General features: G+C 43.2%; 1 long non-coding RNA gene across 1 annotated transcript; it reads right to left on the bottom strand.

Annotated features, from left to right (window-relative positions):
* Positions 1-27,923: 27,923 nt before the first annotated feature.
* On the bottom strand, positions 27,924-62,397 carry LOC142740747 (uncharacterized). The gene is made up of 4 exons (XR_012880870.1): positions 62,302-62,397; positions 39,345-39,433; positions 38,864-38,960; positions 27,924-31,363 (listed from the first exon to the last, which is right to left on the bottom strand). It is a non-coding gene; the product is annotated as an uncharacterized LOC142740747 (long non-coding RNA).
* Between the last annotated feature and the right edge of the window lie 9,692 nt (positions 62,398-72,089).

Genomic DNA, 72,089 nt, shown 5'->3' with positions numbered 1-72,089 from the left:
GGGGCAGTATGTACAAGGGGGGTGTGGCACTCACTACCTACAAGAGGAGGCTGTTCATAATGTCACCATATATTCTCACTAGCTTCAGTTATACAATCTGTTTTAGTCAGACACACTGACCTCTTAAATTTATTTTCATTTAATTTATTATGTTAACTAGCTTATATATCTATATTGCTTTGTAAAATGTACAAATGGCTTTATGCTCGCGTTAAAAAACAAAATTACACCTCATTGATTGGTAGAGAAAGCAAACATGGCGAGGGGGTAGGCGATGTCGGGAAAGAGGTTCGGGGGGGGGGGGGTGCACCAACTTTGCCCCGGGTGCAGGAGAACCTAGCTAAGGTACACCTGTCCTGCTCTACAGTAAGGCCTCATTCACACGACAGGGTTTCCCGGCTGGGTGCCGGCCGTTCATAAATCGGCCGGCACCCGGCTGCATTAGGAATAATAGACCCCTAATGGGGCTATTCACACGACCGATTTTTTGACGGCCGGGAAAACCGGCCGTCAAAAAATAGGACATGCTCTATTTTCGGCCGGGTACCCGGCCGCCCGGCTCCCATAGAAGTCTATGGGGCCGGGTAATACACGGCCATCACCGGAATGTGTCCCGAGTGATGGCCGGGTTTTCCGTCGCTTGCGCTCTATCTCCTCCTCCTCACAGCGCAGAGTGCATGTGAGGAGGAGGAGTTGATGCCATTCGGGCGAATGGCTGGACGCTGTACACTGTGTGGCAGGGCCGGGGTGTACAGCAAGTGGAAGGGAGCGCTGCGCTGGCTCCCTTCCCCTGCTTGTTTTAAAAGCACCCTGGCCTGGCGACACCTTCCATGGCGCCGCTAGCAGCTGCTGCTGCGGCTGCTACTACTGTAGCGACGCCACTATAGCAGAGCAGGGAGGTATCTCCCCGCTCTGCTATGTGCTAGCCCCACTTTAGCTCCTTGAAAGAGCGGAATCCCCGTGTTTTCGGGGATTCCGCTCCTGGACAGAGCGCTTGATGTCTCTGTCCATATCTGGGCAGTGACATCAGGGGAAACTCCTGAAGTGAAATCCCCGAACACATGGGGATTCCCCTTCAGGAGTTGCCGCTGATGTCACTGTCCAGATCTGCCCGGCCCGGAATGGATGCAAAACTTTATGCAAACCGGCCGGGCAAAATGGCCGATTTTACCGGCCGATACTCGGGCTCGGGCGGGACCCGGTCGTGTGAATCCCGCCTAACTCATACTTCCAACAAGGATGTGAATATTTGAGAATGTACATTATGATCTATGAAGCCATTCTGTGTGTTTGTCTATAGTTTGTCATTTGTACTACCATGTCATATAACTTGGTTCTCAGGCCGAGGGAGTGTTTAAGTCTGTAATTACTTACAGTATTTGTATCTAATGAAATAAAACAGTATCTTATTATTTTGATCGGACGCAAATTGTTTTAGTCTATCCTGGGAAGTACAATTTGTTCTCCAAATGTTATATCATTGGGGAATAGAATGTCTTGTGCTTCGTGACAGATAATATATGAAACGTATTTATTCACTGGAATGAACACCCTGCTGCTGATGTAGGAGCGACCGTATGTTGCCTGGGGCAGAGTGGGTCTGTCCCAGAATGCAAGTCACTTAGGCTGCAGATTGTTGTGATTTTACTGTGCGATGTACACAATTGGGTAACCTTGCTCTCTATTCTTGCCATTGTGCATTGCTATCCACTAGGGATGCAGACTCTATTTTACTTCCTTAGTGGGAACATCGAGTTCTGCTTGAATTCCTTGGTAAAATGTAACAGTTAAGGAGAAAAAAACCTCTCTATAGGAGTTTCTTTGCTTTTCTTACAATATCAAAACATGGAATTATATTTTGAGATCTGTCACCTTTTATTGTCTTGAAAAAAGGGATCATTTGAGTTTGATTGTGTTGCGTCAGCTATGTAATGGAAGTTGAAATGAAAGAAATAGCTGGACATCTGAACCATGCTGTACTGTCAAATATGGTTCTAGCCATAACGTTACAATAACAGAAATCAAGCACTTCTCTTGATCAATAAATACGTGATGTACTCAATGTTGTAGCTGTAGGGGTTGCAGAGGTAGAAATTACAACTGGGTCCCAGCATCTTCACGACCCATAGTCCACCCAGCTATATTAGATAGCAGGATTATAAGAAGGTGGTACATTAATTTCTGTATCGGATTTAATCATAGGATCTGGCAGTGTATGAAGTGGTTAACTGATGAGCCGTGGTATAGCTTTTGGGGCTGAGAGCATCCAAGTTCCACCTCTGGATATTGAATGACATCTGAAACGCATGGATCGTAGACTAATATGCTATTCCCATGTTTGTATATAAGATAAAGATATCTATGAAAGTATATAGGTTTAAAATATCAGCAGCTTTTTGAGCAAACTTGTGGCCAAATGTTGATCGTAAAATGCAAATGAAATTTGGACATATTGACCGGTGGCGACGTTGACCCCATCATCAACTGCTTAAGAACTTGGAGATAGATCTACCCTTCAGCAGATAAACGGTGTCCACCAAATTCACTTTTCGTGTATGCTACCTTATATTCTGTGTTACAATGCAGGGTTATGGCAACACAATATGATACTCCGCGATAGGTAGGAAATATACTATATGTCACTCATCAATAGAATGCTGCATAGGCAAAAATCCGGGGGTGCACTCTCCAGGGGGTGAGGAGATCACTTCGCTGCAGACAGCACACGTTCCTTAATGGAGGGGGGGAATGCTGCATTTTGCGAGAATTGCCATCTCTCCCTTCTCTAAGCCTAGCTGTGCCCTAGCATGAGCAATTGGTAATTTATCCCTCCTGCTGCCTGTTCATCCTTATCCTGTGCTGATCTCTCCGGTATGACCAGAGAATTCATATATGATAACACTTGCACGACATGCTGTGAACACCACATGTACCTACAGTTTTGTTTTTATCGTTTATAATGTGAAGGGAGAAGAACCATTACGCCATCTACCTCAGGCATCAGGCTAAAATTTAACCCGGGCACAACGTAGGCAGTTTTTATATAGTCCTGCACTGGCTACACACAAGGGGCAAATGCAATGAAACAAAATAATAGCCAGAATCTATGTGGTCATCATGTGGACCGCTGCCACGTTGTATTTTTTTTTTTAGAAATGAGGCTGAAAGCAAACGACTAGCTTATTAACTTTCTATTATCTGATTCCTATCTACATTCATACAGATATTTCCCAGACCATTTCATTCCTAAAACCAGGACTAACTCCAAACTGGATATTTATTGACCCCTCACATCTTGAGCATCTGCAGTTAGGACAAAACCTGTCTTCTTGCACGCAAATTGTTACGAGACGTCTTGTGCTTCTTTATTACACCAGTTGTCTTGGGCCTAAAAAAAAAAAAGTAAAATGTTTGAATTCTGATAAGCTGCAACTCAAGCAAGTACTGAAAATGACATTTATCTGATCAGGTCCTACTTCCATAGAAATAAAGCCTAAGCTTTCTATTTGTATTTGTTATATTAGTGCTGGTTTTTATGTAAACTGAATTTTATCAACTTCCGAAAACATACACCTTGTACTATTTAGCCATTGTTATATTTAGCCAACCAACAATTCAGTGATGCAATAATTCAGATGATTTTCTATCATGATACTGTGATGTGCTTTATATAAGTTATGAGCTCATAATATACAGGAGTACGTAACCTAAAACTTAACAAGATTCATATGAAATATTCACAGGAGGGATTTAACCCCTTCAGGGCTGAGCCTGTTTTGGCCTTGAGGACAAAGCCGATTTTTTTCCAAATCTAACCTGTCACTTTATGTGGTAATAACTTTGGAATGCTTTTACCTATCCAAGCGATTCTGAGATTTTATCGTGACACATTGTACATTGTTAGTGGAAAAATTTGGTTGAAAAAAGAAGTATTTATTTGGTAAAAACACCAAAATTTGGCGAACATTTGCAAAAATTAGCATTCTTCTAAATTTAAATGTATCTGCTTGTAAAACAGATAGTAATACCACACTAAATAGTTACTATTTCACATATTCCATATGTCTACGTTACGTTGGCATCATTTTTTGAACGTCCTTTTATTTTTCTAGGACGTTACATGGCTTAGAACTTTAGGCTAGATTGCCACGAACGTGTCCATTTTGCGTCTGCAAAAAACGCAGCATTTTTCCTGCTATGCAGTTTCGTGTGCCATCAGTGTGTGTTCCGTGTGGCATCAGTTTTTGATGTCCGTGTTGGTGCACATTTTTTTTTTTTTTTCTCAGCCACCAGCAACTGGTGCGTGAATCACTGACAGCACACGGATGACATCCGTGTGCTGTCCGTGATTTTAAAGTCAATGGGTGCGTGATCCGCAAAAATGCACCAGAATAGGACATGCAGTGAGTCTCACGCAACGGATGCACACTGTGTGAAAAACATTGCATGTCCGAATAGCCCCATTGAATATCATAGGTACGTGTGGTGTCCGCGAAAAAAATGGACAGCACACGGACGTGAAATACGCTCGCCTGAATAAAGCCTAAGCAGCAATTTCGCCGATTTTCATGAAAATTTAAAAACGCTATTTTTTCATGGACCAGTTCACTTCAGAATTGAGGGGCCCATATATTAGGAACCCCCATAAAACACCCTATTTTGAAAACTACACCCCTGATAGTATTCAAACAGCATTCAGAAAATGTTTTAACCCTTTGGGTATGTGCACACACACTAATTACGTCCGTAATTGACGGACGTATTTCGGCCGCAAGTACCGGACCGAACTCAGTGCAGGGAGCCGGGCTCCTAGCATCATACTTATGTACGATGCTAGGAGTCCCTGCCTCTCCGTGGAACTACTGTCCCGTACTGAAAACATGATTACAGTACGGGACAGTTGTCCTGCAGAGAGGCAGGCTCCCTGCACTGTGTTCAGTCCGGTACTTGCGGCCGAAATACGTCCGTCAATTACGGACGTAATTAGTGTGTGTGCACATACCCTTTAGGTGTTTCACAGGTTTTTTTGCTGAATTTATTGGAATTAGTCTGTGAAGATGAAAGTCTACTTATTTTCTAGAAAAAACATAGAATTTTCTAAATTTTACAAGGAAAAAGGAGAAAAAGCACCCCAACATTTGTAAAGCAATTTCTACTGATTGCAGCAATACCCCATATGTGGTAATAAACTGTTGTTTAGACCCACGGCAGGGCTCAGAAGGGAAGGAGTGCCATTTGGATTTTGGAGCGCACATTTTGCTGGAATGGTTTTCGGTGCCATGTCGCGTTTGCAACGCACTGGAGGGACCAAAACAGTGAAAACCCCTGCTTTGTTTGCATCATTTTTTGAACATTCTTTTATTTTTCTAGGACGTTACAAGGCTTAGAAATGTAGCATTTCTCAAATTTTCAAGAAAATTTTAAAAGGTTATTTTATAGGGACCAGTTCAGTTCTGAAGTGGCTTTGAGGGCCTTATATATTAGATAGACCCCATGAATCACCCCATTTTAAAAACTGCACCCCTCAAAGTATTCAAAACAGCATTCAGAAAGTTTCTTAATTCTTTAGGCGTTTCACAGGAATTAAAGCAAGTAGAGGGTACATTTTTATTTATTTTTTTTTGGCCAAAAATCATTTGTAATATATGTTTTTTTTCTGGAACGCAAAGTTTTACCAGAGAAAAGCAACTCCATATTTATTGCCCTGATTCTGCAGTTTTTAGAAATATCCCCCATCTCACCCTATTGTGTTAGTGGATTTTGGGGCCTCCTTTTTATTAGAAATATTTTAGGCACCATGTCAGGTTTGAAAAGGTCTTGTGATGCCAAAACAGTGGAAACCCCCAAAAAGTGACCCCGTTTTGGAAACGACTCCACTCAAGGAATTTATCTAGAAGTATAGTTAGCCTCTTGACCCCACAGGTCTTTTGCTATATTTATTGGAGTTAGTCTGTGAAAATGAAAATCTATTATTTTTCTGAAAAAACATAGAAATTTTGACAAGCAATAAAGATTAAATAGCACCCCAAAATTTGTAAAGCTATTTCTCACGATTATGGCAATACCCCATATGTAGTAATAAACTGCGGTTTGCAACTACGGCAGGGCTCAGAAGGGAAGGAGCACCATTTGTATTTTGGAGCGCAGACTTTGCTGGAATGGTTTTCGGGTGCCATGTCGCATTTGCAACAGCCTAGAGCGACCAAAACCGTGGAAACTCCCCAAAAGTGACCACATTTTAGAAACTACACCCCTCAGGTAATAATTTTTAGCGGTATAGTGTACTATTTTAACCCCACAGGTTTTGTGCTGAATTTAGTGGAATTAAGCCGTGAAAATAAAAATCGACTTTTTTTTCTGTAAAAATGTTTAATTTTTACAAGGAGAAAAAGAACCCCAAAATTAATAAAGGAATTTCTCCCGATTACGGCAATATGCCATAAGTGGTAATACATATGGATAATTCCCATTTGGGAAACTACACCCCTTAAGGAATCTATCTAGCGGTATAGTGAGCATTTAGGCCCCACAGGTCTTTTGCAGAATTTATTAGAATTAGGCCGTAAAGATGAATATCACATTTTTTTCCACTAAAATGTTGAATTGTTCATTTTCATAAAGGAGGAAAAAGCACCCCAACACTTGTAAAGCAATTTCTCCCAAGTACGGTAATACCCCACATGTGGTCATAAATGGTTTTTCATTAGAAATTAATTAACCCTTTCAGGACTGATCCGTTTTTTGCTTTTTCATTTTCGTTTTTCCCTCCTCGCTTTCCAAGAGCCATAACTTTTTTAATTTTTCCGTCAAAAGAGTGGTGTGAGGGCTTATTTTTTGTGGGAGGAGTTGTAGTTTCTATTGACACTATTTAAAGTACCATTTAATGTACAGGGAAACAGAAAATGTAATTATTTGCAGGCTGAAATTGGAAAAAACTGATTCCTCCATTGTTTTTTGGGCTTCGTTTTTATGGCTTTCACCGTGCGGTAAAAACAACTTTTAATTTTTTCTGCGACTCAATACGATTACGGTGATACCAAATTAATATAGTGTATTTTTTATATTTTACTACTTTTACAAAGTAAAACTATTTGTTAAATAAAAAAAAAAATTTTTGTTTCATTACATTCCGAGAGCCATAACTTTTTTTTATTCAGTGGTTGATTGAGTGGTGTGAGGGCTTAATTTTTCCGGGACGAGCTGTAGTTTTTATTGGTACCATATTTTGGTACATACAACTTTTTGATCACTTTTTATTACATTTGATTTGAGAGCTAAGGTGACCAAAAAACAACGATTTTGGCGGTTTAAATTCTTTATTTTATACAGTGTTCACCGTGCAAGTTAAATAATGGTATATTGTAATAGTTTGGACTTTTACGGACACAGCGTTACCAATTTTGTTTATTTTTTTATTTTTTACATTGCTTTAGAGGAAAAATGGGAAAAGTTATTAGTGAAAAAAATGAAATAAATATTTAAACTTTTTTACACATTTTATTAGTCCCCCCTAGGGGACATGAACCAGGGATCATTAGATCGCTGGCAGAATACACTGCAATACTAATGTATTGCAGTATATTGTCTTTTTTTACAGTAACCGCGTGGTCGCTATTCCTCTCCGTTAGTCCCAGGTGTCAGCTGTAATACACAGCTGACACCCGCAGCATATAGCGTGGGCTCAACGCGTGAGCTGGTTCCATACATAACCCCCCCCCCCCCGCACCACGACATGCTATTAAGTCGTAGTGCGAGGAGTGGCTAATGTGCAGCGGATGGTACAAAGTGAAAATTAAAATTTTCCACTGATATGCAACTTTAGTGCACAATATGTTGTGCCCAGTTTGTGCCACTGAAGACAATACCTCATAAAACTTCAATCTGGTTCTCCCGGGTATGGCGATTCCATATCTGTGGACATAAACTGCTGTTTGGGCACGCTGTAGGGCTCAGAAGAGAGGGAGTGCCATCTGGCTTTTGGAGCGTAGATTTTGCTTGGTGGTTGTTCTGTTTGGGGTTTTACTGGTATTTCAGTTTAATGTGGTGGCATATGTAATCTGTGCGGAGTACATCAGGGTATAAGTAATCTGTGCGGAGAATATCAGGGCATAATAAAAGGGTATAATAATGCGGTAAATAAATAATTTATAGATGTGCGGCCAGTTTCGCACTGATAAATGGTGCCCAATCTTATCCGCTTTGGGAAAAGACTCTGCACATTTTGCGTCGCCATATTCTGAGAGACAGAACATTTTTCTTTTTTCTCCAACGGAGCTGTTTGCTTATGTGTTGCGGGACAATCTGTAGTATTCATTGGTACCATTTTGGGGTACATGCGATTTTGATTTATTTTTTTATCACTTTTTATTCATATTTTTGGCAAACATGGTGACCAAAAAACAGCAATTTTGACAATGTTTTTTATTCTTTTTTTTTTATGGCGTTCACCCTGGTCTATAAATGACAATTTTACTTTATTCTTCAGGTCAAAAAAGATTACGACGATAACATATGTATATAGTTTTTTTTATGTTTTGCTGATTTTGCGCAATGAAATCTTTTTTTTTATTTTTTTTCTGAGAGCCATCACTTTTTTTTATTAAAAAAAAAAAAAGCTGGTTGAGGGCTTGTTTTTTGCGGGGTGGGTTGTAGTATTTATTGATACTATTTTGGGGTACATGCGACTTTTTGATCATTTATATTCTATATTTTAGGAAGGATTGCAACCAAAAAATAGTGATTCTGGCATTGATTTTTACTTATTGTTTTTGCGGTGTTCACCGTGCAAGAAAAATTATATTATAATTTTGGTCGTTACGATTGCAGTGATACCAAATATGTGTACTTTTTTTAACATTTGAATTTTTTTCCTATAATAGACTTATGTTACAAAAACAAAAACGGACTTTTTTTTCCTATAATAACTATTATTTTTACACTTTTATAAAACTTTTTTTAAACTTTTTTTTTTTTTGTCCCACTAGGGGACTTGAAGACTTGCAGCACTGATTGCCTACAGGCAAGAAACCCTATTTCCCAACTACCCTAAAAGTAAAATAAATTCTTTATTGTGCTATATATAGCAAAAAGACAGATCACACATAGAGATTTCAATGTTGTCACTGCTCGGTACCGGACATAAGAGTAAGGGGTTGTTGCATGTGCAGTGGTATAAGACACCTAACGACTGGCGTAAGGACCATTATTTCTAGCAGTCAATTGGTTAAATTGTCCAACAGTAGGTCCGGCATAAAGCAGGAATTAAAATATAGGAAGCCCCCCGACATGTTTCGCTACTAAGTAGCCTCCTCAGGGGTACACGGGGCTAGAAATAGCGGTCCTTACGCCGGTCGTTAGGTGTCTTATACCGCTGCACATGCAACAACCCCTTACTCTTATGTCCGGTACCGAGCAGTGACAATTTTAAAATCTCTATGCGTGGTTTGTCTTTTTGCTATATATAGCACAATAAAGAATTTATTTAACTTTTAGGGTAGTTGGGAAATAGGGTTTCTTGCCTGTAGGCAATTTGTTGTTAATTTATCACAGTGCCTCATGCTGGCTCTTAAATTTGGCCCACCTTCAGACATGTCTGTCTAACATTACCACCTATAAGTTGGCTTATAAGGTGCATCTTTGATTATGCCCCTTTTTCAGCGAAGCCACGCCCCCTTGTCGGATGTGATGCAAACATCTGTTTTTTTTTACCCATTTAGTTGATAAATGTGTCTTAAATTATTTGCGCCAAAAAGAAGGTGAGACTTGGGCCAGAATTCTCGCACAGCACCAATAGTATATCTGCCTCAGTGTTTTATGGCACTCAATAAAAGGTAATTAAAATGTTATTGGTGGGGGATACAACTGCTAAGAGGCCCTATAATTCTAAGAATGAGATGGACATGGTTGAGTTCTGACGGATTTCCATTACTCTTTTGCATTGACACCTTGTAATACACAATTTTAGTAAAACCCTTTCAAGAAATCATCAAATGATGGAATTACCTGAGATGTAGGCTAAAATCGTGCATATGTGTACAGGTGATCCTACCATGTTAAGCAGCACCTACGGTGCCTTCTGCTGCTTCAGGGTGCTAAGTTTTAGATAAGTGTGACATGAACCATAGTGAAGTTTTTTTTCACATGTGATGTGGTCCTGTGATATAGTGTCTACTGATGTGTTATTATTTTCGTTCGTAAATGGAAGAGAACTAAGCTAATATTTTTTTCTTTGGTGTACATTCAGAGGGGAATTTATTATTAGTATTATGCCAATTTCCTAACGTACAACAAGGAGCACATTTTGGCGCATGCCAAATTTGCGCTAATATTTTCAACTTTTCTCTGCTCCTCTCTATTTTTGAAAAGTAGTGAGAAATGTGGGCAGGGTTAAGAAGGGGGTGGGACCAGCAAGTGTCCACTACATTTATGATTCCTGAAGTTTGCACCATCTTCCATTTTTATCACAAATGTACGCCTAGATTTAATTTTCTGTATTTCGGACTGCGCGAGATGCACAAAATGTATTAATAAATTTGACGCATTTCACTCAGGGGTAGGTCATTTTAAGACTACTGCATGAAACACCAGCCTTAATTAATTCCCCCTTTCAGTGTACAACAAAAAATTGGAGTTTAGACCTTAAAATTGTTCTGTAAGGCTATATTCAACCTGCGTTGTCATTCCGTTGCTCTGCTTCCTCAAAGAAGCAGAACAAGCGAATAATGGAAGCAACGGTTTCGGTTGCACCACGGACACAACCTGCGGCCAACGAACCCATTGACATGCTGCGCTATTGTCTTGGCAATCTCGGCTGAATCTGCGAAGGAGGCCCCCAAGAGAGCCTCCAACTCAGATGTGAACGAGGCCTTAGGTGGTGCAGTGGGGAGTGTTGAGCACAGCAATTTATAGGTTTATTTAGATTATAAACTAGTATGGCAGGGTCTACCCAACTTTTGCCTTATTGTCTATAAATTTGTTTTGATTATTTAGAATTTTACTTTATTTTTGTTTTCAAAATTGCAAAGCGCTGCGGAATATGTTGATGCTATATAAAGATTATTATTATTATTATTAATAATTTAAGTCTTGCCTTTGTGTTTCCCTTAAGCAGCAATGGCACTTGAACTGGTTGTCTGCTCCTTGCTAAGAAATGACTTGGGTTGGGCGTTTTGGACACGAAAGTTGGTCACCAGCGTTGTATGCCTCGTTCAATGTCGTTCAGATCGCTCGATTTGCCCAGTCTAATGAGGACTCACACTGAAACTGTCTATGTATATATATATTTAATTGTTAGAATATTGCATAATTGTAATATATATTTTATTGTTTTGTTAATCTATTAGCAAGTTACTGTATATTATAAGACGACACCTTGTAGAGTTTCATTTGGGGTGGACATATATGTGGTTAATTGTGAGACAGACATTAGGGGTTATAATGAGCTATTAGAGGGCAAGGGGCCCCTATATACTGTTCTTGCACAGGGTCACTCTGATGTCTATGCCCGTTCCTGGTTTCTTGCATGTATTATTGTACTATGTGACATTTTGGTTTTTCTAAACACAACCGAAGTCTTGAAGAAAAACATGAGCGTAGTGGATTTAGGCCTCATTTACACGAGCGTAATATACGCGCGTGCGACGCTCGTGCTTTTCACGCGTGCCGTACGCACCTATATTACTCTATGGGGCAGTGCAGACAATGCGTGAATTTTGCGCAGCGCGAGTGCGTTGCGTAAAACTCACGACATGTTCTATAATCGTGCGTTTTTCGCGCATCACGCACCCATTGAAGTCAATGGGTGCGTGAAAACCATGCATGCCGCACGGAAGCACTTCCGTGCGAACTGCGTGATTCGCGCAAGAGCTGTCAAACTGAATGTAAACAGAAAAGCACCACGTGCTTTTCTGTTTACAAACATCCGAACGGAGTGTCTTAGAGATGAGCGAACCGAACTTCACCGGGTTCGGCCGAACTCGTTTTGACCGAACCCGGCAGGAGACAGTCACTGTTCAGGGTGCTGAAAGAGTTAAACTGGTTCAGCACCCTGGACAGTGACTTCCGATCCCAATATACGTGAACGTGTAAAAAAAAAAAAAGTTCTGACTTACCGATAACTCCCGGCTTCTTCCTCCAGTCTGACCTCCCGGGATGACAATTCAGTCCAAGTGACAGCTGCAGCCAATCACAAGCCAAGCACAGGCTGCAGCGCTCACATGGACTGCCGCGTCATCCAGGGAGGTGGGGCCAGATGTCAAGAGAGGCGCGTCACCAAGGACGCGTCACCAAGGCAACGGCCGGGAAGTTCTCGGTAAGTACGAACCTCTTTTTTTTAAACAGGTTACTCGATATGGTGATCGGAATTCACTGTCGAGGGTGCTGAAAGAGTTCCTGCCGATCAGTTAACTCTTTCAGCACCCTGGACAGTGACTGACGTCGACTAGCCTCATCTCTATGATGGCGGCTGCGCGAAAATCACGCAGCCGCGCATCATACACTGATGACACACGGAGCTGTCAAGTGCCTTTTGCGCACGCAAAACGCTGCATTTTTTTGCGTGCGCAAAACGCACACGCTCGTGTAAATGAGGCCTTAGTGTGAGACAAAATGTGCTACAGAGTTAGGGCGGATTTACATGAACGTGATATACGTCCGTGCAACGCGCGTGATTTATTAGTCTATGGGGCAGTGCAGACTGTCAGTGATTTTTGCGCAGCGTTTGTCCGCTGCGTAAAACTCACAACAGGTCCTATTTCTGCGTTTTTCGCGCATCACGCACCCATTGAAGTCAATGGGTGCGTGAAAATCATGCGCACCACACGGAAGCACTTCCGTGGGACGCGCGTGATTCGCTCAACAGCAGTCAAAAGTATGTTTGCAAACAAAAAAGCACCACGTGCTTTTCTGTTTCCAAACATCCAAATGGAGTGTCATAATGATGGCGGCTGCACGAAAATCACGCAGCCGCACATCCTATGTGATGACACACGGAGCTGTTAAGTGCCTTTTGCGCATGCAAAACGCCGCGTTTTTTGCGTGTGCAAAAACGCACACGCTCATGTAAATCCCCCCCTTACTGCTATCCATTTTATTATTTATCATCTACATATCAAACTTTACATAGCATAATTTTGAGGTAACACATTGTAAAAATTACAGATCAATACGATTGCAAACAAACAAAACAATTGTTTGAAAGATACATTTAGTAGGAGCCCTGCCCAGACAATCTAAAATAAATAGGGAATAGATATGAGGCCAGGGAAAAGAGTAAGCAGCTATAGAATATTAGAGCGCGTTCACACAAGGTTTTTTTTGGGTGCTTTTTCATCGTCTGACTTGGCATAAAAAAAGTCACAAAACTGTCTCCCATTAATTTCATGTTTTTTTTTTTACAGGACAGATTTTTTTCTGCTGAAAAAAAGCCCACTTCTCTTTAAAAAAAAAAAAAAAAAAAAAGCAACACCTCAGGTTATACACTTGTCAGAAATAATATGTTTTACATGTTACAGAATGTCAATTGGAGTGAGGAAGGGAGTCCCAGAAGAGAGGAGATACGAGATAAGTGTTGTAGGTGAGAGTGGGAGGAGGTAATTAGAGTGGTAGGGGGTTGTCTTTAGCGGAGTGGAGGTTGCGTGTGGGTTGGCATGTGAATTAGAGAAATATAGGATGGAGTAGAATTGGATAGGGCTTCGTAGATTAGTGTGAGGATTGTGAATTGTATTCTTCGTGTGATGAGCAGCCAGTGGACCGTCTGACGGGTCGGAAATAGAGGAATGTTAGAGGTAGACGATTCGTGCAGCAGAGTTTACATGAACTGGCACACCATTTGATTCCAGCTGCAATACTATAGACACAAGAAATCAATAGACACCTATTATCAGCTATGACTCACATATCAACTGGAGGGGGGGGGGCTGTTATTTTTAAACTGCTCAGTTCTGTGTTGTAATGATATAGTACTTACTGAAGCTCCTATGCACCACAGTTCATAAGTTGTACAGAATCGGTACCAGAGACATCAAATTTTCAAGAGACTTTTCACTGTAGCCACATCCAACACAGTACAAAGAACAGGAATGAATGGCCTTTTTGTACAAGGGCCACATTATTAGCTTATACTGCTTTCAGAGGCACAGTAAAACTAACATCATGGTAACACAAGCGCCACCCAACCTTCCAAACACACATACTAAAAACGTAATTAATAAATAAAGACCAAGAGACAATGCAGATGGAATAAAATGGTCGCGGTATTTATTAAGGGGTTTGTGAAGAATGGTTTATTTGCTTATATTCTCTGTATGAAATTACATTATGAATTATCAAGCAGGATGCCGAATTACTAAGATAGGTATTATGTGAAAGTGATTATAATAATGTTACAATTATTTAGTTTCGTGCAGCAGCCATCTTGTCTGGAGTTCCCATCTTGGTTCTTTTGTAGTGAATAGGAAAGTCATTGTTCCTTTAATACAAGTAATGTTGATTTTGTATGTTTTATCTTTGACCTTGGCTCCCATACGAAGTTTGCAGAGAAGGAACAGGGAGTGAGAAGGGAGGGTGGCAAGTATGCGTGTGGGAAGGTCTCCCCCATCTCCACGGGAACATTCTGCCCAAGAGAGATAAGGCCACCTGCAAACCTGATGTGTGAAGAATTATAATGATGTATCTGGGATGTACGTTATGATCTGCTTTGTACTGAATAACAAATATTGTCACATTGTCTCTGATTGGTTAACCTCAAGCCTACACCCCTTCTGAATTTCAGTATTATAGTTTGAGCTTGGAAATAAACCTTCAGAGGAGTATTTTGAGCATATCAGCAGCGTCTGTGTGTTTTCTTCTCCTCTCTCGATATATATCGGTGAAATATCCTGATTAGGATGCTGAATAATGGGGCCTGGCCTGAGAGTATGTTTGGACTCGTATAAATTTCAGTCTAGTATATTTTGAGCCATTGATTTCCACGACAGTAATGGTGCTGATAAAACCTGGGAGATTGCACGTCTGATAAGCTGTCACTGGAGAGGTCTGGCTTTGCATCTGTGAATTACAAAAAACCGCGGTAGGTAAGGAGCTTATTCTTACACCATTCACACATGTATTGCGTAAGCCTTGGAATCTAGCTGTCAGACGTCACATCTTCTGGACGTGGCCCCTTATTCAGCAGTGGGTTGAAAGATGGATCCAAAAAAGGTATGTTGAAGCTTTTTGTGTGGTGAAGGATTGCAGGTGTGTACGTGATCTTAAACTGTTGATATGAAAGACATGAGAGAATTTTTGCCAGCAATTACATTGTTAACCATAAAAAATTGTGAGAAGTGTAAGACCCCACCCTTTGGAATGCAGTGACGTAGCGCATGGTGGAGAGAAGTCGTAACTCACATGTGAAGTATTTGAAATGAAAAGATTGTAGTCTGGACAGTGCGGAAAAAAATTGTGCTTGTTGCTTTGTTGTAGTGTCATTTGTTATTTAGTTGTGTAAAATTGTTGAGGATTAATAGTTGTTCTGTTACCCGTTTGTCTGGGATTATAGTTGGGAGGTACTGACTGTTTGTAGGTGAGAGAAAAATTGGATAGTTGTGAGTAATATCCTGTAGTACCACAGGGGCTTCAATGGTTAAGTCCTGATAATGGAGAATCCAGTGCAACAGGGAAAACTTTGAATACTGTATTAGACCAGCAAGTGATATTGTGTGTAAGGGTCCTTAAACCAGTTGTATGCATTGCCAGACTGGCATAAGGTGGGAATCAGTACAGACTGATTTCTAGCACATGATAATCCGGCATATACACTTTGATGTAAAATAAAATCCAAGTAATTAAGTCTGTAGTAGAATAACATCAGACTGCTGGATTGAATACCGTTGTAATATAACATCCTGTATTCAATGAATGACCCTGACACTTACCCCAGGTGCCACCTGTGTCGTAGTAGTAATTACAGTGAAGGACATTGGTATTGGCTCAGACCCAGAGCCCCTAAAGAAATCACCAACATACATAACAGGCCCCTAAACTACAACCCACAGAGTGAACGGCTGAGCGGGGAGGATTACATATATGTTACTGTAAAGGATCTGCCAGGCACAGCTTCTGTGTCAACGCCCATAGGTAATCAGTCTGCACCTGCTTCTATGTCTGTGAGACTGACTCCATCTTCCACCACTCAGGATGGCAGGCTTAGGAGTGGGAGAGCCTATCACAGCCTGGCCAGACGGAGCTAGCTCCCGCCCTCGGTCTATTTATACCTGCCTTTCCTGTGCCTCCTTGCTTGTGATTCTTCTCGTTTGGTTTCCTGGCCCTGCTGCAGCTTCTGAACTATTTGACCCTGCTTCATATTGACCCTGGCTTACTGACTACTCTCCTGCTCTGCGTTTGGTACCTCGTACACTCCTGGTTTGACTCGGCTTGTTCACTACTCTCCTGCTCTGCGTTTGGTACCTCTTACACTACTGGTTTGACTCGGCTCGTTCACCACTCTGTTGCTCACGGTGTTGCCGTGGGCAACTGCCCCAGTTCCCTTAGCTTCTGTGTACCCTTGTCTGTTTATCTGTCATGCACTTATTGAGCGTAGGGACCGTCGCCCAATTGTACCCCGTCGCCTAGGGCGGGTCGTTGCAAGTTGGCAGGGACTGAGTGGCGGGTAGATTAGGGCTCACTTGTCTGTTTCCCTACCCCCATCATTACAGTTACCAAATATAATTTGCATGTGAAACCATTGCAAAGTGCTAGAGGAAAGAGTTTGGGATATATGATACATCACAGGCTGTATGAACCGATAGACACACCCCGGCAGCAAGTGTTCTGCATAAATGAATGTGACCAACTCCTGCTTGAATCAATGGAGGTTCATGAATGTCGATTGTGTTGAAGAATTTGCTCTTGCAATTTTTGATTGGCAGCATTTTGTCTGTTCTTGATGTTCAATACAGTGAGGGATCAGAGGAAAGGGGATCCTACTGCTAGAATATCTGGAGGAACGACTTTTGATATCGTATTGGTAAGACAGTCTAGGAGATAGACTGGTCTGAGATATCTGTCGGCAAACGTGGCCAGTTTGCCTGGAGGTGGGGGATTTACCGGAAATCACCCTACTGCTCTCCGAGCTTGGGGTCAGGAGGAAGTGAGGCAAAAATGCTTTGGGGCACGGGTCCCGGCCATCATTATAGTAGAATGAGCAAAAGGAGCTGGGGCTTTAATTGTAAAGTATGTGAAGGCAAAATAACACACTGTAAAAAAATTGTTGAAGAGGCTGGCAGCTGTAAGATGGATGTTTGCATGTGATAAAGAGAATGGGTTGTGGAAAGTTGAGAAGTTAAATGGACAAAGTAAGTGATTACAGGTGGTTACAAGTAAGTTGATGTGAGAAAGAACAATTTGAATACAGGTGTAAATTTTAATTGGAAGAGTGAAGAAAACGGAGAAGCCGGGTACATTGCAGTGACTAACGTGGGTCAGAACGGGGGGAGTGTAATGTGAACAAGTGTGATGTGACATCTGTCTGATGTGTGAGACGTGTGTAATGTAACATGTGTGAAACTAGTGGCCACAATAAAGCAGATCTATATTGTATGTTCTTATCTTTAACAGCAGTAATGTCTAAAATTCTTAGTGTTTTGTGTATGGGGTTAAAATCAGTTCCACTTCTTAATGGAATGTGTCTTATCTTTGCGCATGCGCTGTCGTCTGTAACTACACCAAGCTGGATCTGTCTGTAAAAAGATAAAAGTTACACTGCATATTTATGTGTTATGATGCGATAAGATTTAATGTTGGAATATTTTGATGTTTATTCAAGTAAATTAAAATACAGATATTGTGAGATACGGGGTCTTGAAAATGTATGTGCCCCCACTGTTCCCTATTCTTATGTATAGTTTATTGGTTTGCAGTAATTAATATTACCAGATATATTATTTTCTGTGTTATTGAATAACTAATTACAATTGTTTTGTTTTTGTTTTCACACATGAGGCACGTGCTATGGTGCTGCCTAAATGTTATTTTTGAAAATGTGAGATTTTTTACAGGTAAATGGTTGCAAGTCATTTTAAAGATAAAATGTATTTTTGTCTGGAGAAAGTCATTTTTTTTTGTTCCAGGCTGTTGTGTATTACAGGGGGTTAAACTAGTGCCCCCCAGATAGAGTGCCTGTCCTTATTATGTTGACCTGTAGTTTTGAACCCTGCTACATTACTTTTGCAGAGTCCAAATAGGAGGGAATGGTGAAGGCACTGATCAGGTAGTTTTGTTTTGTGTTTTATTTTGTTTTGAATTAATGAATTTGGTTCTAGGAGGTCTACAAAATGTGTATGAGACCCCAATGAGTAATCCAGATTAAATGTGTATGACAGTAATCTACATTTTGAGGTATTTCTGTGTAGATGGTTCCAGATCTTTCCAGAACGGTGAATATGGCACTGGGTATGCTGTGCTGTAGGCTCCACCCAATATGAGGTATTGTGTAAAAGACCATCCCCCTCCAGCAAATTTACACAGGAGGCGAGGTGACGTCACCCACAGATGAGTCTTTACAGATTTGGATGGGGGAGAAGGCAAAACAAAAAAATTGTCTGAACATTGTTTATTTTATGCCAGATTTCAGTAACATATTTTGTTTGTTTTTGTATTAATCAGGTATTTACAGGACTTGGTGGGGTGGGATTTACAAGTGTTCTGGATCATCAGATGAATGTGGAAAAATAAAACTCCACCCTTTTGAAATGTTCTATCTATATGTGACATGGGTTTCCAATGTAAATTTGTAATGAAGAGATATTTCATCATACAGTATGTACAAGACAGGATACGAGGCACAAGGTAAATCATCCAGAAACCACTCCCACCTTCTTGTTCATCTCAAGGAGCAGAGCTGGAGGTGCTCGCTGAGGCTGTAACCTGGCAGAAGGTAAGATGGCCGACATTTACACTGACTCTAGATACGCTTTTGGCATCGCCGACAATTATGGGCCCATTGGTAGTAGGAACTTTATTGGATCATCGGGTAAGCCAATTGAGAGAGCAAGAGAAGACAGAACTGACAACAAGAGAATGTGCAGCCAGATGTCAGTAAATTGGCATGTCCCTGGATACAATAATGCCACCGCTAGGTTTGTAGCAGCCGGCATGATGTGCGCACGGCATGACATAGGTAAAACAGCAAAGGTACCTGTGAAAAATGAAGCCTGGCCAGATTACCCGTCCCAGCGACTGCAGAACATACAACTACCCGAGGTAGAAGTGTATGACAATGCGCTCGTGTGTGTAGACCTGTTCTCAGGGGGGCCTGAAGCCCGGCCGGTATCTTCCCCACTGCAGACGTTGTGTGTAAGTGACAGGGGAACAGTGTTATACCAAGTATTGAGCTGGTGTTTGTACAATGATAAGATGTCAGCAGTTCTCGAGATGTTATCCCAAAGTTAGTTTGTTTAATAACTGTATTTAAGAACTGTTGTGGGAATATTAAATACTGAGGTTAAGTATATGTAAAGTTCTGGATCAGCCTTAGCATTGGACTATTGGAGGCGTCCGATAAAGGTACAGAAGCGGAATATTCCCATTTGAAAACATTTTTATTTATTTATTTTTTGTTGTTGCTATTGTGAAAGTAACATTTTGTGCAGTGTATATATATATATATATATATATATATATATGTATATATATATATATATATATATATATATATATACACACACTACCGTTCAAAAGTTTAGGGTCACTTAGAAGTTTCCTTATTTTTGAAAGAAAAGCACAGTTTTGTTAATGTGCTAAATGACTATTCTAGGTGCAAACGTCTGGTTTTTAATGCAATATCTACATAGGTGTATAGAGGCCCATTTCCAGCAACCATCACTCCAGTGTTCTAATGGTACATTGTGTTTGCTAACTGTGTTAGAAGGCTAATGGATGATTAGAAAACACTTGAAAACCCTTGTGCAATTATGTTAGCACCGCTGTAAACCGTTTTGCTGTTTAGAGGAGCTATAAAACTGACCTTCCTTTGAGCTAGTTGAGAATCTGGAGCATTACATTTGTGGGTTCAATTAAACTCTCAAAATGGCTATAAAAAGAGAGCTTTCATGTGAAACTCGACAGTCTATTCTTGTTCTTAGAAATGAAGGCTATTCCATGCGAGAAATTGCCAATAAAATGAAGATTTCCTACAATGGTGTGTACTACTCCCTTCAGAGGACAGCATAAACAGGCTCTAACCAGAGTAGGAAGAGAAGCGGGAGGACCCGCTGCACAACTGAGCAACAAGACAAGTACATTAGAGTCTCTAGTTTGAGAAATAGACGCCTCAGAGGTCCTCAACTGGCAGCTTCATTAAATAGTACCCGCAAAACGCCAGTGTCAACGTCTACAGTGAAGAGGCGACTCCGGGATGCTGGCCTTCAGGGCAGAGTGGCAAAGAAAAAGCCATATCTGAGACTGGCTAATAAAAGGAAAATATTAATATGGGCAAAAGCACACAGACATTGGACAGAGGAAGATTGGAAAAAAGTGTTATGGACAGACGAATCGAAGTTTGAGGTGTTTGGATCACACAGAAGAACATTTGTGAGACGCAGAACAACTGAAAAAGATGCTGGAAGAGTGCCTGACATCATCTGTCAAGCATGGTGGAGGTAATGTGATGGTCTGGGGTTGCTTTGGTGCTGGTAAAGTTGGAGATTTGTACAAGGTAAAAGGGATTTTGAACACGGAAGGCTATCACTCCATCTTGCAATGCCATGCCATACCCTGTGGACAGCGCTTGATTGGAGCAAATTTCATCCTACAACAGGACAATAAGCCAAAGCACACCTCCAAATTATACACGAACTATTTAGGGAAGAAGCAGGCAGCTGGGAATCTATCTGTAATGGAGTGGCCAGCGCAGTCACCAGATCTCAACCCCATGGAGCTGTTGTGGGAGCAGCTTGACCGTATGGTACGCAAGAAGTGCCCATCAAGCCAATCCAACTTGTGGGAGGGGCTTCTGGAAGCATGGGGTGAAATTTCTCCCGATTACCTGAGCAAGTTAACAGCTAGAATGCCAAAGGTCTGCAATGCTGTAATTGCTGCAAATGGAGCATTCTTTGACGAAAGCAAAGTTTGAAGGAGAAAATTATTATTTCAAATAAAAATCATTATTTCTAACCTTGTCAATGTCTTGACTATATTTTGCAACTCATTTGATAAATATAAGTGTGAGTTTTCATGGAAAACACAAAATTGTCTGGGTGACCCCAAACTTTTGAACGCTAGTGTATATATAAAGAAGAAAAATAAGTTTGCATGTATCACTTCTAGTTATTGCTCAATGTGAACGTTTGATGTAAAGATGTTTTTTGTTAATGTTTTTTTTTTCAAATTAATTATTTGATTAAGATCAATTAATGATTATACAATGAAAAAGCTTGTTCTCCACAGGAAGAGTCCAACTGGGAGCGGAAGGCGTGAGAACCAGATTCTAACAGAATGTGGACGGATAAGGGAAGGTGAACCGGTAGCACCCAGGCACTCTTGATAGCCCTTGTATTGATGACCTCACATATGCCCCAAGACTGCAAGGATCGATTTGGTAAGATCTAATTGGTATGTCCCAGGCTTTACAGCTGTTGCTGCTAAATTCTGTTAGAGCTCTTTGATTTGCCTACAGAACAGTCCTGGCAGACCGGTGCCAACCTTATCATACCCGCCTCCCACAAAGAGAACCGACCTTGAGAGGCCTTCCCATGCAATACAAATTAGAGTAAGAAAAATTGGTTTGCGACATTTGTCAGATAAACATGTGGCATCTGTGTATATTTTTGTGAGTTGGAGATGTTCCAGGCAATCAGTTCAGATCAAGGTACAAATCCTGCTGAAAAGAGTGACACCAAGTGCAAATGAAATGTACCCAGTAATCACACATCTTCTAGGTGCCATGTCCATTGGAACAGAGACATTTTTCTTATATAAAGTTGTTTGCTTGGTTTAGTTTAAGGGCCTGACATTATTATTGTATGTATTTAGAACAACTCTTATATTACGTAGATATTATCACCAGATTAGCATTTATTTTAACAATTGACAAGGGTTGAGTGTCCCCGGCAAGTGCCACTAAATATGAACTAAAAGACTTTTAATACGATGAACTCCATCACTGAGGTGCGGCAGGCGCAGCCGGAGCCAATACAACACATTTGTCATGAACTGACGGCAGTGTCACAATTCCAAGCAGCCGCCCAGACAAGTAACTTACCGGAGGAAGAGGACAGATGCGGAGGGTTTGTGGTAGTCACAATAAAACTCCACCAATCCGCCTACGTGGGATCTCACTCCAGGCTCACAGCATGAGGTGCTGTGTACAGCCCGGTGACGTATACTAAAAGAGACGGTGTCTGAAAGATGAGAAGGACCAAACCAAGTCCTGATGACATCAGCAAAGCTCAAAGTAAAGACCAAAGACCTGAGTGAATCCGTCAGCAGTATCAAGTGTTTTAATCAGAAGACAGGAGAAGAAGAGGACGATGATGTACAGGACTTGTCAATACACTGGTGGGACCCCATACCCAAACCGGACATTGGTGATGGCATCATATTAGTTGTGGCCCTATTGCTATATTGTTTGAGTTTTATAATCATAATACATAATTTCTGTAATTTAATATGAGAAAAAGGGGGGTTTGTGAAGGATGGTTTATTTGCTTATATTCTCTGTATGAAATTACATTATGAATTATCAACCAGGATGCCGAATTACTAAGATATGTATTATGTGAAAGTGATTATAATAATGTTTAAATGGTTTCGTTTCGTGCAGCAGCCATCTTGTCTGGAGTTCCCATCTTGGTTCTTTTGTAGTGAATAGGAAAGTCATTGTTCCTTTAATACAAGTAATGTTGATTTCGTATGTTTTATCTTTGACCTTGGCTCCCATACGAAGTTTGCAGAGAAGGAACAGGGAGTGAGAAGGGAGGGTGGCAAGTATGCGTGTGGGAAGGTCTCCCCCATCTCCACGGGAACATTCTGCCCAAGAGAGATAAGGCCACCTGAAAACCTTATGTGTGAAGAATTATAATGATGTATCTGGGATGTACGTTATGATCTGCTTTGTACTGAATAACAAATATTGTCACATTGTCTCTGATTGGTTAACCTCAAGCCTACACCCCTTCTGAATTTCAGTATTATAGTTTGAGCTTGGAAATAAACCTTCAGAGGAGTATTTTGAGCATATCAGCAGCGTCTGTGTGTTTTCTTCTCCTCTCTCGATATATATCGGTGAAATATCCTGATTAGGATGCTGAATAATGGAGCCTGGCCTGAGAGTCTCTTTGGACTCGTATAAATTTCAGTCTAATATATTTTGAGCCATTGATTTCCACGACAGGTTACATAATAAATAGAATAAATAAATATTAAACTTGTAATAAATACCAAATATTTTAATAAATATTAAAAACCAATAAATATTCTACCAATAATTCATGACCTTGTCCACCCATAAACTGGGCGACTATCCCCCCACTAACAAGATACCGCGACAATAAAAGGGAGGGGGGCGGGGCGATGATGTTCCTCTTCTTCATCCAACTCGGACGGGCAGCAGACCACTCCAAAACCTGGGAATATATATTCAAAATTACTGCCTTTTTACCAAAGGGAACCAATGAAAACACCAGATTTTCCCGCCACATAGGCATTTTCCAGAACCTGTGCGTGCCAAGACCAAGTGGGTGGGGCACCACTGACCAGAACTTGACCTCATACAGGTAAGTACCAAATAAAAATAGGGGAAAAAGAGGGTTAAACCAAATGACCTTTTAATTAATGACCATAAAAAGAACTGAAGGAAAAAAGGGGGGGCGCCGTGTTACCATGAGGGGCTATGCTGTAAACAGGCTAATAGCCCCTATTCATGTACATTACAAACGAAGAGAACATTAAGTAGATTATCTTTAATGAATCCTTTAATTTAAAAATTTCTACGGCAACATTAAGGGTATGTTCACACGACCTCTTTTCAGACATAATGGAGGCGTTTTACTCATCGAATTACGCCTGAAAAGAGGACTCCAATACGTCGGCAAACATCTGCCCATTGCTTGCAATGGGTCTTACGATGTTCTGTGCAGACGAGCTGTAATTTTACGCGTCGCTGTCAAAAGACGGCGCGTAAAATTACGCCCGCGTCAAAGAAGTGCAGGACACTTCTTGGAACGTAATTGGAGCCGTTTTTTATTGACTCCATTGAAAAACAGCTCCAATTACGTCCGTAATGAACGCCGCGAAAAACGCGTGAACTTGTAAAAACTTCTGAAATTCAGGAGCTGTTTTCTCCCGAAAACAGCTCCGTAATTTCAGACGTATTTGGCGTTGTCGTGTGCACATACCCTAAATGTGATTTCATTATGTAGCAACTTCACATCCCGTTGTAGCTATTTTATTATGTCACATCCACCTGCAAGCAGGGGGCGAATCTGACTGCTATACAATGGAATACTGTAATCCTTTCTCCATACTTCTATTATGATTGCCCTCATATTGGACACAGAATGGTATCGCAGGACATGTAACTGATGTAGATATACTGGGGCAAATTTATCCATGTATTCATGCCAGTTTTCTAGCATAAATACATTGAAAAATATGGTCCGAAACACCATATTTACATGGTCTCCGTAGCACTGTGAATCCTGAACTGGGGTGAGATATAAGGGTATGTGCACACGATAACTGCAATTATGTCTGAAATTACAGAGCTGTTTTCAGGAGAAAACAGCTCCTGAATTTCAGACGTAATTGCATGTACTCGCGTTTTGCGGGGCGTCTTTTACGGACGTAATTTGGAGCTGTTCTTCATTGGAGTCAATGAAAAACGGCTCCAATTACGTCCCAAGAAGAGTCCTGCACTTCTTTTGACGAGGCTGTAATTTTACGCACCGTCTTTTGACAGCGACGCGTAAAATGACAGGTCGTCAGAACAGTACATCGTAAAGCCCATTGAAAGTAATGGGCAGATGTTTGCCAACGTATTGGAGCCTTTTTTCAGACGTAATTAGAGGCGTAAAACGCCTCCATTACGTATGAAAATAGGTCGTGTGAACCCAGCCTAACACTTTCTAGAATCCGCAGCAGCGTCTGTGTGTCTCTGAGTCTCACTCTCTCTGCTCCTGCTATCCTCCTCCCCTTCCACTCTCTATAGACTTCTGAGGGCAGCTATAATTGATTGTCCGTCTCTTCTTGAGGAGACAGAAAATGCAGTAAACTGAGAGTGAGTGAACAGTAAGGGTATGTTCACACGGCAGCCTCCGTTACGGCTGAAATTACTGTTTTTTCGCAGCGTCCATTACGGACGTAATTGGAGCTGTTTTACCATGGAGTCAAGGGAACACGGCTCCAATTACGTCTCAAGAAGTGACAGGCACTTCTTTGACAGCGGCGCGTAAAAAAAAGCCCATCTGCACAGAACATCATAAAGCCCATTCAAATGAATGGGCAGATGTTTGCCGACGCTTTGGAGCCGTATTTTTGGACGTATTTCGAGGCTAAAATGCCCGAATTACGTCCGTAAATAGGGTGTGTGAACCCAGCCTTAGGGTATGTTCACACACACTATTTACGGACATAATTCAGGCGTTATACGCGTGGAATTACGGCCGAAAATACTGCTTGAAAGCGTCGGCAAACATCTGCCCATTCATTTGAATGGGTTTTACGATGTACTGTGCAGACGGTCATTTCTTTTACGCACCGTTGTCAAAAGATGGCGCGTAAAAAAGATGCCCGCGTCAGAGAAGTGCATGTCACTTCTTGGGACGTAATTGGAGCCGTTTTCCATTGACTCCATAGAAAAACAGCTCCAATTACGTCCGTAATGGACGCCGCGGAAAACGCCTGCACTTGCCATTACGTCTGAAATTCAGGAGCTGTTTTCGCCTGAAAATAACTCCGTAATTTCAGCTGTAACGGACGCGCACGTGTGAACATACCCTTAGGGTATGTTCACACGCTTAACAAAATACGACTGAAAATACAGAGCTGTTTTCAAGGGAAAACAGCTCCTGACTTTCAGCTGTTTTTTAATCTTAGGCCTTATTCACACAAACGTGTTTAACGTCCGTGATACGCGCGTGAAAATCACGCGCGTTGCTCGGACCTATGTTAGTCAATGAGGCCGTTTAGACATTCCGTGATTTTCACGCAGCGTGTGTCCGCTGCGAAAAACTATACTGTCCTATACTTGGCCGTTTTTCGCGCATCAGGCACCCATTGCAGTCAATGGGTGCGTGAAAATCACGCACAGCACACGGAAGCACTTCCGTGTGTCGCGCGTGATTCGCACAACAGTAGATAAAGAAATTATGGAAAAAATAAAAGCACTACCTTCATTTCTTTTTCTAAACCTCAAAACCGCATTTTCTAAGGATGGCATATGCGTGAAAATCACACAGCCACGCAGCAAACACTGATGACACACGGAACTGCAACGTGCAAAAAACGCAGCATTTTTTTGCGCGCACAAAACGCACACGTTTGTGTAAATAAGGCCTAAATTGCGCTTTTTTTTGCGGTCAATTTTGAAGCTGTTTTTCTATTGAGTCAATGAAAAAAGGCTCCAAAAACGGCTCAAGGAGTGACATGCACTTCTTTTTACGGGGCATCTTTTTCACGCCGTTATTTGAAAATGAGGTGTAAAATAACGCCCCATCGGAACAAACCAAGGTATATCCGATTGAAATCAATGGCCAGCTGTCTGTAGGCGTTCTGCTTCCGATTTTTCAGCTGTTTTCTGGGACGTTTACGGCCCGAAAAACAGCTGAAAATAGCCCGTGTGAACATACCCTATAGGGGAGAGGGAGGCTCGATAAGTGGAGAAGAGACATTTTTCTCTAATTAGCTATATTACAAAGTTTCTTATATGTGCCTGTATTATTGACTTATGCAAAGTTTGTTGAAATGTTAGTGACCATTTAAGGCCCAAACAGGCCTGGTCATTGAGGGATTACAGTTTGCGTTTGGTTTAGTTGCGATTTGCTGTTGGCCACTGAAAAGTTTGACAGCTGTTCCTAAGCAACAGACTACATACTGCCACTTTCATAGTGAAGGTACGTTCACATGCAGTGGTGACCAAAAACGTCTGAAAATACGGAGCTGTTTTCAGGCGAAAACAGCTCCTGATTTTCAGACGTTTTTGTAGCAACTCGCGTTTTTCGCTGCCCATTTTACAAACGTTATTAGAGCTGTTTTTCAATGGAATCAATGAAAAACGCCTCATAAAACGTCCCAAGAAGTTTCATGCACTTCTTTTTCGCGGGTGTATTTTTACACGCCGTCTTTTTACAGCGACACATAAAATGACACCTCGTGGGAACAGAACACCGTAAAACCCACTGCAAGCAGGCATAATAATGGAGCCGTTTTTTCAGGCATAATTCGAGGCATAAAACGCCCGAATTATGTCTGAAAACACTGCGTGTGAACATACCCTTACAGTGAATGCTGAGGTAAATCGCACGTATGCTCCGAGTCCTTAGCATCAGACTACATACTGCCACTTTCATAGTAACAGTGAATGCTGAGGTAAATCGCACGTAGCATATCTCAGAAAACCTGAACCTGTCATACTTTTGTTTTTCCAGTCATAATTTGCATCATCACTTAAAGCTTCACTGGCAGCTGCTGGACGTGCATTGAACTTTAGCATCAGCTAGGAGCACAGTAGAAATACCATATTTCATGTCATGGAAAGCAGGAAATGGTGACCTCTTACACAAACAGATGTATGAAAAGCTTCCATTACATCAAAGGTCCTGAGTAAATGAACCCTTTTATCTAACAGTGAAATCCGTGTCACACTGCTTGGTAACCTAGAAAAACAGACACCAAAGAGGAGGATTCTTTAAAATGACCTTTATTGATTTGTTTTCAATTTGTTGGTCCGATTAGTTAATATCAATCATTCAGTTTTTCTTAATAACACTTAACATCCAGACATACAGATATGGTAGATCACATTGCTATTGCACTCATGTACATCAAGAAAGAAATAGTTTTTCTTGTTATAATATTTATTGGAGCAACTTTTGTATGTCCCGTGTACATATTTAAGACAATATATTTTGGTATATTCATTTGTTAAACTTTGCCGACTTGTCAATGAGCAGGGCCCCCAGCATCTAGCTGATTTCGTGTGATGGGCGTCCCAATGCTGGGAGCCCTTCACTTCCATTATCTATTGCCATTGGGAGGACTGCTCAGCAGATCTTCACTTTACCTCATAAGATGCTGTGGCTCTTAAACCCTTATTCGGCAATTAGCCATAAAACTATCTAGCCATAAACCTCTTTACTTCAGGGAATAAGCAAACAATTCTTATCTTTTTTGCAGGCAGAAAAATCTGCCTCAAAATTCCTTTAGCACTACCTTCATTTCTTTTTCCTTTAGGAATTTTGAGGCCGATTTTGACCTGCCTTCACTTTCCGCAGGCGAAAAATTATTTCTCTGCCTCCCATTGATGTCAATGGGAGGCCAGAGATGGAAACGTTGGAAGAAAGAGCACGACACTTTTTTTTTCCCCTTTGAGCGGTTTTTTCCGCTCGCAGGCAAAAATGCCTCCGCTTCCTATTGAAATCAATGGTAGACGATTTCCGACACGGTTTCCGTGTCAAAAACGGAGTGAAAAAACTGTGTGTGAACTAGCCCTAAAAGATTAAGCTTGAAAATCCAAAATGCCCAATTCTTGTCCGTCCCCCAAATATGTCTCGGGGGACAGTCAGGATTCCACAATCAACATTAGATTGCCAACAATACCACCAAAACAAGTGCAATTCGCCAACATGTTTAAGCCCAGTATAAAATTCAGTATAAGACCATGAGGATTGAGCTTCAACAGACATCCTAACCAGACAACCCCAGTGATCATGAGGGCGAAACTGTCAACCTCTCCCCTCCGCAATAGCTGCTTACAGACAATAAATAGTATCCAACTGTACGTCATGTAATGTGTTTTCTTGTTTTTATAAAGGGATAGGCTTTTAGGTCACTTTTTATCAGAACAGCCCTCATCAGTACATGAGACAGGAACCGAGGCTCTTAGGATTGGATTTCACCTTTAATGATTTTCTCAAATGTCGTAGATACTTATCACATTGGTGAAGCCTGATCTTGGGCCTACTTTGGTACTGCTCAGAGATTGTTACTGAAAATCTGACACATCAATCTAAAGAAACAGCAATTGATTTAAACTGTACGAAAGGGGGCACAAACACAGATTTCATCAATGTGATATGTATCTATAATATATCAGAAGGTCAATATGACTGATTTTTGAAGTAGGGCATTTTAAAGTAGGGCATTGGAAGTGTGCGCCGGCAAGGTAACAGTAAGGCTAAATTATGGTGGTTTAAAAGAAATTAGAAAGCTGACCACTGAAGGTCTGCCGTCTTAAAACTGACGGTAGGATCATAAGATCAGAGTGGCTAACAGTTATTGGTATGGTTTCCCCTTTCCTGCTCCTCCTCCACTATGACTCTTGGATTTACAGTAAAGCTGAGTTGTAGATTTCTGCTATATCATAACACTTGTTGCCCTTCATATTGAGTAGACGACTGTCATAGCCAGTGGTGTAACTTGAAGTTCCAGGTGTCCAATGCAAATTATGTAACTGTGCCCTTCACGGACCATGGGGCATTTGTCATACTGGTGTCTTCCTATGTGATATAGGGGCCTTTTGCTCCCATCTGTACCAGGGCCCAGGTGTGATTGCCACTTTTGCACCCCCTATAGCTACGCCCCAATTCTTAGCTGAAGTTCTTACTGACTGAACTATATCTAGCAGACTTAAAATGGCAACATCCCCCGATCACATAAAAATCACATCACCTGCATTAATTTACTTTACCAGTCCAAAAAAAAAATCAACTATTACTAACAACTTTACGTTCAATTCTTCTCTACAGAAAATGTTAAATAGTACTTTTGCCAGTATAGTGCTTTCGGGAGTTCTCCCTGTATACATAAAATGTTATAAGCTACAGTAATATCATTGTATCCACATCAGTTTCACTAGTGTGCCCACTCTACAAGTGTAGATTAACAGCAATTCTGCCATCTTGCTTAAAAAATAAAATACAACATGGGATAAAGCAGGATCATGACAAGTGTGCTATCTCCCATATGCTACAAGATGAGTAGTTGGATAACCCCAACTGCCCTTGGACTAAAAGTGGTCATCTAAACTTAAAAATTATGGGAGACTGAACTGTAGTATAATATATAACTTTGAATACGAAATGTTTTCTTTTTGTTGCATAACTTAGGTTCACAATTGCATTCTTTTGCTTTTTTTTTTTTTGTAAAGCGACAAAGTCAGTCTTCATTTACAGTGTCAAAGGCACAACATGAAGCTCTTGGGCCCCAATGCAAAGATTGTAACAGAGACCCCCATCTGCCATGTGGCATTTATGATATTGGTGTCTTATGTGGCAGAGGGGCCTTCGGGCCATTGCTACCTTTTCCCTATTACTGTGCATCAGAAGAAAGCTGTCAATTGGCAGCTGGAGGGTATAGGTGTGTGGGTGTTGCAGCAGCTTATGAATGCTAAGGATTCCTTCCTCACAGCGCGATGCGAACGTTGCAACGAACATTGCGTAAGTTTCACAAAAACAATACCGCAGGCAGACATAACACTCACAGCGTTGAGATTTGTGTGTATGTCACTACCTCAGAAAGGATGGAAATCAATGGATTTTCGATGCAGATTTGGAGACATAACAAAACGATAGCATTCTATAGATATATATTGACTGCGCTACATATGAATCCGCTTTTTTTTTTCTTTTTTAATTAGTAGCAGAAATTATCTGAATATAAAGTGTAAATAGAGGCACAGAGAGAGAAATGGGATGTAATATTATCTACAGTAATTGCTTGTACATTATTTAATTGCATGAAAGCTAGCGAACATATTTGTAGACTACACTGCCACTTTCCTCATCAAGGTCAATGATCGGTCACAAAGTGAGTCATCCGCGCTATGCCCTGGCATATTCCTCCAAAACTACTTGCCATATTTTAATGAGGAACAACCAAAGAATACAAAAATGGAACATTTGTCATATACAAGGTCTAATCCAAAAATACGATCCCAAAAAAACACTTGTAGTTAAGAACTGCAGCAGGCTGTGTGACTATTCGGTGTGAGCACTGCTTTATATATAACACGTGAATACATTCAGTTAAAAGTATTACGGCTGGACTCGCCAAACAACATTATGATCCTCCTGGAACAAGAAGAGATAGCAGTGATTTCATGTAGTAGGAAGTGGAATAATATCATTCTACGCAGTGGTCCATCATCTTCTTCAGGAGGAATTTTCAAATCCTGAAGAAGTGAGTGAAGAGATAAAATATTACAATGTGTATAGTTTTAACCAGATGTACTGTATAAATGCAATGTAGCGCCTTGATATACTACTCATCCAACCTGTAATGATGAGCTGTTATCGCTGGGGGAAGCCGTCTCCAGCCATGCATTTCCAGTGCAGCAGTCTTTTTGGGTCATAGAGGGGGGTCACGAGCAGTGGACCCCCTCTATGGCGTATATATTCCCTAATTTCCTACTCACAAATGCAATTTCTAAAAATGTTTTAGAGCTTGTCCACACGTAACAGATTTTCTGTGGAAATTTTTTGCAGCATTTATCCATCAATTAGCAGACAATCCGCTGCTGAAAATACATACCACTTCATGTGTTTTTTACTGCTGTATATATTGCAGATTTTTGGTGCATTTTTTCAAGGGCTGGATGATATTTCTTCTTCCTGTGATATCATTTCCACCCCCTGTAGGAAATTGTGCCGCAGTTCTGCAGCAAAATTTGCTGCAAAATTGTTGTTCCTCATTGATTTCTATGGGGAAAAAAGGCAGGAAATCAGTCCACTTTCCGTAGCAATAATTTACATACTGCAGAAATAAAATCACGCACCGCTAGTGAATTTCTGGATGGAATTTTTCTGCAACGTGTGGATAACATTTGTTAAATCACACCTACTTTGTTGCTACTATATTCCTCTGCGTATTTTCCGTCCGCAATTCTGGACGGAAAATACACAGCAATTCCGTTACATGTGGACAAACCCTTAATGTAGATAAGAGCTTTCAGCCTGGAGTCAAGGACGGGAGAAATACTCATACCGTCATTAGATAGGATTTTTTACAACTCTATGCTAAGATATAAGCAAAATGAGATCAGGATGGCATTCAGGACCCTAAATACATATTTGTTTTCATTCACTGATCACAAGTAGAGATCTTGAAAATGATGAGGTACTAAAGCAAAATATATCTTAGGAAGTTTAATTAGTTTTAATTATTCAATGATAATACCTCATTTACATAAGGCTGGAAAACCCAAATATGTTTAATGCACATGTGGCATGTAACAAATATTCTGCATAGTATTTGAATATTAGTTGCATATTGGTAGTTTTATGATAATGTTGCTTTTCTATATTATTTTACTATTTTTTTTTACTTATATCATAATTTATCATTTATACCTACTGGTCTCCCTTTGAAAAGGATGGCTACACTGCAATCTATTATGAACGCAGCTGCCAGACTTCTCTTTCTTACTAACTATTCCACTGATACCACTTCTCTCTGCCAGTCACTTCACTGGTAAGGCTTCATTCATATCTGCGCTAGGGCTCTGTTCCGACGTTCCGTCGGAGCTTTCAATTGGAACGGAGCCCTGACAGACACAAACGGTAACCAGAGGTTGATTTGAATGGTGCCGGATCCGGTGCCAATGGTTTCCGTTTGTCTCCGTTGTGCAAGGGTTCCGTAGTTTTGGCGGAATCAATAGCGTAGACTACTACGGATCCATCACCATTGAATGGATCCTTCAACATTGAAATCAATGGTGATGGAAACAGAAACCTATGGTTTCCGTTTGTGTCTGTCAGAGCGCCGTTCCGACGGAAAGCTCAGACGGAACGTCGTAAAGGAGCCCTAACGCAGATGTGAACGAAGCCTTACCCATCTCCTCAGAATTCAGTTTAAATGTCTTACCCTAACATTCAAGGTCCTCAGTAATGCTACACATGTCTCAGTCTTCTGTAATCTCTCCTTATATGGCTAGCCAGGGGCGTAGTTAGGGGGGCAGATGGGGCATGTGCCCTGGGTGCAACTAGGATGGAAGTTGGGGGTCGGCAGGCCGGACAGCGCGTGTATAGTTGCCAACAGTCCCAAATTTGCCGGGACTGTCCAGGCAAATTACTCTCCCGGACGTGTCCCGGCGACTGTCATATTCAATTGCGATAGCACAATAGATTATTATGGCAGAGCAGGAAACTATCTATTCCCTGCTCTGCCATTCACTCCTCCCAGAGCGGAATCCCCTGCCAGAACCTTGCCGACGCTGTGGCCGGGGATTCCGCCCCTGCAGAAGCCCCGGATGTCACTATCCATATATGGACAGGGATGTCAAGGGCTCCCTCTAGGATCAGAATACCCGGCCAGAGCTTCGGCAACGCTCTGGCAGGGAATGCCGCTCCAGGAGGAGTGAATGACAGAGCAAGGACTGGATAGTTTCCTGCTCTGCCATAATAATCAATTGTATCTGCGTATCTACTAGGGGGAGTGTCACAATATCTACGGGGGGGGGGGGGGGGCTGTGTGGCAGTATCTACAAGGGGGTGTGTGCAGGGCTGGTCTTAGGTTGGATGGCGCCCTGTGGCGGACTCTCTATTGCTGCCCTTCACAAACCCAAAAATAACCATATATATATATATATATATATATATATATAGACATGCACATACTGGTAAGTATATACTGTACATACATAAAGGCAGATATTTAGACAAACAGGCAAATATATATACACACACATTCTGGTATATAAATACGTAAAAGTTAAATACATAACCATACAGACACACACACACACACATAAATTCACAGACAGAAACATATACAAATACATAAAAGGCACATATATAGAAGCACAAAGACACATACGCATACAGACCCATATATACCCACACAGGCACATATATACACAGTGCAGATAATGTAGTAGATTTGAACTGCAGTTCTATGTAACACCACAGATAACACACTCTGATAACTACAGTGAAGGAAATAAGTATTTGATCCCTTGCTGATTTTGTAAGTTTGCCCACTGTCAAAGACATGAACAGTCTAGAATTTTTAGGCTAGGTTAATTTTACCAGTGAGAGATAGATTATATTTTAAAAAAAAACAGAAAATCACATTGTCAAAATTATATATATTTATTTGCATTGTGCACAGAGAAATAAGTATTTGATCCCTTTGGCAAACAAGACTTAATACTTGGTGGCAAAACCCTTGTTGGCAAGCACAGCAGTCAGACTTTTTTTGTAGTTGATGATGAGGTTTGCACACATGTTAGATGGAATTTTGGCCCACTCCTCTTTGCAGATCATCTGTAAATCATTAAGATTTCAAGGCTGTCGCTTGGCAACTCGGATCTTCAGCTCCCTCCATAAGTTTTCGATGGGATTAAGGTCTGGAGACTGGCTAGGCCACTCCATGACCTTAATGTGCTTCTTTTTGAGCCACTCCTTTGTTGCCTTGGCTGTATGTTTCGGGTCATTGTCGTGCTGGAAAACCCAGCCACGAGCCATTTTTAATGTCCTGGTGGAGGGAAGGAGGTTGTCACTCAGGATTTGACGGTACATGGCTCCATCCATTCTCCCATTGATGCGGTGAAGTAGTCCTGTGCCCTTAGCAGAGAAACACCCCCAAAACATAATGTTTCCACCTCCATGCTTGACAGTGGGGACGGTGTTCTTTGGGTCATAAGCAGCATTTCTCTTCCTCCAAACACGGCGAGTAGAGTTAATGCCAAAGAGCTCAATTTTAGTCTCATCTGACCACAGCACCTTCTCCCAATCACTCTCAGAATCATCCAGATGTTCATTTGCAAACTTCAGACGGGCCTGTACATGTGCCTTCTTGAGCAGGGGGACCTTGCGGGCACTGCAGGATTTTAATCCATTACGGCGTAATGTGTTACCAATGGTTTTTTTGGTGACTGTGGTCCCAGCTGCCTTGAGATCATTAACAAGTTCCCCCCGTGTAGTTTTCAGCTGAGCTCTCACCTTCCTCAGGATCAAGGATACCCAACAAGGTGAGATTTTGCAAGGAGCCCCAGATCAATGTCGATTGACAGTCATTTTGTATGTCTTCCATTTTCTTACTATTGCACCAACAGTTGTCTCCTTCTCACCCAGCGTCTTACTTATGGTTTTGTAGCCCATTCCAGCCTTGTGCAGGTCTATGATCTTGTCCCTGACATCCTTAGAAAGCTCTTTGGTCTTGCCCATGTTGTAGAGGTTAGAGTCAGACTGATTAATTGAGTCTGTGGACAGGAGTCTTTTATACAGGTGACCATGTAAGAGCTGTCTTTAATGCAGGCACCAAGTTGATTTGGAGCGTGTAACTGGTCTGGAGGAGGCTAAACTCTTAATGCTTGGTAGGGGATCAAATACTTATTTCTCTGTGCACAATGCAAATAAATATATATAATTTTGACTATGTGATTTTTTTTATATAATCTATCTCTCACTGGTAAAATTAACCTAGCCTAAAAATTCTAGACTGTTCATGTCTTTGACAGTGGGCAAACTTACAAAATCAGCAAGGGATCAAATACTTATTTTCTTCACTGTATACCCACACAGAGGTCACCTGCAGTCCTATGTAACACCACAGATAACACACAGCGATAACTTTCTGAGTACAGATAATGTTGTAGTGTAAAGGCCCTTTTACACCGGCAGATAAGCGGCCGGTGAAGCGAGCGCCGATCAACAGGTTTGCTCCTGTCACACGGAGCTATGGCTGGGGACTAGCGGCCGTTACTCCGTTCGCTCGTCCTAATACATTATTATCATGTCAGCAGCGTATCTCATTGTTTACACAGGGAGATGTGTTGCCGACAATGATAATCTTTTACTTTTTTAAAAAGATACGACCAGCAGATGATCGAGCATTTGATCGTTCATCTGCTGAGTACTATCCTTTTTACACAGGGCAATTATCCACAACAAGAGTTATAAAAACGCTCGTCTGCCCGATAATTGTCCTGTGTAAAACCCACTTTTCCTGCAGTCCTATGTAACACAGTGATAACTATCTGAGTACGGATTATTAGTGGATTTTACCTGCAGTGCTATGTAACACCACAGATAACACAGTGATAGCTCTCTGAGTACGGATAATTCGTGGATTTTACCTGCAGTCCTATGTAACACCACAGATAACACACAGTGATAACTCTCTGAGTAAAGATAATGTAGTGGATGTTATCTGCAATCCTATGGTATGTAACACCACAGATAACACAGTGATAACACTCCGAGTACAGATTGTGTAGTAGTGTTATCTGCAGTCCTATGTAATACCACAGACAGCAATATATATAATGCAGTGCGCCTCGAAACTGGAGATACACTTTAAAAATATTATTTCCATGAATAAATTGGCATGAATTGGTTAAAGTTTTGAAAATGGGAAAAGCTGGGTTTTTTGAACTTTGAATAGTTTGAAACATAAAAAAAAAACTTTAACTGTTTTTTACTTTTTTTTATTAGTCCCCCATTGGATCGCTTGCATGATATACTGCAATACTAATGTATTGCAGTACATCGTCATACGGACAGTCTCCTTTGAAGCCCTGCCATGCACTTTGCTCTGCTAAGGCCCGACTACTGTTTTCATTCATGGTAAATACCTCTCACCCCATTGTCTAAAACTTCTTCTGTGCTTCTTCCATAGGCCGGATTTACACGAGCGTGTGCGTTTTTCGCCGCAAAGAACGCGGCGTTTTGTGAGCGCAAAAGATACTTAACAGCTCCGTGTGTCAGCCGTGTATAATGCGTGTCTGCGTGATTTTCACGCAGCCGCCATCATTATGACACTCTGTTTGTATGTTTGTAAAAAAGCATGTGGTGCTTTTCTGTTTTCATTCATACTTTTTACTGCTGTTGCGCGAATCACGCGCGTCACATGGAAGTGCTTCCGTGTGCTGCGTGTGATTTTCACGCACCCATTGACTTCAATGGGTGAGTCATGCGCAAACAACGCACAAATATAGGACATGTCGTGAGTTTTACGCAGCGGACACACGCTGCGTGAAACTCACGGTCAGTCTGAACGGCCCCATAGACGAACATAGGTCCATGCGAGGCGCGTGAAAATCACGCGCGTTGCACAGACCTATTATATGTTTGTCTGAATAAGCCCTTAGGGGGAGTTCACACAAAGTTTTTGATGAGTTTTTTTACGCCAAAAGACGGCCGAAAATGCCTCCCATTGATTTCCCGGCTTGCGGGAATAAGAAGGGACATGCCCTATCTTCGGGCGTTAAGCCTCTGACCTCCCATTGACATCAATGGGAGGCAGAGAAAGCGTATTTCGTGGCGTTTTATGCCCACAGCGCTCAATGGCCGCGGGGGAAAAACTCAGCGAAATTCGGCGTGCAGTCAGAGGAAATGGAAATGGAATTTTGAGGCAGATTGTCCTCCTGCAAAAAAACTCTGTGTGAACTTAGCCTAAGACTATCCACCAGCATACAAAGCTTTTAAGAGATCCTTTCAGCTCCCCTGACATGTCTGTTTCAGTAAATACTTGTATTCCCCATAATATAACAATTCTGGAGCATCATTTCTTAGAATTCTTTATTGTTCTACTGTTATTACTATTAGAAATGTAATAATAAATTGACAACTGGGTGTTACCATTCATCTTGTCAAAGGGGCGTGTCCCTACACAGTCTCACTATGTCAGCACTGATTGGATGGTGTTAGACTGTAGGGACCCCCCCCCCCAAACACCCAGTTGTCAATTTATTCCTAAATGTCTAGAAGGAAGAACGGGGTAACATCACATTGCAGAGTTATAAGAAAAGGTGCTGCAGAATTGTTATATTATGGGGAATAGAGACATGTTGAAGGAGCTAACAGATTCAAAAACCCCACATCTTCAAGGAAGACCACCCCAATACTTAGCTAATAAGCTGTACCACTAGTTTCCCTCCTTTATGTCCCATCGCTGTCCCCACTTCCTCCATAATCACAGACGACCCCACTGAATTGCTGGTTCACTCACCTGAGTTTGCACTTATGTAGACAATACTTTAATCTCTAATTTAAAAGTTTGCTGATTTTGGATGGTTCATTATTGTAACAAATACCCTTGTTCCTATAGTATCATGACCTTTTCCTGTAGATCGTAAATTTGCGAGCAGGGCCCTCTCTTCTTATGTTTATATTGTAACATTGTACCTGATTGTAACTTTTGGTACAGCCTTCAGAAAATATTGGTGCCTTAGAAATGAAATTATTATTAAATGTTATTTCTGTCTATATTTATTTTTGGGACTGGTTATTTTCTTAAATTACATGTATAGTTTTTAAGAAAGAATACAATGAAAAATCAAGAAATTGGATTAACCCCATCAAGGTATGAGCTCAGCTCCCCCTGTGTAATCCTATTTTACGTGGAAGGAAAATTTCTGTATCCTTGAGCGTGACATGAATTTGATTTAACCCTATAGATATATACAAGGCTTTCTATAACCCCAATGAAAACCTATGGGAAATGATTGCTGAATAGAACCTTGTAGTGATATAGGAAACAAGGGGCAATGACAGCCTGTCTAATACCTCATTTTAGCTGGAGGTTTCAGGAAGATAAGTAAGGGAATAACTAGAGAGAATGACATGCTTTTAGGACATTGATGTGTAGGCTGCACCTAAATGTGATCTGCTGAGCAATCTACCACTACAATATGTACAAGTGCAGTCATTTAGATTTCAATCCATTCTACCTGTTTTCATTATAAAAACATCTTGAGGTCTTCACCTCTTCTCTGGAGGTCTGGACCTCATTTATACCAAGGCTCAGGTTCTTCCTTCTTTACCCAACTGGAAAAAAAAAAGGCAAAAACAGAAAATATAAGTCAAATTAAATTATTATTTTTCTCCCAGCAATAGAACAGATAAAGGACATTAATGGACTGATCTTGTGAGATTTGGAACACTGATTGCGTTAAGATTGGTCAAGAAGTTTCTTTCACGGCAGTTCTTTGTAGTTGATAGAATCAAACCCAATAAGTATAGTTCATGCAGCAGATGGAGTCAGTGTGACCGTGATACAAAGTAGCAGAAATCCCATTCGCTGCATTGGAAATAGAGACCACATATACCAGTATCTGCATTCTGTCATCCAAATGTTGGTACTGCAGTCATATTTCCAAAACTTATTACATCAATGGAGAGAGATGCATAGTATTCCTTGTCTTACGGTACCTTAATTCTGGGTTGAAAAGGGCTGACTTCATCAGGTAGATTGTCGCATTGGTTATTCCCAGCCCTGTAAAACCAATCAAAGGCACCAACTGTAGGGAGAACAAGAAAATAACATTACTTTATCATTTAAAACAGTGTGCCCCACCAACTACAGGCAGGGGACAATGCCATCTTCTGCTTACAGCAAATATATTAGTCAGCACATTATTATATTCACAATATCTTAGTGTCTCATTTATTTATCTAGCTTATATGGCATCAACTTATTTAGCAGCGTTGTACAGAGATTGTCATTACCCGCCGTCTACCATGGAGCTCACAATCTAAATTCCCTATCTCAAACACACACTAGGGCCAATTTCGTGAGAAGCAAATTAACCTATTAGTATATTTTTGTAATGTGGGAGTGTAGGACCTCCGCATGGGGCTAACCACTGGCCATAAACCAAAAATTCAAATCTAGCAATGCAATACATTTCATACACGCTTTATCGTATATTTAAAATCTATGACCAGTATCGTCAGCGTGTCTCTTGCAGCTTCTCAGATTGCCAAATATACATCACAATTATGGCGCTTTCATACGGCGTTAATACCGGCACCTTTTAGTGTCTGGGTTACAGCCGCTATACCCAGCCCTCCTGGGGTTAAAAACTGAACCAGACTTGGATCATCTGTCTGGTTTGCCAAGCAGTGGCCCAAATTTGTACAGCTCTATAACAAATGATGCGACTGTGGGGTGACATGGTCAGTCGTCTTGCAAAGATCTTGTGTTGTTACTCACACTGAGTAGAGTTAAAGTGTAGCTAAACGTTTGACAATCTTCAGACATGTCATAGAGACATGTCAGAAGTTTGGAATGGTGGGGGTCCGAGCACTGAGACCCCCACCAATCGCTAGAACAAAGCGGCTGAAGCACTCGTGTGAGCGCTCAGCCGCTTCGTGTCTGTTTGACTAGTTCCGGAAAGCCGATGTATCGGAGTACGGGCTCATAGACTTTCTAATGAGTCCGTACACCGATACATTTATTTCCGGAAAAAGCCGAACAGACACGAAGCGGCTGAGCGCTCACACGAGCGCTTCAGCTGCTTCGTTCTAGCGATTGGTGGGGGTTCCCATCCTCAGACCCCCACCAATCCAAACTTCTGACATGTCACTATGACATGTCAGAAGTTTGTCAAATGTTTAGCTACACTTTAATTCATGCAACCACCACCATGTCCAGTCCCGGCTGCCAGGGATAAGAATGTATATTGTGATGGGTAGGCTAAAAACTACCTCTCAATTTTGCTGATATTCTGTGTTTGGAATGAGGTGTTCTCATAGGTGTAACAATTACTGCTACGAGGATTCACTATTGGTCCTATTGTACTAAAAGCATTACATCTAGGGGCTCGTCTTAAGTCTTCACAACCTTCTAATGCAGAAAATAAGGTTCAATGTGCAATAAAATTTTAAAGTGAATTGTATATGGTTTGGACAATTGAGGGTTATATTTTAGGCATTCTTGCACCTAGTCATAGTAAACAGAAATGTGAATGTGAGCAGTGTTAAGTAGAAAAATGCGTATAGGTATCAGAGTTATATTAAAAGAAAAAATGAAACCGATATCCTGATTACTTCTATTAGGCCTGGACACCACGGTGATAATACATGCCATTAACATTGCACTGATTTTTAGTGATGTCCAAAATCTCAGTCTGCATGAAACAGCATGTACACGTATGGTTTAATGTGACCTCCTATATTGTAGTATTAATGGTATTATCACACAATATCCCACTTGTGAGGTTGAAGAAGAGCCGCAGCACTACAATTTAAATGAAAAAGTATTGTGGATCACTTTAAAGATATATATGCAACATATGCAAATGGCCTTGCAATTCCCTGAATTGGGAAGTTCTTTCCACCGCTTTCTGATAGCAATGTTAGCTGTTTAGGGGTGGGGGGGTGGGGGGGGGGGGCGGGGTGCAGGGACTACTGACAGACTCCTTTTAAGCAGACAAGAATGGCTATGCTTGACCTCACATATAATTAATCTTTTTGACAGATATGTGACAGATATTGTAAGTAGTAAATGTTATGTAATGCACAGTAAAATAGGTTAAACAATAAACTTAATGCAATATTCTATATTACGGGTATATATCAAGAATTGTATGACAGCATTAAGACGTTTATCAGTCAGCAGAATCATCTAACACCACATTCACTAACTTCCTCACAAGCTTTTGGTAGCTTTATGCATATCAACCAATCTAAACAAGCAGAGCTGCAGTATAAAGTATGAGGTATGTATAGAGCAGTAGTCAAAACCCCTGATGAGTCAGGAGTTTAATTTCAGACTCTCTCATACATCTTTGCAGCTTTGACTTTATATCCAAACGGATACCTTATGCCACGGGTCTCAAACACACGGATTTTGGGCCACATGCGGCCCCTGAGGCTATAATCTGCGGCCCGTGGGTCACTGTAGCTCCCTCGGGCCGCAGATGACATATATGGACAGTGACGTCAGTGGCTACTCCTGGAGAAGAATCCCTGTTGCCGACGCTCTGGCTGGGGATTGCGCTTCTGGAGGTAGTCCAAATGGCGCTATCTACGGTGGTTGGGGGGGGGGGATAGTGCTATCTACTGGGGGTGTGGCACTATCTACAGGGGGCTGTGGCATTATCTAGAGGGCACTGTTGCAGTATCTACGGAGGACACTGTGGCAGTATCTACAGAGGGCAGTTTGGCATTATCTGCAGGGGGCACTGTGGCATTATCTACAGAGGGCACTGTGGCATCTACAGAGGGCACTGTGGCATTATCTAGGAGGGGTGTGGCATTATCTACGGCGGGGGCATTATCTACAGAGGGCGCTGTGGCAGTATCTATGGAGGGCACTGTGGCAATATCTAAAGAGGGCATTGTGGCAATATCTTCAGAGGGCACTGTGGCATTATCTACACAGGGCATTGTGGCACTATCTAAGAAGGGGCTGCCCAATCTTGACTTTCTTGTGTCTGCCAAACGCTGCCAACTGAGCAGACAGACTGCATTTAGCGACACTTAAACTGGAAAACTGGATTGTTAAAATAAGCACATGGAGTAAACTCACAAATTTCTGTTAAGTTTAAACCTAGTGGTATTTTAGTAATGTAGTGTTATAGTAATGTATTATTATAGTAATGTAGTATTATTATAGTAATGTAGTATTATTATTATTATAGTAATGTAGTATTATTATAGTAATGTAGTATTATTATTATTATAGTAATGTAGTATTATTATAGTAATGTAGTATTATTATTATTATAGTAATGTAGTATTATTATAGTAATGTAGTATTATTATTATTATAGTAATGTAGTATTGGAGGCACAATACAACAGCGCTCAAACTCTGACATGACACTGTGCCACCACGCAATGTCCATGCTTAAAGAGGCTCTGTCACCAGATTTTGCAACCCCTATCTGCTATTGCAGCAGATCGGCGCTGCAATGTAGATTACAGTAACGTTTTTATTTTTAAAAAACGAGCATTTTTGGCTAAGTTATGACCATTTTCGTATTTATGCAAATGAGGCTTGCAAAAGTACAACTGGGCGTGTTTAAAAGTAAAAGTCCAACTGGGCGTGTATTATGTGCGTACATCGGGGCGTGTTTACTTCTTTTACTAGCTGGGCTTTCTGATGAGAAGTATCATCCACTTCTCTTCACAACGCCCAGCTTCTGGCAGTGCAGATCTGTGACGTCACTCACAGGTCCTGCATCTTGTCGGCACCAGAGGCTACAGTTGATTCTGCAGCAGCATCAGCATTTGCAGGTAAGTAGCTACATCGACTTACCTGCAAACGTCGATGCTGCTGCAGAATCATCTGTAGCCTCTGGTGTCGATGTGTCCTCGCTCGTCTGACACGATGCAGGACCTGTGAGTGACGACACAGCGTGATCTCTGGAGAACACGGCTGTGTCTGCACTGCCAGAAGCTGGGCGTTGTGAAGAGAAGTGGATGATACTTCTACGGTATACACAACGCCCAGCTAGTAAAAGTAGTAAACACGCCCCGATGTACGCACATAATACACGCCCACTTGTACTTTTACTTTTCAACACGCCCAGTTGTACTTTTGCAAGCCTCATTTGCATAAATACGAAAATGGTCATAACTTGGCCAAAAATGCTCGTTTTTAAAAAATAAAAACGTTACTGTAATCTACATTGCAGCGCCTATCTGCTGCAATAGCAGATAGGGGTTGCAAAATCTGGTGACAGAGCCTCTTTAAATGATGATCAATAGTGGTTCTATGCAATCTATATACTGCATTCCAATTAGAGTTAGATGTCTATTTCGTAACATATCAGCATAAAACAATGCAGTTTTCTAATACTGATGCGGTATAGCTTATGCCATGATCCTTGACATGAAGCATACTCTATTGAAGAATATGGTACAGGATTACAATAACAACAGGTGTGAAAACAACACAGGTGAACATCGTAAAAAGTGGTGCAAGGGCTTTATAAATATGGCATTCAGTGCAATTTTTTTCAATACATTTACACTAGAAAATTGGCATAGTTACATAGTTAGTACGGTTGAAAAAAGACACATGTCCATGAAGTTCAACCAAGGGATGGGAAACATTTCTACACATTGACATAGGAGCTGATATTTTTTAGTTCTAGGCAAATTATCTAAGCCTTTTTTAAAGAGGCTCTGTCACCAGATTATAAGTGCCCTATCTCCTACATAATCTGATTGGCGCTGTAATGTAGATAACAACACTGTTTTTTTATTTTGAAAAACGATCATTTTTGAGCAAGTTATGCACAATTTAAGATTTATGCTAATTACTTTCTCAATGCCCAACTGGGCGTTTTTTAACTTTTGACCAAGTAGGCATTATACAGAGGAGTGTATGACGCTGAACAATTAGCGTCATACAATTCTCTCCATTCATACTCAGCACAGCGTGATCTAGCGAAATCACGCTGTGCTGTCACATACACCCACATTAACTTTACTGAAGTGTCTTGACTGTGAATAGACATCACCTCCAGCCAGGATGTGATGTCTATTCACAATCCCGACACTTCGGTAAAGTTTGTGTGTGACTTAATCGCTGTACAGCTTGATCTCACGAGATCACGCTATGAATGACATACCTTCAAAAGGGTTCTGCATTTGTTTTCTATTAAGGCATGTTCAAACAAGGCAGACAATTACCGCTGCAGATTTTGCCCCAAATTCATAGCAATTACACAACAATTCTTCTGCAAAATCCACATATGTGAGAATGCATACAGAGGTAGCGGATTTTCCGCAGGTTTCAGCCTTTGCATTGCGTTGAATTCAATGTAATGTAGATAACAACACTGTTTTTTATTTTGATAAACGATCATTTTTGTACAAGTTATGCACAATTTAAGATTTATGCTAATTACTTTCTCAATACCCAACTGGGCGTTTTTTTACTTCTGACCGAATGGGCGTTGTACAGAGGAGTGTATGACGCTGACCAATCAGCGTCATACAATTTTCTCCATTCATACTCAGCACAGCGTGATCTAGTGAGATCACGCTATGCTGTCACATACACCCACATTAACTTTACTGAAGTTTCTTGACAGTGAATAGACATCACCTCCAGCCGGGACACGATGTCTATTCACAATCCCGACACTTCTGTAAAGTTTGTGTGGGACTTAATCGCTGTACAGCTTGATCTCGCATTTGTTTTCTATTAAGATCCACATATGTGAGAATGCATACAGAGGTAGCGTATTTGCCGCAGGTTTCAGCCTTTGCATTGTATTGAATTCAATGGGGAAAACCTCCAACAAAAGTGCAACGATTCCACAGCATAAATTGTGGATTCGATTTTGCCGCAGATTCGCTGCAATCACTCAACGCATCTGCTGCATAGTATGCATATGTGAGGGTGCATGTAGACCTGGCGGATTACACAGATTTGCCGCACTCTTCAGCTTTTGCATTGCAAAGGCTGAAATCCACAGTGAAAATCCGCTGCTTCTCCGCAACAGATTGAGCATGGTGCGAAAAGTAAATTCCACAGCGCAAGCTATTTTCTGCACCGCTGTTTTCTGCAACGTGTGTTCTAAGTAAACTAAAAGGCTATAAAAACCAAAGAAAAAAAGTCTGCTGCGGATTTCCACTGCGACCTGTCCGCAGCAAATCCAAATACAGTATATGTAAAGTTTCAGCAATTCATTCTACAGTATATTTAAAAAATGGAAGATACTTTTATTAAAAATCATAGAAATCCGTTTTAAAAAATGATTTTCAAACACTTTGACTGCAACCAAGTTTAGGAAACGAGCTCATTATTTATATTTTGAGCATAATAATTGTAGAAAATTCTAGAATATATTTTTGTCATTTCTTTTTCTGAACTCTCCCAAGATTAATTGCTTGTTAAATGAAACAAGACAAAAAAATCGTATAGTAATCTTAGGAACAATACACCATCACAGCAGCATCCCCAGTCTGTCCAGCACTTGATGGGTCAAACCCCTGCCTGCTTAGCGCACTAATAAGAGTTTTGTTTCTCCATTTCTCAGAATAATGGCTTTTGTTGCTGTCTTCAGGTCTACTTTGCCTGTGTTTGTCCCAGGGGAAAGAAAGCTTTGCCCTCAATCGGATACTATACACAAGCACTTGACCTTAACTAAGCTCGAGTCCCCTGCCAGGCTATGTACTGCTGCTGATTGCCTCATTTAGAATGGACCAATTGGGCACAGAATAGCTCACATACAAACCCCAGAAATAATATAAAAGGTGGAGGGCGGTGAGCGATTTAGGACAAGTAGACTTGCAAGTGTAAAGACCGAACATTTGTGCATACAATTTTCCTATTGTCAAAAGCTATATGTCGAATATATTTAACAGTTATATAGAGGCCTATCTGTTTTGCTTAGTTTTTGTACATTTTAGAATTACAGTTTAAAAAAAGGGGAGCAGAAATTGTATTGGTTTGGCTTTTATATTCTCCAGTTTAAAGTGAATCTGTCCCTGTAATGTGCTGCTCTAGGTAAGGACAGCATATTACAGGGGCAGTTCCACTCTCCTAGAAGCCAAAATTTCCCCCAAAAATAGTCGTTTTGCTAATAAGAGTGATCAAAGAATATACAGGATTATGAGTTTAGTTTATTCATGAGGAGAGCGCTTTTCCCACCTCTTCACGCCCTACTTACAGTGATTGAAGGCCGGCTGTTGTGTATGCAGATAAACAGCAGTGCGTCAATCACCCCTATAAGTCCTATCATTGCTCTTATTAGCAAAACGGCACAATATTGTTTTGCACCAGTTTGGCTAATAGCAGAAGGGACCTGTCCATATAATATGCTGCCCTCACATAGGGAAGCATATTGAGGTGATCGATCTGCTTTAACACAGGATATCAACATTGAAAGAAATACTAGAGGTAGGGGTAGTCCACTTTAAAAATGTCCTCCTTACTCCAAATGCATTTCTTCGCATTGCTGCCAATTAATTGTATTCAGGAGGTTTCCCGTGTAGGCAGGGGCGTAACTAGGAAAGACTGGGCCCCATAGCAAACTTTTGACTGGGGCCCCCCCTCCCCTGGGTATCACAACCCCCCCTTGTAGATAGTGCCTTTTTTACAGACCCCTGTAAATAACGCCACACAGCCCCCTGTAGATAACGCCATACAGCCCCCCTGTAGATAACGCCATACAGCCCCCTCTGTAGAGAGCGCCATACAGCCCCCCTGTAGAGAACGCCATACAGCTCCCCCTGTAGATAACGCCATACAGCCCCCTTTGTAGATATCTACAGAGGGGGCTGTATGGTGTTCTCTACAGAGGGGGCTGTATGGAGTTATCTACAGGGGGGCTGTATGGCGTTATCTACAAAGGGGGCTGTATGGCGTTATCTACAGGGGGGACTCTGTATGGCGTTCTCTACAGTGGGGGCTGTATGGTGTTCTCTACAGGGGGGGCTGTGTGGCGTTCTCTACAGGGGGGGGCTGTATGGCGTTGTCTACAAAGGGGGCTGTATGGTGTTATCTACAGGGGGGACTCTGTATAGCGTTCTCTACAGTGGGGGCTGTATGGCGTTCTCTACAGGGGGGGCTGTGTGGCATTCTCTACAGGGGGGGCTGTATGGCGTTATCTACAGAGGGTGCTGTATGATGTTCTCTACAGTGGGGGCTGTATGGCGTTCTCTACAGGGGGGCGGTATGGTGTTCTCTACAGGGGGGGCTGTATGGCGTTATCTACAGAGGGGGCTGTATGGCGCTAACGCCATACAGCCCCCCTGTAGAGAATGCCATACAGCCCCCCTGTAGAGAACGCCATACAGCCCCCCTGCAGAGAACGCCATACAGCCCCCCCTGTAGAGAACGCCATATAGCCCCCCCTGTGGGGAACGCCATACAGCCCCCCCCTGTAGGGAAGGCCATACTGCGTCCCCCCTCCCAAAAAAATGCGACCTACAGTGTGTCCTACAAAAGACATGTATCCCCTATCCACAGGATAGGGGATACATGTGTGATCGCTGGCAGTGATAGGGAGAACGGGGAACCGAAAGTCCCCCGAAGTTCTCCATGACTAACCTCTGACTTCCGGCGTCTGCGCAGCTCAATAAAAATGAAAGGAGCGCTGGTCACGCATGCGCAGAAGCGCGACCGGCACTCCATTCATTTCTACGGAGCTGCTGACACAGACCCCGGAAGTCCGAGGTTTGTGATGGAGAACTTCAGGGGACTTTCGGTCCCCCGTTCTCCCTATCAATGCTGGATAGGGGATACATGTCTTTTGTTTAACGGCAGAGCGGGGAGATAACTCCCTGCTCTGCCGTAGTCGTGTTCAGTGGCGTCGCGCTGTAGCAGCCATAGCGGCTGCTAGCGGAGCCTCCGGCCATGGTGGGGGCCCATGCCGGCGGGCGACATGGGCCACCTCATGCCGCGGGCCCCGTAGTTACGCCACTGCGTGTAGGTGTATGCACATTTACAGACAAAATGATCATAAACTGTTAGGCCATTATTACCCTTTTACATGGGTGATATAGGAGTTTGGATTTAATTCAAAAAGTGTTGCTTGTTTGCTTAGGTCCAGAGGTGTAACTATAGGGGGTGCAGTGGTTGCAATCACACCTTGGACCTAGGACCGAAGAGACCCAATTTTCCACCTAAGAGAATATCAATGTCTATCATCTCGGTATTGTGACATTACCGTGTTGTTTATAGTTGTATTGTAATGCAGTGTTTATGATCCCTGTGCTGTGACATCACTGTGGTCCTTAGCCATTAGCTGTGACATCATTAGGTTTATTATCCCTGTTCTGTGATATTGTCCCTGTTCTATGCACATTTTCCCATAATATGACATCACTGTGTTCAATAATCCTTTTCTATGACTTTGCAATGTTTATTATCCATATACTGACAACACTGTGCACACCATTCCCTTCACTCTGACATCACTGTTACTATTACTCCTCTATGCTTTACTTTGGTGAATACCTTTGTGCTGTGACATCACTGTTTCAGATCTCCCAACCATCCCAGATCTAGCCAGAGCATTCCCAGATTCCGAGCGGTGTACAGCTGTCCCGAGGGCCGGCAACAAATCCTGGTGTTAACTGCGTCTGCGTTCTCAGGACACAGACACAGTTGAATCCAATGGTGGAGCAGGGAGCCTTTTAGCTCCCGGCTCCAACATTCACTATGTAACGCCAACCGTGAGCGACTTGGCGTAGACAGGCATGATGCATGTGTGTGTGTGTGTGTGTGTATGTGTGTGTGTGGGCGGGCACTGGGGACATTATACTGTGTGGGACACTATGTGGACATTATATTGTGGAGAGGTTCTAGGGGCATTGTACTGTGTGGTAAGGCATTGTGGGGGCATGATACTGTGTGTGAGGGCACTATGGGGTCATTATACTGTGGGGAGGCACTATGGGAGTATTATACAATGTGGGCTGAACTAGGTGTGTATGGGTGGGATACTGTATTTAGTATCCCTCTGCGGAGATATTGGTTTATTGTATGTGACATCACTATGTTCATTATCCGTGTAATATAATTCACTGGTGATGATTTACCATATGCATTTCAGGGGAGTAAGTATATGAGGTACAAAGGTTACAGTTGCACATGGGATCTGATGACACACATTGGATACCAGTACTATAAATTGCATATAAAGGGGGACCTCTTACATATAAAGGGGGGCTCTTACATATTTTGCATTGGAACTTCAAATTATGCCACTGCTCAGGTCCTCTTTGAATAGTATTTTATTTTGTCTAAAGGTCAGAAACCATTTAGTATGACATATCTAATAAAAAAAGGCATTTTGTACCCTTTCACCTATGACAGCACCCCTGGAGAGACGTCCCATCCGCTGGACAGGAAACCTGAAGATATAAAAAGGTACACACCTCTCCACATGCCCAGTCAGGTTTCCTGTCCTCCGGATGGATGAATTGTCCTGAGGAAAAGCACTTCTCCCGGGGTTGCAGACCCCCTAGCAAGGTCTTCCCTTATTCCACTAGGGGTGCTCTGGAAGGTATAAGTCTCCTTTGGAGGGAGCAACCTTGTGCCTGGTACAGGTACTCCATCCTCTCCCGGTCCATCGCCTCCCTGCTGCAGCCTGTCAAACGGAGGTGGTTTAAGGTCCACACTGTGGTCCTTCCTCTGGCGGGGAGCGGCTTCCTGGGGTCATGTTCTGCTCAGCTAGACCATGCCCAGCATTGGCGGCTTCTGGCGCATTCACAGGCACTTCCGGTCGGGCGACGCGTCACTTCCGGTGGGGTGATGCCTCCAACACTCCAGGAGGCGGTGGTTACGGTGACCCATGCGGGGAGGAGGCACTCCAGCGTCCGGAGCTCAGGGCCTCCCAGCCAATCCATGGCCTATTTAGGCCTGAAACAGCAGGAGCTTTGGTCTCCAATCTTCTTCCTCCATTATGGAAACGCCAGGAGAATCACCAGGATGCACTGACCGCTCGGATGCCAAATCCTCCAGTCCGGTACTTGAGAACGCCAGGAATATGGGGTAAGATAAAAAAAACACCTTCCTTACTAAATACTGTTCCCCTTTCTTTTGTACATATGTTTAGGCCAGAGATTGTCTTAGAAAAAACAGGAGAAAGGCCCATAACAAGGAATGTGCTATATGTAAAAAGAAACTAGCATCATCCTATAACAAAACTCTGTCAGAAATGTTTAGACAACATAATCTCAGAAGAGTCTAGAAACGTAGCCACAAGTATCAAGGATATTGTGAGGGCTGAAGTTAGAAACTCCCTAAAGTCCCTTAAAAGGAAAAAAGATCCACCATCCGCCTCTTCTAGCCGGATAGATTCTGATTCCTCAGTTGAGGAGGATCCTCAACTAGGAGAAGAGGGGGAGTACAGCTCCTTTAGATTCCTCAGGTGAGGATGAGGGAGAAAGGAATTTGTTCCCAACTGAGGGCATAGACCTACTCCTTAAAACGGTAAGGGCTACTATGAACATAGATGATCCTAAGGAACCTCGGTCCGTCCAGGACATAATGTTTCAAGGCCTAGGACCTAAGAGGAATAGAAGCTTTCTCATCCATAGAAACATAACTAACCTCATTAAAAGAGAATGGAAAAATCCTGATAGGAAAGCAGGTATTCCAAAATTCCTCAAAAGGAAGTATCCCTTTGAGGACGAGGTATGTAAGGACTGGGATAACACCCCTAGACTCGATGCTCCAGTAGCTAAGATTTCAAGGAAATACTCCCTTCCCTTTGAAGATCTAGGCTCCTTGTCTGACCCTATGGATAGGAAGGCCGACTTCTATCTAAAAAAAGACCTGGGAAGCTTCTACAGGGGCCTTTAAACCAGGCATTGCAGCCACTTGTGTGGCCAGATCTCTGAAAATTTGGCTCGCACAATTGGAGCTTCATCTAAATGACAAGACCCCTCGGGATCAAATCTTATCCTCCCTTCCAACACTTTCCAAGGCCGCAGATTTCTTGGCCTCAGTAGATTCTGTATGCCTTTCCGCCAGATCAGCAGCCCTGTCAAATTCTGCTAGACGAACTTTCTGGCTGAAAACCTGGAAAGGGGACACTGGATCCAAAGGGAAGCTGTGTGCTATTCCCTGCTCGGGAGATTATCTCTTTGGGCCCCCACTTGACGACCTGCTGGAAAAAGCATCAGATAAAAACCTTACCAGGATTTCTTCCTAAAGTGGTCTCCCCCTTTCATTTAGACCAAGATATTGTTCTTTCCTCCTTTTGTGATTCCCCAAAAAATCAGAGGGAACAACAGTTTAACTGCCTAGACGTAAGAAGATGCCTAGTCCAGTACCTAAAGATTACCCAGGACCTAAGATCCTCAGAAAATTTGTTTGTCCAGTTTCAGGGTCATAACAAAGGTTCGAAAGCCAGTAAAGCCACTATAGCGAGGTGGATTAAGCAGGCCATACAATTAGCCTACATAAATCAGAAGCTCAAGCCCCCAGAGTTTTTTAGAGCTCACTCCACCAGGGCCGTGTCCACTTTATGGGCAGAGGGAGCAGAAGCATCTCTAGACCAGATTTGCAAGGCTGCCACATGGAGTTCTACTCACACCTTTTTCAAGCACTACCGATTACAACTGCATACAGCCTCTGACTTGGCCTTTGGTAGAAAGGTGCTACAAGCTGTGGTCCCACCCTAAAAATACTTATTTCTATTTTACATCTCCAGGGGTGCTGTCATAGGTGAAAGGGTAAAATATTGATTACTTACCGGTAATCGTTTTTTCAAGAACCTATGACAGCACCCCGCTGTTACCCTCCCTATGGTTTGTGGCAAATGGGCCCTCATAAGGTAGATCGCTAACCTAAATGTAAGCGTTTCTTTGTAAATATTGTATATATAAAGATGTGAGGAAATTTCACTATTGGTTTAAAAAAAAAAACACCAACAACAATATAAACTAAACTATTTCTCATCCCGAGTTCTTTCCGCCAGATCAGCAGCCCTGTCAAATTCTGCTAGACGAGCTATCTGGCTGAAAACCTGGAAAGGGGACACTGGATCCAAAGGGAGATTATCTCTTTGGGCCCCCGCTTGACGACTTGCTGGAAAAAGCGTCAGATAGCAAGAAGGGGTTCCTTGCACAAGCAAGGCCAACAAAAGATTCCTTTCGTCCCAAAGGGCCTAATAACAAAAGACCTAACCCTAGGGGACAGGACTTTAGATCCTCAAGATTTACTAGGAACAATAAGTCTTTTTTCTTCAGGCCTCAGAAGGACCCTAAAAATAGGGACCAACAATGATGCCATAGAGTCTATGGTGGGGGGTCGTCTTTCCCTGTTCCTCAAGGATTGGCAGAAAATATCAGCAAATCCTTGGATTCTAGGAATCCTAACAACCGGGTACGTACTAGAGTTCAGGACTCTTCCCCCAGACAGATTTTTTTCCCACAAGGGCCCTAAGGGACCCAGAGCAACAAAAGATCCTAGAATTAGAAGTCATGTCACTCATAAAAAAAGGAGTCCTAATTCAGGTTCCAAGCATAGAGACAGGTCAAGGCTTTTATTCCCCTCTCTTCCTCATGAACAAACCAGGAGGAAAACACAGGGTCATTATAAACCTAAAAAGATTAAATCTTTATCTGACCTACAAAAAATTCCGCATGGAGAGCATTGCGTCAACTATAAATCTCCTCTCCTGGGATTGTGTGATGGCCTCAATAGACCTGGAGGACGCTTACTATCATGTACCCATATGTCTTCATCATCAAAGATATCTAAGGGTAGAAGTGCCTTTGGCATCTCACAAAGCCCCAACGATATTTTCAAAACTGATAGCGGAAATGACCTCTTACATCAGGATGAACGACATCCTCCTGATCCCAAACCTGGACGATTTTCTGTTGGTCGCAGAAACATCTCCAACCTTGACCCTACAGATACAAATAGTTTGCGCTATACTAACAAAATTAGGATGGAACATAAATTTAAAAAAATCTAATTTAAACCCATCAAAAAGATGTGTATTCCTAGGAACTCTGCTGGACTCCTCCTTCCTTGGCTCCTGACGCCCCTGCCCAGAAAGACCTGTTAGTTAGTTATCCCACTTCTGACTCTCTAGATCAAGATATGGCTTTAGCGGTACGTCTTGACCGATGTCTCAGGGAACGACGACTTGAAAGTTTTTGTGCCTTCTCCTCTGGCTCCCCCATGATGGCTCCCGAGGTTCCGTTGCTTTGTTCTTCCACGGAAAACTCGGATGAACCAATGGAACTCGGGGCCTCCGTGTCTCCCCAACAACGTAGAGGGCTCCGCAGGAAGAATGGTCTCTGCTTCTACTGTGGGAATGACAAGTATCAAGTGAACAACTGTCCTAGGCGTAAGAATAAGCAGCCGGAAAACTTCCGCGCTTAAGTGACCATCGGGGAGGTCGCTTGGGCGCACAGGTATTTCCCGTAAATATGAAACCTAATAAGATCTTGCTTCCCTTTCAGGTCTCTTTTGAGGGTAGGTCTGCCACCGGCAGTGCCTTCGTGGATTCAGGATCTTCTGCTAATATTATGTCTGTGGAATTTGCTATGACTCTAGCTATGCCATTGATTGATTTGCCTAAACCTGTCCCGGTAGTGGGTATCGACTCCACTCCACTTGCTAATGGTTATTTTATGCAGCATACCCCTGTTTTTGAACTCATTGTTGGCTCCATTCATTTGGAGCAGTATTCTGTACCAGTGATGCAGGGATTATCATCCGATTTGGTTTTAGGCCTTCCCTGGTTGCAGATGCATAATCCCACGTTTAACTGGAGTACTGGGGATCTTACTAAATGGGGTAATGAATGCATGACGTCCTGTTTTTCTGTTAATTTTATTTCTCTCCCTGAGGAGGTGAACACTCTACCTGAGTTTATTCAGGACTTCGCTGATGTTTTTTCTAAAAAGGCCTCCGAAGTGTTACCTCCTCATAGAGAATTCGATTGCGCAATCGATTTGGTACCAGGAGCTAAGCTCCCTAAGGGTAGGATATTTAATCTCTCTTGTCCCGAACGTGAGGCCATGAGAGAATATATCCAGGAAAGCCTGGCCAAGGGTTACATGCGCCTCTCTACTTCTCCGGAAGGTGCTGGCTTCTTCGTAGGGAAGAAGGATGTGGTCTTAGGCCGTGCATCGATTACCGAAATTTGATTAAGGTCACTGTAAGTAACCAGTATCCCCTCCCTTTGATTCCTGATCTCTTCAATCAGGTTCAGGGGACCCAATGGTTCTCTAAGTTTGATCTTCGGGGGGGCCTATAACCTTATCCGAGTCAGAGAAGGGGATGAGTGGAAGACTGCGTTTAACACGCCCGAAGGTCATTTCGAATACCTCCTCATGCCCTTTGGGTTGTGTAATGCTCCCGCGGTCTTCCAGAATTTCATAAATGAGATTTTAAGAGACTACCTGGGGTTATTTCTTGTAGTGTACCTTGATGACATACTTGTGTTTTCCAAGGACTGGTCCTCCCACATTGAGCATGTCAGGAAGGTGCTCCAGGCCCTTCGGAAAGACAAACTCTTTGCTAAATCTGAAAAATGTGTGTTTGGGGTGCAGGAGATACCATTTTTGGATCAAATCCTCACTCCTAATGAATTCCGCATGGACCCTGCCAAGGTTCAGGCTGTGGCTGAATGGGTCCAACCTGCCTCCCTGAAGGCATTACAGTGCTTCCTGGGGTTTGCTAATTATTACAGGAGATTCATTGCTAACTTCTCAGTTATTGCTAAGCCTCTTACGGATCTTACTCGCAAAGGTGCTGATCTCCACTGGCCTCCGGAGGCGGTCCAGGCTTTTGAGATCCTTAAGAAGTGCTTTATCTCTGACCCAGTGCTGATTCAGCCTAACCAAATGGAGCCATTCATTGTGGAGGTTGACACCTCCGAGGTGGGAGTGGGTGCGGTCTTGTCCCAGGGTACCAGGTCCCTCACCCATCTCCGTCCCTGTGCCTACTTCTCCAGGAAGTTCTCGCCCACTGAGAGTAACTATGACGTGGGCAACCGCAAACTCTTAGCCATTAAATGGGCATTTGAAGAGTTGCGCCACTTCTTGGAGGGGGCTAGGCACCAGGTAACGGTCGTTACCGACCACAAGAATCTGGTCTTCCTAGAATCTGCCCGGAGGCTAAACCCGAGACAAGCTCGATGGGCGTTATTTTTACTAGATTCAACTTAGTGGTCACCTATAGGGCTGGGTCTAACAATATTAAAGCTGATGTACTGTCCCGTAGCTTCATGGCCACCCCTCCTTCAGAGGAAGATCCTGCTTGTGTTTTGCACCCAGGTATAATAATATCCTCTGTTCATTCTGACTTAGTCTTCGAAATTGCGGCTGATCAAGGTGCAGCTCCCGGGAACCTTCCTGAAAACAAGCTGTTTATTCCCCTGCAATTCCGGCTAAGGGTACTCAGGGAAAATCATGACTCTGCATCTGGGCATCCTGGGTACCAAGCACCTCATTGCTAGAAACTATTGGTGGCCTGGGTTGCTTAAAGACGTTAAGGCCTACGTCGCCGCTTGTGAAATTTGTGCTAGGTCAAAGACTCCCAGGTCCCGACCAGCGGACTTACTTTGTTCTTTGTCCATTCCCCAGAGACCTTGGACCCATATCTCCATGGATTTTATCACCGATCTGCCTCCATCTCAAGGCAAGTCGGTGGTGTGGGTTGTAGTAGACCGCTTTAGTAAGATGTGCCACTTTGTGCCCCTCCAGAAACTACCCAATGCCAAGACGTTAGCTGCCTTGTTTGTCAAACACATCCTGCGTCTCCATGGGGTTCCTGTCAATATTGTTTCTGACAGAGGGGTACAATTTGTTTCATTGTTTTGGAGAGCTTTCTGTAAAAAGTTGGAGATTGATCTGTCCTTCTCCTTGGCCTTCCATCCTGAAACTAATGGCCAAACTGAAAGGACTAATCAGTCTCTAGAACAATATTTAAGTTGTTTTATCTCTGACTGTGAATATGATTGGGTCTCCTTCATTCCCCTCATCGAATTTTCCCTTAATAACCGGGTCAGTAACTCATCAGGGGTCTCCCCCTTTTTCTGTAATTTTGGGTTTAATCCACTGTTCTCCTCCGTTTCACCTGGTGGTTTCAATAATCCGGAGGTAGATGTCGTTCATTGGGAACTGTGCACAGTCTGGGCCCAGGTTCAGAACAACCTAGAGGCATCCCAGAGCATACAAAAGACTCAGGCAGATAGATGACGTTCTGCTAACCCCTTGTTTGTGGTCGGGGATCTGGTGTGGCAGTTTTGAAAAAATTTGCGCCTTAAGGTTCCGTCCAAAAAATTTCTTCCCCGGTTCATAGGGCCGAACAAGGTCATTGAGGTCCTTAACCCTGTCTCCTTCAGGCTGGCTTTACCCCCGTCCTTTCAAATACACAACGTGTTTCATGCCTCCCTCCTGAAATGCTGCTCCCCGTCTTTGGTTACCTCGAGGAAACCTCCTGTCCCTGTTCTCACCCCTGAAGGGGTAGAATTCGAGGTGGCCAAGATTGTGGACAGCAGGATGGTCCAAGGTTCCCCCCAGTACCTGGTCCATTGGAGAGGCTACGGGCCTGAGGAGAGGACTTGGGTACCTGCCCGGGATTTTCACGCTGGGGTATTGCTCAGGAGGTTCCATCTTCGGTTCCCCAATAAGCCAGGTCCACCTAGGAAGGGTCCAGTGGCCCCTCATAAAAGGGGGGTACTGTAAAGGATCAGCCAGACACAGCTTCTGTGTCGACGCCCGTGGTTAATCAGTCTGCATCTGCTCCTAGGTCTGTTAGAGTGACTCGATCTGCTACCACTCAGGCTGGTAGGCTGAGGAGTGGGAGAACCTATCACAGCTTGGCCAGACGGTTCTAGCTCCCGCCCTCAGTCTATGTATACCTTTATTTGCTTCTTGTCTTTGCCTGTGATTCTCTCTTGTTTCCTGGCTCTGCTGTTCCAGCTATTACTATTGACCTCAGCTTCATTTTGACCCTGGCTTTACTGACTACGCTCCTGCTCTGCATTTGGTACCTCATACACTCCTGGTTTGACTAGGCTCGTTCACTACTCTTGTTGCTCACGGTGTTGCCGTGGGCAACTGCCCCATTTCCCTTAGCTTCTGTGTACCCTTGTCTGTTTGTCTCTCGTGCACGTATTGAGCGTAGGGACCGTCGCCCAGTTGTACGCCGTCGCATAGGATGGGTCGGGCAAGTAGGCAGGGACTGAGTGGTGGGTAGATTAGGGCTCACCTGTCTGTCTCCTTACCCCATCATTACACTCTCCCTTTCATTTAGACCAAGATATTGTTCTTCCCTCCTTTTGTGACTCTCCAAAAAATCAACAGTTTAACTGCCTAGACGTAAGAAGATGCCTAGTCCAGTACCTAAAGATTACCCAGGACCTAAGATCCTCAGAAAATTTGTCTGTCCAGTTTCAGGGTCATAACAAAGGTTCGAAAGCCAGTAAAGCTCCAGTGGTGCTGTCATAGGTGAAAGGGTAAAAGATTGATTACTTAACGGTAATCGGTTTTTCAAGAACCTATGACAGCACCCCGCTGTTACACTCCCTATGGTTCGTGGCAAATTAGCCCTCAAAAGGTAGATCGCTAACTTAAATTTAAGCGTTTCTTTGTAAATAGTGTATAAATAAAGGTGTGAGGGAATTCTCTATTGGTTTTTAAAAAAAACAAAACACCAACAACAATATAAACTAAACTATTTCTCATCCCGAGTTCTTTCTAAAGACTGGGAGTGTGGAGAGGTGTGTCCCTTTTTATATCCTCAGGTTTCCTGTCCAGCGGATGGGACGTCTCTCCAGGGGTGCTGTCATAGGTTCTTGAAAAACCGATTACAGGTAAGTAATCAATCTTTTTAAATTTCTTTTTTATCTAAAGCTTTTATTTCAAGAAGATGAAAGAACAGAATAGAAATATACACTTAATATGGACCTGTCACTAGGTCATATAAGTTGAACTGATTTGCTGAACTGAATAGGGCTGTCTCCCTGATTTCAGTGCTGTTTTTTTTCCTGTTACCCCCCATGTTCCAGAGTTATGGCCCACTGTTGTGTTGACTGCCTATATGCTAACTTGCTGTAGTTAGCCAACAGGGTGTGAACTACACTCAAACTGCTCTGATTGGTCAGCATCAGTGGCAGGGAAGATAGCTCCACCCCATTAGTTAGTAGTTAGTTACAGCAAATTAGCATATATGGAGCCAACACAACAGTGGGCCATATCACTGGAAGGGGGCTGTCCAGGAAGAAAATAACATACAGCGCTGGAATCAGGGAGACAGCGCTATTCAGGTTGGTCAACAAGCTCAACTTATATGACCTAGTGACATGTCCTCTTTAAGTTTAATTAATTTAATATTATGTATCAATGTATCTCCAGTGTAGATACTAAATATGGAACATAAGGAGATACAATTCTGAACTAATGGGGTAGCCTATAGTGTACGTCTTTAGGTTGTAAGACACGTTACAAAGTCTGTGTGCCACAGAAAATAACTATGATGAGGTGTCAGTCTTACTACTCAATGATGTAATAACTACACACTGAATTATTTTATTACACAGTTAAATTCCTCATTATGTGTGAATAGATATTATGGTGCTAGTATATTGATCTCCTAATCACAAAAACCTACAACTTTGTATAAAAAGCTTGGAGACCCCTTTCCTTCTGTTAGCTCTGCCTGGCAATCCATCACTATAAGGCCCCATGCACACGACCGTGCCCGCAATCACGGCCCGCGATTGCGGGCACGGCCGGCCGCTGACTGACAGCCGCATTTTCGGGCCGTGCTCCCATACAAAGTATGGGAGCACGGCCCGCAAAATGCGAAAGAACGGACATGTTCCATAATTCCCGGAACATTTCCACGGCACTGACACCCTTCCGTAGTGCTACGGAAAGGTGTCAGTGTTCAATGAAAGTGAATGGCTCCGTTTTTGCGGACCGCAATTGCGGTCCACAAAAACGGAGGTTTTTTGCTGTCGTGTGCATGGGGCCTAAGACAAGACTTAAAACTCCTTTGCCTCTATGCATAATCTGTAAATGGGCCTTCAACTATCACGTGTCATTTACAGCTATGGCCTCTCCATATGGCTACAGGGCCTGAGTGCGACCACAACCTCAACCACCTGTATTTACTCCCCTTATCCCTCTCACTGTGCAGAAACATGAGTAATTGAATACAAGCATATAGCGTCTCACTACAGACATAAAAATTGTAAACCAGCGCAAAGTGTGTGCCAATACAACATACCATAAATAGGACTGTATGTTTTATAGATTTATAGATTTGTCAGTGGTCTGCAAACTATGACTGCATTTGCAACCCTCCTTTACAAGAATTCAATGGAGTTTGCTACTTAAATGCAGTCTAGTACATTAGCACTGGGAGCTGAATATACTGTAGTTACAGTTATAGTTACATTGAAAGTTTGTTTTTTCCATAAAATGCATTTATTTAAAAAAAAAAAAAAGGTAATTTAAATAATGGGCATAATATTAAGAATATCTAATTAATACAAGTGATAACGACTGCACCAGATTGCAGATTGAGCATAGTAGGAACTATTGTATAGGACTAGAAAACTAAGATTATTGGATCCACATTCTACAGCACTTCAGTTGCAGTGTAATGCGCTTTATATGGGCTGTTGAATGAAGGAATTATGTTACTGCAATCCTCTCACTGAGACAATGACAAGATACAAGAGGTACTTATTCAGCAATAGCTTTTAGTGACTTGAGATTGGTGGGAAGACTCAGGGATGTATCAGGGGGAAAAGAGGTCCTGGGAAGCGTACTTTTCTTCTGGATGGTCTCCAAATGATGGACCTTTCACCCTGTGGTGTTAGACATAAGCATTCCCAAGCACATGAGTGCACATAAAAAGGTTTGCTTTCATCTTCATTAAAAATATACACATTCCATTCACACCAACAATGATGTACATGGAAAAATAGCAACACACCACATTATGGGATACACATTAAGAAAGAAAACTTTCAGAATTATTCCTTGATTTTTCTAGTAATAATCCATATACTTATTAGTTACTGATTATTCCAATAAATACATCACTTTTATATGTTACATTCACTCTTTGTATTGAATCCTGGCTTGAAAAGAATAAAAATCTTATGAGAATGATAATTTTATTTTATTTATGACTGAAAAATAGCTAGGGTGAAATAATTTAATAAATGTTACACCTAAAGTTTTAATAGATATTAGGTTCTCTATTACAGGTATACTAAAGGGATTTATGGTATGTGCACTGGATCATTCCAGAACCCTCTTAGACTTTAATGGAGAGAGCTGCACACATGCGCAGTCATCTCTTCGTTCAGCCTCCGGCTGGATGTTCACTGTTAGGCTGGATTCACACGAGCATGTACGGTCCGTAAAGGACAGCACGTATTTCGGCCGCAAGTCCTGTACTGAACACACTGCAGGGAGCCGGGCTCCTAGCATCATAGTTATATACGATGCTAGGAGTCCCTGCCTCGCTGCAGGACAACTGTCCCGTACTGTAATCATGTTTTCAGTATAGGACAGTAGTTCCATGGAGAGGCAGGGACTCCTAGCGTCGTACATAACTATGATGCTAGGAGCCCGGCTCCCTGCAGTGTGTTCGGTCCAGGACTTGCCGCCGAAATACGTTCTGTCCTTTACGGACCGAACATGCTCGTGTCAATCCAGCCTTAGTAGCCAAGTGGAACGAAGGGTCAGGGGACCCCCATTCTATTGATAGGTGAGGGTCCCCTGTGAATATGCCATAAATGTATGAGATTGGAAAACCTCTTTAACGTGAACATCTGTTTTGGAGCCATTTGAAATTCCCTAATTCCCTAATATGATGTTCAACAACAATTCTAAAGTGCTCCAAGGAATTCATAATCTCTGTCTCTTCCATCGGCATGACATCTGTATTCTCCAGTCACTAGTTGGCTGATGGATAAACCTGCAAGAATTTTACTAGATTGGTCTGTTTTGTAAAGCGACTTATCCCAATATGGTAACAGTATACAAAGAAATTGCTATCTATGCAGTTTTCTAATATACTTAAATAAATAATAAATATTACATATCACCTAAAGAACATTATTATATTCATTCAGCAGGATTGAAAATAACGTTTATTTATGATCTGTAGGTTGCTCTCTAGATTATTGAATGTTACGTTACACATTCTTCTAGGTTACTAGCAGTTCCAGCTCTAGCTCAGACTAACACATACACATGTTATTACACTTGAATGTTATATTTGGGTTTTACAACTACAGGTTGCAGCCTACACCTTGGACCATGCCAACAGACCAGTGGTATCACTTGTCCAAGAGAAATGGTTCTTAGCATCACAGTCATTGAGATTTCTCAGTCTGGTCCAGACAAGTCTCTTCAAAATGACCACTAATCATATGATCCTTCCTTCTTAGAAATCTGAGATGTAAAATTTTGGGTTCACCACGAACTGAAGAATGGAATATTGCTACTTGAAGGATGAGACCATTTAGCAAGTGATCTTCACTTTTTTATGTCTACAAAACAATTTGTGACCTATGGAATTATTTGTTACTGTGCTACAACTTATCACATTGTAATTTGTAAAGAACATTTACCACTATCTAGACAGTATGATAAAGTAGTTGTCCAACTGTTGATGTGAGACCCATCATTCATCATAAACAGTTCCTCTGAGCTGCATCTGAAATCTCTAAGATTAGAATTACAATACTAGCAATGCAACTATTTTGTTAATAGAAATCTTTGAGTCCTGGACGTAAGCAGCTGCATTTGCTCGAATGTGCCGTGAAGCAATAAAATGTGGTTATTATAAATTGTGGTCACCACAAATATTTCAAAAACCTCCGCTCCTCTTACACAAACATTGAGCTTACTACTAGCTTACAAGGTAACATAGGTAAATGACTTAAAGGTAAAATAATGTAAAAAGCAGGACTTACTCCAGGGTGTTTCTTCACCTGCTTGGAGAATGCTGAAAACCTCCACCACATTCTGGCCAAGTAGGGGTCTCTGTCCTGCTCTGCTGACTGCTACAAGCAACAGGTCTCTGCATGTGTCTCTGCTCAAGAGTCCTATTTAAGGAGGGGGTGACAATTGATGGTGGGTGTATACAGTATATTTGCAGCCTGCCTTTCTTTGAAACCCTCTTAACATAATTTTATGTAATGAGGCTGTGGGAGATGTAATTCAATTATTTATCTGATTTCCATCATAGCCTATAGTGTACATTGCCCCTGGTTTTTCTGCTTGTACAGTATCGATCTCTTCTTTTTGATCATTATTTATTTCAGTACAGTTTCTTTAAATGAGTGATGTAGTAAATGACATTACTTTTATTCACAGGGCGTACAGTTGGGCAATTTCATTCAAAGATACAGAAAAGATAGCAATGGGAAAAGAACAGAGATAAATGAAAGTGCAGCGCTCAATTAATCATAGCAAATTATGAGGGTTGTAATATAGCAGAGGCTAAACAGTAAAACATTGGTGGCTAGAAAGATAATGATAGAAAGTTCTTTGTCTACAAATGAGCGTTATACATAATTGAAATACCCGGGAGCTAGAATTACAAGGTACAGAAGATTCTCTTTCCTAAGTCGGCCATGTTAGTATTGCTAGGACCTCTGCTGCAAACTTGCGTTGCTGGTCCAATATATTTTATGAAAACCTTGCACGTTCTGAGTAATTTAGTTATACTTATAGAATCAATGTTGCTGCTGCTTGAGAAATACCTGATCTTTTACCACTAAAAAAAACAGAGCCAAAAATTACCACAAAAACTGCATCAAAACCTTGTGTGTTAACCTGGCCTTATAAGCCATTGTCCAGGTTGCAGATCACAGAATAATCTCCGAAAGATGGCAGCTGCCCCGCTACCGGATCGGCAGGCCTCAACTAGTAGTCAAGTGCATAGCCAGATTAATTGACCGTAGACAAACCAGGGCTAGAACCAAGGGACAAAACAGAGTAAATCCAAAGGAGTTAGGGAGACGTTACATTTTCTTTTAGAAATGTCGCAGAACATTTCCAGTTAAAAAAAATAACTTTTATTCCTTCACAGCCGTGGCAGTTCTCATGGAATTTGTCTTCACAATGCGTGCACTATTCTCTTTAGTGCGGTCCTTAGACTCCTTACAATGGCCTGAGGAATGTGAGATTTTCCAATGTGTCCACCAGAATTAGGTTGCGTCCATAGTGACTGTCGGCTTTCGCCTTTTCATAAGTTCCTCTCTAACCGCTGAAAACACTGCAGCATTCGGGGCACGGCGCCTGGCAGGTAATTATTCCAGAAGAAGTATGTATGTTTGTAGTGTGACAATAAAACGTATATCTAAGAAAATCATAATTCTTCTGGAATAATTACCTGCCAGGTGCCGTATCCCCAATGCTGCACTTGTTTTTCTCCTTTCTATTGATTCCTTCTTTCCGGGCACAGAGGATTCCACCTGAGGGATAGCAGCGGGTGGCCGACGGCACCTAGAGAAATACCGTCACTGTTATCAATGCAAAGCAGGAGGGTGCACCTATACTTGCACAACAAAACTAGGTGAGTAAACCAGCTCACTATGCACTTTTACCTATATATTTTTTTTAAAAAGTATTACCTTAGAGGAGCGCCGTTTTCCTCTTCTCTCCTTTTTCTTTTCCTTCCACATTCACTAACCACTGGTCGCTCTCTTTAACTGAGGGGCTGGTAAATTCACCACCCACACTGACCCTGCTATCACTCCTAAATTGGAGTAGACTCTCTCATCGCTCACTCTTTGCCAGTGACAACACTTGGACCTTCAAGTGCAGAATCCCTTCAGGCACTCGGCAACCTCTCACAGTGGCCCCACTGAATCATGCTGCACCACTCCACTTAGGCTCTCTGTCATTCTGCCTCTCTTCACTTCACACTAGATGTAATAAAGCATACTACAGTCACACACAAGTAGGCTCTTCTGGCACCTCACTCAGTTTAGCCACACAAACTTCTTGAATAGGAACCTCTTCTTGAATACTTCATATTCTTAAGCCTAGTTCTATCTCAGGGCAGGAGCAGGCTCCCATGGCACCACATGTGGCTTTCATGCCTCCCACACCTCCCCTTCCCCTTGTCACTAAAATATAAGCTTTCCACTACTTTCGTCTAAACGGTCCCTATTCGTCAGAAAATATACTCCTCTAACACTTAGTCAGTTTTAAGTCCTGTGCTGAGAGCTGTAAATGTTGAGATATCCAGAGAAAATATATCATCAGGATGTTATTTGAAAAGCTACTCGGTACCTACATCATTCGGATGCAAGAAATGCTTTCAGAAGAATAGCTATGTATTACACTGTGCAAGCCTTTCTTTACTATATAAAACATCTAATATAAATCCTCAGTACTGTATAATACAGCAGTTACAAAAAAAGGCACAAAGAAAAACTCTTATTTATCAACAGCATCATGAAAGCTGTGCACGGAGTCCTTAGGCTTTGTTCAAATTTACGACATTGTTACGATTCTGGGGTATGTGAGCTCACTAGGCTGCTCCGCCGTAGCGGAGTAGCAGCTGGCCAAACCGCAGTCAATGAAAAGTCTTTAGCACAAGAGAACCTGTGTGAGAGTTCAGACACAAGATTTAGCAGACGCTTTGGCACAGATGATACGTGGCACAGATGACACTTGGCGTGGCAGATGACACTCGACAGTTACTGGATACAGGAAACAGGATATAGGAACATTGGGAACATGATACAACTAAGGAACGATTTGCTTAAACGAACATGGGAAGACGACAACAACGCCCAGTCACAGGAAGGAGGACAGGACAGACTTAAGTAGGGCAGGGATAACAGGGATAGGCGGGGAAGAATCTAGTGGTGTGCGCACTGGATCTTTAAGAGGTCACCAGGGCGTGCGCACCCTACAGGATCGAGGTACAGAGGAGAGCAATACATGCTGGCGTCCCCGGGGTGCAGGACACCGGCAAGAAGGTAACTGTAACGTCCACAGCCGCGGACTGTCGTTCTGACTTACACCCTGACGGCCGCGGCCATGGACGTGTGAGTGCTGGGCGGCATCTCCCTCCTGAAAGACGCCGGCACTCACTTCCACATAGTTATGTTGGCTCCCGTAGGGAGCACATGCGTTCACACACGGCCTTAAAGGGCCAGTGCGCGCACATGTAAAAAATCACTAATTTGCCCATGGTCACCCTGGACTATAAAAAGGGCTCAGCCCTTTCACTTATTGCCTGAGCGTTGTTGTGTTTACCCATGTTAGTCTTAGCAAATGGTCCCTTAGTGTTTGTCACGGCACGGGGTGTGGACCCACTGGGCCGTACCGCGTAGCGGGGTAGCAGCTGGCCAACAAGGTACAAAACAATGTCTATAGTTCTGAACGGGTACCTGAGGCAATGTAGACAGTGGCAGGAACACGACTTGGCTTTCACAGCAGGTGACGCCGCGGATGCAGCGGGAAGACACGACTTGGCTTTCACAGCATGTGACGCCGCGGATGCAGCGGGAAGACACGACTTAGCTTTCACAGCAGGTGACGCCGCGGATGCAGCGGGAAGACACGACTTGGCTTTCACAGCAGGTGACGCCGCGGATGCAGCGGAAGACACGACTTGGCTTTCACAGCAGGTAACGATAGTACGGGATGCAGGGTACAGGCAGCAGGAACGGGTAACACTGGGAACTGGAAAACACTGGGAGACCTTTAGCAAGACAGACTAGGGTATACAATAACGCTCAGGCAAGGAACCAGTGGGCAGAGCCCCTTTTTATAGTCCAGCAGCCATTTGGGCCGATAATTGATTTTTGACAGCTGGACGCGTACTGGCCCTTTAAGGCCGTGCACGCGCGGGCGCGCGTGCCCTGCGGGAAACAGCACGAGGATCCGGGAGAGAGTGCCGGCGTCTTCCAGGAGGAGGAGGACGCCGAGCAGAGAGGTGTCCATGGCCAGGATCGTCAGGGGGTGAGTTAGAATGGCAACCCCCGGCCATGGACGTAACAGTATCCCCCTCTTACGTCCCCTCCTCATGGGGCCAGAGCGGGAAAGAAATTTCTTCATGAGGACAGGGGCATCGATGTTCTCCTCTGGCTCCCAAGACCTCTCTACTGGACCAAATCCCCTCCAATTCACCAAGTAAAATGTCCTGCCTCCTACTTTTTTGGTGGCTAGGATCTCCCTCACTTCGAAAGTTCCGGATAATTTGATTAATCCTCTTAACTTGCCCATTGGACTGAGGGTGGTAAGCTGAGGAGAAGTCCAACTTTACCCCGAGTAGGCCGCAGAGTGCTCTCCAGAACTTAGAAGTGAACTGGACCCCTCGATCCGAGACAATATGCAGAGGTAATCCATGCAGATGGAAGATGTGTTGCATGAAGAGATCAGCCAGTCAAGCGGCAGAAGGCAGGCCAGTCAGGGGAACAAAATGAGCCATCTTTGAAAAACGATCCACCACCACCCAGATCACACTGCATCCGCAGAGAGAGGCAGATCTGTAACAAAATCCATAGCAATATGCTGCCAGGGGGCCTCGGGCACAGGTAGTGATTGGAGCAGACCGGCTGGTCTGGAGTGGGCACCCTTGTTGGCTGCACACACTGTACAGGAGGAGACAAAGTCTATGACGTCTTTGGGCAGCGTGGGCCACCAGAACTGACGGGCAATTAGGTCTCGGGTCTTACGGGTACCCGCATGTCCTGCCAGCTTGGAACTGTGACCCCAGCGAAGGATTCTTCCTCTGTCTGCCAGCCGTATGAAAGTTTTTCCTGGAGGAATGCCTTTAACCTGCAGAGGGTTGACAGAGTAGATGCAGGAAGGATCGATAATATTCTGTGGGGACTCCACAGTGTCCTCTGTTTCAAATGACCTGGACAAGGCATCGGCCCTCACATTCTTGTCAGCAGGTCGGTAGTGGAGTTCGAAACGGAACCGTGCAAAAAACAATGACCATCTGGCTTGACGAGGGTTCAGTCGTTGAGCCGTCTGTAGGTAGGTCAAGTTCTTGTGGTCCGTGAAGACCAGGATAGGATGAGCTGCGCCTTCCAGTAGGTGTCTCCACTCCTGCAGAGCCAGCTTGATGGCCAGTAACTCCCGGTCCCCAATCGAGTGGTTGCGCTCTGCAGAAGAAAACAGCTTGGAGTATTAACCACATACCACCGTCTTGCCTTTCGAACCCCTCTGGAACAATAGAGCACTGGCACCAATAGAGGAGGCGTCCACCTCTAACGAAAACTGCAGGGACACATCAGGATGGTGCAGAATGGAGGCAGACGTGAAGGCTTTCTTTAAGGTTTCAAATGCGATCTCCGCCTCTGGAGTCCATACTTTGGCATTCATACCCTTCTTAGTGAGGGTGGAGATGGGGGCTGTCAGAGAAGACAAGTTGGGGATGAACAGTCTGTAGAAGTTGGCAAATCCCAGGAAGCGTTGTATGGCCCTTAAGCCTTGGGGACGTGGCCACTCCAGGACAGCCTTGACCTTTTCAGTGTCCATCATGAGACCCTGATTAGAGATAATGTAGCCCAGGAAGGGTAGAGACTTCTCTTGGAACACACACGTCTCCAACTTGGCGTAGAGATGATTCTCTCTTAATCTAAGCAACACCTGGCGGACATGGCCCTGATGAGTCACAAGATCTGGGGATAAAAAAATCAAGATATCATTGAGATACACCACAACACAGACATAGAGGAGGTCACGAAATATGTTATTCACAAATTCTTGAAATACTGCGGGAGAATTACACAGGCTGAAGGGCATGACCAAGTATTCGTAGTGTCCATCACGTGTGTTAAAGGCTGTCTTCCACTTGTCTCCCTGACGGATCCGGATTAGATTGTAGGCCCCCCGCAGGTCAAGCTTGGAAAATTTTTTTGCCCCCCGTATACGTTCGAAGAGCTCAGAAATCAACGGCAAGGGGTACCTGTTTTTCACCGTGATCTGATTGAGACCCCGGTAGTCAATGCAGGGTTGAAGGGATCCATCCTTCTTTTTGACAAAGAAAAACCCGGCTCCGGCCGGGGATGAAGACTTTCGTATGAAGCCCCTCTCTAGATTCTCTTTAATGTAGGCCGACATAGACTGGGTCTCTGGCAAGGAAAGAGGGTATACTCTACCGCGAGGAGGAGAAGAGTCAGGAACCAAGTCGATAGAACAGTCGTATTCTCGATGTGGTGGCAATATCTCTGCCTCCTTTTTGTCGAAAACATCAGCGAACTGAGAGTAACAAGGAGGTAGCCCTGTGAATGACTGAGGCGAAGAAGGCTGGGATGGATAGACATGGCCCAGACAGCGGTCTAGACACTTGGGGCCCCACTGAAGAACCTCTCCAGAGTTCCAATTCAGGACTGGGGCGTGAAGACGGAGCCAAGGCAAACCCAGCAGCATGGGGTTGACGGCCTTGGACAGGACATACAGAGAGATCAGCTCGGAATGAAGAGCTCCCACGTGGAGTCTCAACGGCTTGGTCACAGACAATACTTGGTCAGGCAAAGGCAGTCCATCTACCGAGGCAACGATCTATGGTCTCTCCAGCAAAACCGTAGGCAAATGAAGAAGATCCACAAGGTCCTGACAGATGAAATTGGCTGCGGAGCCAGAGTCCAGGTAGGCAGAGACTGGGTGAGGTCTCCCGCCAGCGACAATGGTCACAGGAATGAACAGCTTGGACGAGAATTCTCTATCAAGTGTAGTAGCGCCCAGGGTTGTCTTTCCAACCAATCCCAGACATTGGGGTTTCTTAGGCCTCTGGGGACACAGACGCACGACATGGCCAGCGAGGCCGCAATACAGACAGAGTCCAGAGGTGCGCCTGCGATGTTTTTCCTGATCAGACAGTTTAAGCCGATCCACCTGCATCGGAACCTCGGGCGCAGCAGAAGAACAGGGCAAGAGGGGTTGCTGGAAGTTGGGCGCCAGTCTAGGAAGCCGTCTCTCCTGAAGAATCTCTTGGGATCTCTCTCTGAGCCTTATGTCCACACGGGTAGCCAGTAGAATCAGATCATCCAGGGCAGCTGGGAGATCTCGAGCAGCCAGTTCGTCTTTGATCTCAGGCGATAGGCCATGCCAGAAGGATGCAACCAAGGCCTCATTGTTCCAAGACAATTCTCCTGCCAGAGTCCGGAACTGGATGGTGTATTCACCCACGGAGATGTCCTCCTGACGCAGGTTAAAAATAGCAGTGGCTGCCGATGAGGCTCGTCCAGGCTCCTCAAATACGGAACGGAACAACCAAACAAACCCCAGGAAGTCTCTGGTCACGGGTCCCTGTCGTTCCCAGATTGGATTCGCCCACGCCAGGGCCTTGCTGGCGAGTAGGGATACAATAAAGGCGATCCTGGCTCCGTCCGAAGGAAATGCTTGGGCGTGCAGAGTGAAGTGGATTTGGCATTGGTTCAGGAACCCCCTGCACGAACTTGCGTCTCCATGAAACCGTGGTGGCAATGGCAGCGATAACCGAGAGTCCGAACTGGAGCTGCCAGGAGGAGTAGCAGGAGGGTCGATCGGAGGAGTTTGACTAGGAGCGATGACGGAAGAAACTAGCGCACCAAGATGCTGCGCCATGGAGTCTACTGCCACAATGAGTTGATCCTGTCGCGCCTGCAGATCCTGCAGGTCCGCCTGCATGGCTTGGGAGGATGACAGGCTCTTGACTTGGCCAGCGGGGTCCATGGCCTGAGCGTACTGTCACGGCGCGGGGTGTGGACCCACTGGGCCGTACCGCGTAGCGGGGTAGCAGCTGGCCAACAAGGTACAAAATAATGTCTATAGTTCTGAACGGGTACCTGAGGCAATGTAGACAGTGGCAGGAACACGACTTGGCTTTCACAGTAGGTGACGCCGCGGATGCAGCGGGAAGACACGACTTGGCTTTCACATTAGGTGACGCCGCGGATGCAGCGGAAGACACGAGTTGGCTTTCACAGCAGGTAACGATAGTACGGGATGCAGGGTATATGCAGCAGGAACGGGTAACACTGGAAACTGGAAAACACTGGGAGACCTTTAGCAAGACAGACTAGGGTATACAATAACTGTCAGGCAAGGAACCAGTGGGCAGAGCCCCTTTTTATAATCCAGCAGCCATTTGGGCTGATAGTTGATTTTTGACAGCTGGACGTGTACTGGCCCTTTAAGGCCGTGCATGCGCGGGCGCGCGCGCCCTGCGGGCAACAGCACGAGGACCCGGGAGAGAGTGCTGGCGTCTGCCAGGAGGAGGAGGACGCCGAGCAGAGAGGTGTCCATGGCCGGGATCGTCAGGGGGTGAGTTAGAACGGCGACCCCCGGCAGGGCCGCCATCAGGAATTTCAGGGCCCCATACAGCTAAATTTTCTGGGCCCCCCTACCGTAGCACCGCCTGTTAACGGTACTCCATCCAGCACTATATCAAGCTACCCAGGGCCGCCATCACGGGGGTATTAGGGGTACTGATGTCCCGGCCAAACCTAAGTTAAAGGGGGGCCCGGCAAATGCCGCGACTTGCCTTTTGGTTTTTTTCACCAAAAGAATGTCGTGAGCTGCAGGCCCCCCCTCTCGTCATGGGGTCCGTCAAACACCGGCCACCCACGCGACCGATCGCGCGCACCCGCAAACTCCCGCACGTGTGCACTTGCGAGCGCCTGGAACCGCGCACCGGATTTTGAGGCAGATTTTGACCTGCCCGCACTATCTTGCCGCGTTTTTTTGCTGCGTTTTTTTGCCCGCGGCAATTGAGGACAGCAGACAAAAAACGCAGCGAAAAATGCATTTTCTGCCTCCCATTGATTTCGATAGGAGGGCAGAGGCGGAACAGCGGCAAGAAAGGACGTGCTGCTTTTTCTTTTTTCGGCGACTGGCTCCCATTGATTTCAGATTAAATCAATGGGAGGCGGTTTTGGAAGTTGTTTGGTGCTGATTCTGACGCAGTGTCCGAGTCAATATCAAGGCCCAAAAACTCTGTGAACTGGGCCTTATTGTTAGGGCTTATTCAGACGAACGTGTAACGCGCGTGATTTTCACGCGCCTCGCACGGACCTATGTTACTCTATGGGGCCGTGCAGACTGTCAGTGATTTTCACGCAGCGTGTGTCCGCTGCATAAAACGATATTTGTGCATTGTTCGCGCATCACGCACCCATTGAAGTCAATGGGTGCGTGAAAATCACGCCCAGCACTTCCGCAGCAGTATAAACTATGAATGAAAACAGAAAAGCACCACGTACATTTCTGTTTACAAACATACAAACAGAGTGTCATAATGATGGCGGCTGCGCGAAAATCACGCAGCCACGCATCATACGCTGCTGCCACACGGAGCTGTTATGGAACTTTTGCATGCGCAAAACGCCACGTTTTTTGCGCGTGCAAAAAGCACATGCTTGTGTAAATCCGGCCTTAGGGTAGGAAGACAATAGGCATGAACACTGCGGATTTTATGCAACACATTTTATTGTGGAAAATCCGCAGCGTATTACAGTCGCAGCAGAGTGGATGAGATTTGAACTAATCTCATTCACACGCTCCAAAAAAAATTGACCTGCTTTGTGGCTTTTTAAGCCACAGCATGTCAATTTATGCTGTGGAATCGCTGCTCCTCTGTTACGGAAATGCTGCGGTTCTGCCGCAAAAATCACAAATGAGAAAAAAAAAAGGCACTTTTTAAAATTTATAAAAAAAGTTTAGACTTACCCCGGCCATAGTAGTCCTGGTGACGCGATCCTCTATTCTTAGCGCAGCCCGGCCTCCTGTCATGACGTTTCATCCC

Source organism: Rhinoderma darwinii, chromosome 2, assembly GCF_050947455.1.
Source record: "Rhinoderma darwinii isolate aRhiDar2 chromosome 2, aRhiDar2.hap1, whole genome shotgun sequence".
NCBI classification, from domain to species: Eukaryota; Metazoa; Chordata; class Amphibia; order Anura; family Rhinodermatidae; genus Rhinoderma; species Rhinoderma darwinii.
Note: the sequence above shows the minus strand (reverse complement) of the source record. Positions and strands in the feature narration are given on the sequence as shown.